General features: G+C 33.1%; 3 protein-coding genes, 1 long non-coding RNA gene and 1 other non-coding gene across 9 annotated transcripts; 2 read left to right on the top strand and 3 right to left on the bottom strand.

Annotated features, from left to right (window-relative positions):
• Positions 1-7555: 7555 nt before the first annotated feature.
• Positions 7556-11591, bottom strand: LOC108484348 (probable acyl-[acyl-carrier-protein]--UDP-N-acetylglucosamine O-acyltransferase, mitochondrial). 3 transcript variants are annotated; one of them, XR_001871238.2, is made up of 12 exons: positions 11264-11591; positions 11093-11172; positions 10605-10729; positions 10395-10503; positions 10143-10235; positions 9916-10032; positions 9738-9821; positions 9461-9565; positions 8570-8656; positions 8337-8469; positions 8099-8198; positions 7556-8010 (listed from the first exon to the last, which is right to left on the bottom strand). XR_001871238.2 is itself a non-coding variant. In XM_017788103.2 (11 exons), the coding sequence occupies exons 1-10, from the start codon at positions 11346-11348 to the stop codon at positions 8350-8352; spliced, it is 1005 nt and encodes a 334-aa protein (XP_017643592.1). In that variant the 5' UTR covers positions 11349-11591; the 3' UTR covers positions 7556-8198; positions 8337-8349. The 3 variants fall into 3 exon arrangements, 1 of the variants encoding a protein (XP_017643592.1); XM_017788103.2 differs by having other exon boundaries at positions 7556-8198; XR_008284440.1 differs by lacking the exons at positions 7556-8010; positions 8099-8198 and having other exon boundaries at positions 8436-8469; positions 8570-8663.
• Positions 11592-30143: 18552 nt separating this feature from the next.
• On the top strand, positions 30144-30250 carry LOC128294827 (small nucleolar RNA R71). Its single transcript, XR_008285134.1, has one exon. It is a non-coding gene; the product is annotated as a small nucleolar RNA R71 (small nucleolar RNA).
• Positions 30251-40162: 9912 nt separating this feature from the next.
• On the top strand, positions 40163-41467 carry LOC128294164 (uncharacterized). The gene is made up of 3 exons (XR_008284441.1): positions 40163-40285; positions 40728-40799; positions 41393-41467. It is a non-coding gene; the product is annotated as an uncharacterized LOC128294164 (long non-coding RNA).
• A 2237-nt stretch (positions 41468-43704) lies between these two features.
• On the bottom strand, positions 43705-49316 carry LOC108486644 (inactive protein kinase SELMODRAFT_444075). 2 transcript variants are annotated; one of them, XM_053030150.1, is made up of 10 exons: positions 49212-49316; positions 48269-49036; positions 47324-47484; positions 47145-47239; positions 45878-46911; positions 45292-45452; positions 45040-45116; positions 44810-44957; positions 44495-44644; positions 43705-44170 (listed from the first exon to the last, which is right to left on the bottom strand). In XM_053030150.1, the coding sequence occupies exons 2-10, from the start codon at positions 48429-48431 to the stop codon at positions 44117-44119; spliced, it is 2043 nt and encodes a 680-aa protein (XP_052886110.1). In that variant the 5' UTR covers positions 48432-49036; positions 49212-49316; the 3' UTR covers positions 43705-44116. The 2 variants fall into 2 exon arrangements, with proteins under 2 accessions (XP_052886110.1, XP_017646292.1); XM_017790803.2 differs by having other exon boundaries at positions 48269-49230.
• Positions 49317-51866: 2550 nt separating this feature from the next.
• LOC108485492 (protein NDL1-like) lies at positions 51867-56310 on the bottom strand. 2 transcript variants are annotated; one of them, XM_017789340.2, is made up of 11 exons: positions 55828-56310; positions 54631-54730; positions 54305-54402; positions 54073-54161; positions 53857-53917; positions 53687-53773; positions 53539-53616; positions 53375-53434; positions 53169-53224; positions 52918-53053; positions 51867-52626 (listed from the first exon to the last, which is right to left on the bottom strand). In XM_017789340.2, exons 1-11 carry the CDS (start codon positions 55885-55887, stop codon positions 52405-52407), a joined length of 1047 nt encoding a protein of 348 aa, XP_017644829.1. In that variant the 5' UTR covers positions 55888-56310; the 3' UTR covers positions 51867-52404. The 2 variants fall into 2 exon arrangements, with proteins under 2 accessions (XP_017644829.1, XP_017644830.1); XM_017789341.2 differs by having other exon boundaries at positions 53375-53431; positions 55828-56309.
• Between the last annotated feature and the right edge of the window lie 15779 nt (positions 56311-72089).

Here is a 72089-nt window from a genome sequence, read left to right on the forward strand (position 1 = left end):
CCTTATAGCAGAGAAGAAGTCGAACCTTGAGGAGATATTGACGAAGTTTGTCTTAGTGTTAGAAACCTGTTTTCAAAACACTGAGGCAGTACTGAAAAATCATCAAGCATTGATTCAAGGACTTGAGAATCAAATCGGTCAACTTGGTAAATTAATCTCAGAAAGACCACAAGGTAGTTTAACTAGCAATACTGAAACTAACCCAATAGAGCAACTTCATGCAATTATTGTTCGAGATGAAGAAGGGTTAGTTGAATCTGATCAAGATTCGAGGCAAGAAATTGTGGTGAATAATGATAAGGTTGAGGTAATCTAGAAAGAGCAAAAGTCAATTGCCAAAGATTATAAACCTCGAGTTCCATATTCTAATGCGACGAAGAGAAACCACACGAACAAACAATTTGGTAAATTTCTTAAACTCTTTAAAAAAATTACATATTAACTTACCTTTTTTGAAGTTCTTTCGAAGATGTCTAATTATGTCAAATTTTTAAAGGAGCTATTGTGCAAACAAACGAAAGTTAGATGATTCGTTGACTGTGGAACTCAATGCAGTTTGCTCGGCCATCTTACAAAATAAACTACCTAACAAACTGAAATATATAGAGAGTTTTACTATTCATTGTTTAATAGGTTGTTTAAATATTGATAATGCTTTGGCTGATTTAGTGGCTAGTATTAATATCATGCCCTATAAAATGTTTAAACAACTAGGTCTTGGGAAACTCAAACAAACTAAGATGAGTATTTAATTAGCAGATAGAACCATTAGATATCTTAGGGGTGTTAATGAGGATGTGCTTGTTAAAATCGATGAATTCATATTTCCCGTTGACTTTTTTGTGTTGGACATGGATGACGGTAGTGAGATACCTTTAATTTTAGGACAACCCTTTTTAGCCACTATCAGGGCTATAATAGATGTTGGTACAAATGAATTAGTACTTCATATAGGTGATGAAATGAATGAATTAGTACTTCGTATAGGTGATGAAATGATTACTCTCCAAGCTCGTGATTTTGTAAAAACATCTAGTGATTGAGATGATTTTAAATCTCCTTTTAATGTTAGTGACCATGCGACTCAACTTTCTTTGCAAGAAATCCCTCGAAAAACATAATAGAGCCATGTTTCAGTCAATATGACAGAAACAGAACAACCTATGAAGAGCGACTGGTTCAAATCGATGAACTAGATGAATGGCGAATACATGTCAAGGAGAAACCAAAAAGCACGATGAAGAACCAAAACGATGCCATGTGAGCATGTGAAAGGAATGAACCAATTTAAGGATGGGGAAAAAGTACTACTAGACAAAATGGATCCACGAATTGCCCTGTTGTAGCTTGATGCAAGCGGATCAAACCCATTCACGGTACTGAACATCTTCCCCTACGGTACAATCAAGGTAACTCATTCTAAATTCGACACATTTAATATAAACAATACTCGACTTAAACCTTATCTTGGTATTAATTTTGATAGCAAGAAAGAGGAGCATCAACTCCGTGAACCACCATAATCGTGCGCACAAGGTAAGTCGAGCTTAGACTCTAAATAAGCACTTCTCAAGAGACAACCCGAGTGTCTAACATTTTGCTAATTCTTTTAACTTTATCTCATGATTATTTTCAAATTAATTAAATTAAATTTTAAAAAAATGACCCACACGGCCTAGACACATGGCATGTCCTAGGCCGCGTGCACAATGTGGTATTCGACAGTGAGTTACATGGTTGTGTAATACACACGGCCTAGACACACAGGCACACAGGCGTGACCTTGGCCGTGTAAGTCTTGGGACTTAATTTTTCAAAAACTTAAAGGTTACACGGCCCGGAGACACAGCTGTGTGGCACACATGACCTGGACACATGGGCGTGTCCCAGGCCGTGTGAGTCATAGAGATAATTTTTTCAATTTTTTTCAAGTCAGAGAGTTACACTGGAAAATGACACGACCGTGTAGGAGAATTGAAGGAAATCACACACGACCTGGACACATGAGCGTGTCCGAGGCCGTGTGAAGACTGGGCTTGATTTTTAAATCGCATACGAGCTGGTAAAGCCCCACACTGGCATGTGACACGACCGTGTGGCCCAAAACGATCCCTTAAACGATTGTGTCACCCTTTTAACCCCTAAACCCTAATTTCTTTTTTTCTTCACTTTATCTTTTTCCTTTCCTTTTCAACCTAGCCTCCACTCCACCCTTTATTGTCGACTAACCCCAACGCCCTCTGACCACCGGCCATATGACCAGCCCCTCCTTCGCACCCTGCACCACTGCGCAACCTCCCTTCTCCCCCCGCGACCAACCCTCACCCTATCTTCCCATCTCCTCTTCCGCATCGCACTACCATGAGCCTCATCTTTCTCACCCGTCGACCGTTGCGCGAACCTCCGACCACTGTCTCACCATTGGTCCTCCCTATTTCCCCTATTTTTAATTTTTTATTATTTTATCATTTTATTATTTTATTATTTTCTTTAATTTCTTTAATTATTTTATTATTTTATTATTCTACTTATTTTTTTATTTTATTTATTCCATTTAGTAATTTTATTATTATTGTTTGATTATATTTTTGCCTGCTACCTTAGCAGACCTCTCCGAGCGATTCACTCGCTTGGCAAAGACTTGCTTCGGAGGTTCGACAATATTAACAAGACATTGCAGCAGATTTGTTAGCATCTCCATATATCCTCTTCAGCACCGGCGACTCACGATACTGATGCCTTTGATGATGATGACCATTGATTTTATTTGTTTTCTTTTTCTTTTTCTTTTTCTTTTTATTTTATGTTTATGTTTATTTTTATTTTTAGTTGTTTAATTCTTATTTTCTTTGGCTTCTTTCATTTATTATCTTTTAAACTATATTTTTATTTTTTATGGTTGTTTCTAATTAAGTTGTAACTCCTTAATCTTCTTCACTGTTTGTGTTTATTTTCTTATTAGTTTGCTCGGACTCGTGCACTACATTAGAATTAGCTACAATTCCGCTTTTCACCATCTTGGCGATTTCATCCAATATTCAGAGCAGTTTCAGTTTTCTCCTTCTCTTATAATATTCTGCTTATACTGTAATTATACCTATTTGTACATTGAGGACAATGTACATCTTAAGTGTGGGGAGGTTTTTCATATAATTATTAGAAAATCCCTGAATTATATCTTGTATTTAAGTAATCTTCTCATACTTCCATTAGAGTTGATTAATTTCGAGTTGGAATTTTTGTTGATGCTTTTTGGATTAATTTGTAGATATTTGGGCATTGGTTGATTTAAACTTTAAGACATGAGAGAATCAAGCATGATAAGTTATTTTTTAGAAATTTAAAATCTTAAGTTATTTCTCTACATTGAAGTTTTATCTTGAAGTTTGAGATTTGCAAGTTTGACATCAAAACCATAATTTTTGTGAGATTTTGAGCCTTTAGATCATACATTTTTTTCATGCTCATTTTATTATTGGTTATGAGTGTGTCAACTTGATTTGTTATTTTAGAATTTGCTTCGATTATGCACGTCAAGGCCACATCTTTGATTTGATATACTAAGATGATAAAGGCACTTAGGTTTTAACCCACTTATCCTATAAAAAGCCTACCTTTTTAATTAACCGTTAGTGAACCCCATTGAGCCTAACACATTGTTTCTTGATTTACCCATTAATGTTAACCCATAACTCATTTTTTGTTTGTTGAGACTTTTCCCGTTTTACTAACTCCCTTTTTTTCGAGATTTGATCTGGTTAGTTACTTAACTATGCTCTTCTTTTTGATTTACTAAATTATTTCTGATAGTTCTAGATAAAAAAAGAGAGAGAAAAAAAAATTGAAAAATAATATTGATTATTATTTATTTCTATGTTATTGAGCTTGAACAGCTAAATTCATTTTGAGAAGAAGCTCGTTTTTTTTTTCTTGAATAGTTCTTGATTTATGCACTTGTTTTAAATTCAGCATTTGTTTATTTTTTTTCTAGTTTGGTAAGTTATCAATTCGATCTCGATTATAACCAACTTTTTTGGTCTTTCTCCATACCCTTAACATAAGCCCCATTACAACCTCTTAAAGACCTTTTGATTTGTGTATCATATCATTTTATTATGGTAAAGATTTGATTTTCATGCAAGCCTATGGTAATGACATTCTTTGTTCAACTATTGAGTGCATATTATTGAGCCTTAAACACTTTTAGTGCTTGAGTAAATCTTTAGTAATGAGGTCAATTCTTGTTGATTTTGAATAAAAGGTAACTACTTAAATAAAGGGAGACACTTATGTTTTCATGCTTACAAATGTTAGCTTGGATTGTTTAAAACTTTAGTGCTCTTTTAGTTAAATTTCCAATGCATGATTATTTGTGAATTACTTTGAGACATTATTGATGGGAATTACAAGTTGAGAAATATTAACTTAAATGTCAGTTGAGGATTTTGCTTGAGGGCAAGCAAACACTTAAGTGTGGGGATATTTGATAAGCTATAAAAGTAACATATTTTAATCCCATTCTTAATGTGTTTTTGGATGATTAATTATGTAAATTAGTGAATTTGATGCTTCTAATCCTTTAAATTTATGTTTCTATACTTAGGAGAGCATTTGGGAGTGAAATGAGCAAAAATCATACAAATAGAGTTTTTTTCAGGAGCCACACGGTCTGGGCATTTCCACACGGGATGGATACATGCCCATGTGTTCCATACAGGCTGGACACATACCCATGTGCCAGCCCATGTCGATTTAGCACCCTGCTTCCCAAATACTCAGAAAAACATAATTTTTAGGCTTTCTGAGCATTCTAAAGTCTATAAATACCAAGAAGAAGACTTAAATGAGCCATCAGAGAAGATCGAAGAAAACACTCCAAGAACACTATAGAGCCAACTTGGAAGCGGATCTCCATCAAGATCGAATATCTCCTTTTAATTTCTTTCAAAGTTTTTATGAGTTTATTTTTGTCTTGTGGTTATTCTGACTTTGAGATGTTTCTATTTACTATTATGAACTAATTTCCTAGATACCTAGGGAATATGAAACCTATGACGAATTCTATTATTTAATTTCTGATTTACATGATAAATACTTAATTCTTGTTCTCAATCATGTGTGCTTATTTCTTGTTTTAATATTTTTAGGATATTAATTCATGTTCAATATGCTTTAATTCAGTGGAGGAAAAGTTCCTGTCTAAGAGTAGATCTAGTATAATTGAGTGGAGTTGCATGCAATCCTAGAAATAAGACGACATAAATCTACTAGATTAGAGTCAAATCTAATATGGGAATCCATAGATCAAGTTAATGCGATAATGAGGGTTTTAATTGGAAAGAGATTTTAATTAATCAACCTAGAGTCAGTTGTTCTTACTCTCAAAAGAGATATTAACATAATTTAGGAATTTCTACAGGTCAAGACATCGAGTGAATATATCATTTAGATCAGATTAATAATAATAGGAGTCTAGGTGGATTCTTTTCTGGGTTTTGTCTCTCTCATTGGTTATCTTTTGATTATTGTCCTGATTCGTTCTCTGTTGTGTTCTTAGTTAAATTAGTTTAGTAATTTTAGATTAAAACTCATCACTTCAAATTGTCGGCTAAATAATAAGAAAACGGTAATTACTAATACTTTTAGTCCTCATGGATACGATATCTCTACTCACCGTAGCTATACTATTGTTTGATAGATGTGCTTGCCTTTGTCGTATTTATAGTTAGTTCTGTGACCATCAAATATATCACAAAATGCGATCCATCCGAGTGACTCGGAATCTGACCCGATCAAAGAAGGGACGGCATCTCCTTATTGGCTCACCACTCTGCTAACTCCCCACTCTGCTAGCGCACCATTCTATTAGCTCGTCACCCTGCTAGCTCACCTCCTCGCTAGCTCACCTCCTCGCTAGCTCGCAGGATCTCAACAGGGGTAACTCTAAGGATACATGTTGAGCCTAAGGAGGTAACTCTAAGAACACGTGTTGAGACTGGGGGGTTAATGTGTCGTTATGCAAGGAATCGTGTCTAATAAATATGAAAAAAACGCTCAACAAAAACGATTACATTTCTTATATTATAATCCTAAATTTTATAAAGGTTTTGGATTTCATGAGGTGCCCTCAATAATCCAATTACTAACAAAGGGTACATGCCAAAATTCCATGAACCAATTTGACTGCTTTACAAAAAAAATATATAATCCTAACTTAATTTTCAATAAAAAATTGGAACACATGAAAATAATCAATCAACTTGCAAGGCGAATCTCCAAATATGCTCCCTTTTTATAAAATAAAAAAATAAAAAAAGGAAAAATTGTACTAAAGCATGTATTAGCTAAGGATTTGTACTGAGATTTGATGGTACGTATGGTTTGCTATGAGATTCTTATCTTATACTTTGCTTCTTTCCTTACAAAATCCAGAAACCTGTTGGATATTTCTCAGCTGTAATAAAGAAGTTATAGAAAACAAATTAAGGACGAGCTAAGGGCACTGGGAAAATTTAATGAATGTACTTAAGAAAAAAAATTAAAAAAGCAAAGGACTTGCTTTAAATATCTTCGTTCTGATTTCTTTGTTTAATTAGATTTGTTTCATGTAATCACTTTAAATAGTAGCATTCAATCAACTCAGATACTTGCACCTTCTTCTTCATCTCAAATTGCAACCTTTATTTTGTATATATATATATATATATAAAAACCTCTACCTCCATTTGTCTTATGATATGATTCCTGGCTAGTTTTCGCAACGATTATTAATATAGAAAGAGAAATCAAATTCAATTTTTATTTGACTATGTGGGATAATAATAAAATCTGTAAGAGGAAAAAAAAAAAAAGCAATCAATGGGGACGTGAGAATCATAAAATGTCACATACAAGCACTAGCTATAGCTAATAACACTGGAATGGATGCAACGCATGCACCTTGTTTCTTTATCTCACATTGAGACCAAAAAAATCATTAAACATGTACATATATCTATAGTACAAGAAAGAAAAGACATGAAAAGGACTTCCATCACAATCCAAGTCAGAGCTACAGCTGTTGTGGCATGTTTAATGTGCAAAGCCCCTTCATAGCTTTGTTTCTTTGAAGCATAGCGTGATTCATTTACATTTAAAATAATATATATATACACACAGCTCTTGCATGGTTGTTTGTAGTTTATTTGGGAACATATATACTTCATAAAAGATTGACTATAATTATGACAGACACAATCATACTAAATAATCACCCCAAATCAGGGTAACTTTAGTGTGAGTGGGTGAAAGAAGAGCAGTATGAAAAAGAGTTCATTAAAGGGGAAAAAAAGAAAAATAAAGAAAAAGTGGGTTGTTTCCTTGAAAAAAAAAACAGGGAAACCTGTTATGCTACAGAGCTGAATCGCTCTTTACCAAGCCTTGCATTAACAATGAAAATGGCATGTAATGCTGGAAACCATAAACAAAAAGGGCCACGTTTGCAAAGTTATTCTCTCAAACTACAATTTCGTCATCAATCATCAATCTAAGCATTTTAACGAGTTGCTTTGAATAATTTATCCACAAACCAAATTGCATAGAATACATGAATATAACAGTGTCAGAATATGCTGAAGCCTCTTCGTCCATTTACACAAAACCATACATTTATGTTCAAAATAACAAATAAATAAAGGTGACATGAAACGAGCAAATTTATCGAGCATAAACCAGGCAACTTTGGCCATATAGTACATAAACTACAAACTGAGAAAATTTCCAAAATCTACGTAGTACGGTTTCTCAAATCTCTGCTTGATAAGAATGATTGTATCAGCCAATAGACAGACAAATGTGTTGTTGAATGCGATTAAACCTTATCTCACCCGGAATCTTCATTTCCCTTGTAATACTCATGTCCAACACATTCAGGCATGAGTAAGAGGTGATGATCCTCTAAATATATGAAAATACTTAATAAAGAGTTGGAGTATACATGTGTTGGACACATTTGTATATGCCACTCGCTCCCTAGTCCGGGTAACATAGGTTAAATCAATAGCAGCCTCAATCAATATTTGTATACATATTTTATATATCATATAACTACAAATCGAACCTTTATGAAACAAGCTAAAGCTTCTTGGATTGGCTCACGCTGGTACATGCCACAGATAGAGTACAAAGCTTAAAAATGCTACAGTTGTCATATAAAAAATCTGCATAAGCACACCAAAAAATAAGTCCAACTGAATCCATTTAAACACTAACCAAATGTCCAAAACAATTGTAAACTAAATATAGTGAATAAAAAACACATACAAACAGACAAAGGGCAAAGCTAAACTGAAACTCACTCTAGCAATGCTTTCAAGAACTGCTCCATTGTCTGAATTTGCATATTCCACGACGATTTTCAGTAAAAGAATCACGAATGGACCGGAGCATGGAACATACAGCAGGAACGCTTCCCAAATCTTCATTATGTTCCTATAAAGATAATACATATAGCTTGAGTATTTTGCTAGACATGAATTTGAGTTTGTTTTTATTTGTGTGCATGTCTGTCACAGGAAGAGAGAGGTAATACCACTTCAGAAAGACGTTCATCAAAACCCATAGAATTTGTGTTGCTGGGCATGAAAATTTTTCTATAAGCTGTTCTCAAACTCTTAATCTAGAACCTTGCACAAAAGGGGAAAAAAAAAAGTATAGCACTTTAAACAGGTCAGCAAATTAAATGGAATTCATATCCATGTATGATCATCAAGGGCATGGAATATAAATGATGAACAATCTAAAACAGATATAGAAAAATGACTACCCAATAGCATTAATAAAATTGTGCTAAAATATAATTCCAAAAGGCTGCCACTGACATCCCCGAAGCAATAAGAGGTCAAAAGACGTACGATGTTTAAAAACTAAAACACGTTGATTTTAACAGCAAAGGAAGCAAGTGTAAAGTAGAAACTAGCATCTTCTAATCTTGAAAACTTGTAGCATTACTCCAAATTTAATGAGTTCCCTCTTAATATCATTCATCAATTTATGGATAAGTTATCTTACAATTTCTGTCATTTCTAAATGTTTGCCTTGGAGTGTCAACTCCATAAGATACGCTTTGGAGAAAGGCATACCATAATATTGCCTTCCGGCCTACAGCAGTCAGTCTTGTGGCAAATATCAAACATCTTCATAGGACGGTGAAAACATACACAACTCAAGAAATGAAGGCAGGAATACAAACCGAAGTAAATGCAACTTAGAATAGTTTTCAGAAAATCAGGCTGCACAAAATGCAGGTAGCTAAAAACCTCAAGCAAAATCCAGATGACAATGATATGAGATTTTAATTGGTGGAAGACTACATCAACAAATAAAGGAACCTTTTCAACTAATGTCTTATCTATCTTACACTAGTATTATGATAGAACTAAACTATAAGCCATCATAATAAAAGTTGAATTTTTCCAACAACCTCTGTGACTTGGAATCCACAACGCCGAAGACCCTCGAAATTCAAACCACGAAGCTCAGCTCTATCTCCAGAAACCATCATGTACTTTGGGACATCTTGCGAAACCTTCATGCATAGAAATGAATAGGAAACATGGTTCAATTCTTTTTGTAAATGCAAAAAAAAAAAAAGTGTAAAAGTCTTCGGCACAATGATTGAACTGTCCTATAGGTGGACTATGCTACTAGTTGGCTTAATTAGCATCTTTTTGCAGTGTAGGTCATTTATGCAATCATACCACAGATCCACCACCAATGAAAGAAAATGAGCCAATATGACAAAATTGATGAACAACAGTTGCTCCTCCAGTGTGCACATAGTCCTACATTGTAGCACTTGAATCAAGTTCTAAGCAGAGACTGCTGTCTACAAGAGAAGCACGCAGAATGACTCCAACAAACATTAAGAAGACTCACCTCCACGATGACATGTCCTGCCAGGAGACTGGAATTAGCACATATATTATTGTTACCAATTTTGCAGTCATGCGCGATATGACAAGACCCCATGATGAGATTGTTATCACCAATAACCTGATAAGACAGCTAGTTAAGAAAGGGAAGAAAAGGACTAGAGAATATACACATGTTTCTTACTATGATATAAGAAAACAAATATGTGGTTATTTTATATTCTTATTTACCGTTCTATCACATGACTTTGAAGATCGGTGGATTGAAGTAAATTCTCTGATCTCATTGTTGTCCCCAATATCAAGAAAACATTCATCCCCTAACTAATACCACAGAAATACAAGGACAAGATCATATTTTTTGCAAAAGTTTAACATTTGAAGCATAGTGCATCAATGCTGTCAATATGTACATTTGAGATACTTCTAGTCATTAGCAGCATGCAATTGATTATGCACCAAAAGCATAATAAGATAAGTTACCTTGTACTTCATGTCTTGGCATTTAATACCAACCACGGCATGATGCCCGATGATGTTATTGCATCCTATTACAGTACGCCCAGGAAGATCATCACCGACCACCGCACCACTGCCTGATAAAGTTTAGTACTTACATAAATTACAACATAGAATATATATTTCTAACAGAACCTTATAAAGAAGATGAAAAAGCAGCCAAATAAAACTCACGTCATCAAAACGCAGTGGCTCCCCAATTTTGTATTCCCAAAAATATGGCTGGAAGGATGCATTTGACACCCATTTCCTAGTTTTGCCGAAGGACCAATTGTACATAAAGGACCTACTGAAACACCCTGTGCCATCAATTTCGAAATTTTAGTGAATCTATAGACTATAGCTAAATGAAAAGGCAATTAGAGAACTATATCTCTTTATTACACCAATAAATTAAGCTGCTTTGAAGTAAAAAAAAAAAAAGCTTTGTAAGTTTTACCCTTATTTATTCTTCTGGGTTGATTTAATCTTGGTATCAAAAGACAATTCAACAAGAACCATTGGTAAAGGAGCAAATTGATTGACAGGGAAAAGCCAACAAAGAACTTAGCTTTAACAGTCAAAACAAATCACAGATTTCTGATACATGAACACCAGTGCCTCTTAAGAGAAAAGAAAGCGGCAGCTATTAAACAAAGAAGAGAGAGTAGAAAACAAAGCACCTGGCCAATCACAGCATTGGGATGAACAATTGCAGTTGGGTGTATAAAGCTCGTCCCCTCCTTTTTCTCTTCGAAAACATCTGTTTCACAATCACATAGAGAGAAGAAGCCCACTTAACAAGTCGTTCAATCTTCATATTATGATATATTAAAGAGAGAGGAAGGGTTTACAGTGGAGAGTTGTAGAGAGGCGTTGCAAAGATAGTGAAGTAAGAGAAGGACTTAAAGGCCTTCGAAACTTGAGCAGCGAATTCATAGATTGTCGCTCTCAGTCTTTGGCAATAGCTGATATTTTTCCGACCTTTTCTGTTTTTTGAACTTCTAACAGAGCTGAAAGTTCGAAGGTTTAGGCTTCAGCCGCTATGTTGTTGCCTGCTTTGTGAAAGAGGTTTGACCTGTCTTGTCTTCTTCATCCCAGATTTTATCCGTTTGTAGCGTACTATTTTACTCGCATTAAAACTACACGGTTCGTTTGTCCGACTGGACGCTTGATGTATGAAGGAGATCCACATTTGACCTCAAAGAACTCGGTTATTGAGGCCCAGGAATTCTCTAACTAAGGCCCACACGAGGCCCAGTAATTGATAAAATTCAATTCATTAAATTCTACCAAAAATATGATTTTATTATGTTCTGTATTTATTTATGATATAAAATGGTGAATTTGCATCAATGATCTTCGAAATCGACCGAAGATTAGGAATTAGTTGGGTGTCTATCCGAAGAATGACATTGAACCGTTTGGATCGAGAATCAATATGTCGTTTGAACTGACAATTGAACTGAGTTTTATTTTTTTAAAATATTTTTTATTGTTTTTATTTTTTTTATAATTTTTTTTATCAAATTAGTTAGACCGATCGAACTAACGAACCAATAGTCTGACCAATTTAACTATTGCTTTAGTTCTAGAAACATTAGTTTGCATTTAAGATTCTAAGTCAAATAATATACTTTATGAAATATTAAAGGTGTGGTAAGATGTGTTGGGTCCATAAATTTTATGAAAGAAATTTATTTGTAAAGTGATTTTCATAATTTTGAGGTGAATTTTCATTTGGAAAAATAAATATTAGAATTTTTTAATTTTCATTTAAAAGAAGTATTTTTTTATTATTTAAATTCTCTTTTCAAATTTTAAGGTGGAATTTGTGCTTTGTTGATAGAGAGTTTCAATAAGGAATGAGATAAGGAAAAAGTAGTGGTGACAAGAGGGTTAGTTCACCTGTGACATGTCATGAATTGTCGGTCAAACCTCGTGACCAATACGTATAGAACACCCCATAGAATTCAACTTATTAAATGAGGCTTATTTAACCCATATGAATTGTCCCGATTTATGGAACTCATGGAGAAACCCATCTTGAAACACTCTAGTAAAACTAGAGTTATCAGGGTAAATAGTGTAAATCCTAAAAGGATAAGATTGTATAGAGTTTAAATCCCTTAGGTATCTTAATTGTAGATAGGAAGTAATCTTAGCCGTTGATGTAAATCGATTTGTACCGTTAAAGTCAGGGGAGTTCAACTATAAATAAAGATCTCCCCCTTCATTTGTAATCATTTTATTCTTTCTTAGTTAAAGAATATTGAGAGCATTTACTCAACCACTTGGTGTGCATTATTTTTTTATGTGGCTATTCTGCTCTTTCAAATTTCTTTTGTCTTTGAGATTGCTTCCACTATATTTTTAGTGCCTCAGAGGAATTCTGCAAGAATCCTTACTTTGCGAGAGTTAGTTGACTTATGTGCATTTGAAGCGAATGGATCACTTAAGGTTGTGCGGATTACGAGACAAAATGTCTAGCCCTGTGACAGTTAGTACCAAAGCTAATATCCCAAAGGCATTGTTTGAGATGTCAAAAGAAGTTGTTGATCAGAATGAGTCAATGGAGACCCGTGGAAGGGTCAGGAAAATAAGTCGATCGAGGGATATGTTGTCGGCTTTAGATGGTAGAGTGGCCAAACTTGACGGCTCTATCGGTGATATGAAGGAGACCCTCAAGGAAGTTGCTGGGTGTACTACAAAATTGGAAACGAGGCATGATTAGTTCAATGACCAAGTAGCAGAAGCCTTCAGTGACAATATGGATGCGATGCAAAAGATCCTAAATACTGTCGTAGGTGAGGTAACTAAGAAAAATGATGCTCTCGAGGCTATGGTGTCAACCTTGAAAGAACAAATTAAGGAGCTCAAGAGGGAGCTCAAATTTGCAAAGCTGCTTTGGGTAATAGGGTATTGGTTGCGACACTTATGCCTAAGATAGATATCTCAAAGCCGAAAAAGTTCAATGGGACGAGGTCCAAAAAGGATGTAGACAATTTCTTGTGGGGGATGGTATAACACCCCTTACCCATAGTCGACGCTGGAACAGGGTACGAGACATTACCGGACTTACCACACAAACAAGCATACAATTCCAAGTCATAAATTTGCGTCCAAATTAAAATCATTCACATTCAATCATAAAGTCCCTAGCACGAGCCTACGAGGCCCGAAACATGCTTTGGAAGTGGTCCGAGACCAAACCGAGTATTTAGGGAATTTTTACAAAACTTAAAAAAAATTTACCCTAAATAGGGGTCACATGCCCGTGTGGTTTGGGACACAGGCAGGCCGTGTGGCTGCACACGCCCATGTCCCAACCCCGTGTAACTCACTGACTTGTAACCCATGAACAAATTGAAGTCACACGGTCAAGTCACATGGTCAAGTTACACGCCCGTGTGCTAGGCCGTGTGGAAAATTAATTTTCATAAAATAGGTGCAGACTTCACACGACCAGGGCACACGCCCGTGTTCAAGGCCGTGTCGTCTATACGACTAAGACATATGCCCTTGTCTCTACCCGTGTGCTCAATTCTGAGCATTCTGTTTCTCAAAATTAAGGTGCAGGGGACACACGGCCAGAACTCATGCCCATGGGTCAGACCGTGTGTCACACACGGCCTAGACACACGCCCGTGTGTCTACCCGTGTGGACAAAATAAGGGCTGTTTACCAAGCCATTAACCACCCTTTTTCACACATGCACTTACACCAATTTAAAGGCACAAAACATGGCATACTTAGGCAACCAAACATCCACAATCATGGCTAAATCATATCAATACAATACTATCCACTATCGTACTCACAACATTTATCATGTCCCAAATTAACCATACTAATTTTACATAGACAAGGTATCATTAAACTACTTACATACCACCTATTTGTGCATAAGATTATCATCTTACCAATAAAACACATTTCCAAAAATTTCACATTCATGCTAAAAATCACACTCCATCATACACCAAGCATGCTATGACCATAACACTAAAGACATTGGCATATATACATAAATAAATGGGCTTACAACCATTTTAGCCAAAATAAGCCAATTACATTGCTAAATACCAAATCAACTTAAACAAATATGAGGCAATACATTTCGCCAAATCAAATGACACACATAACAAAATGACAAGTCCCTATACATGCCATACTTTCAAAATACTAAGATCATCAAATGCCCAAAATAATAGTTCTGATAGTGTGAGGCGAATCTCCAACGATCTCCTATTCCGAGCTAGCTTGGTGACACTATAAAAACATAGAAAATAAACGGAGTAAGCTACATACCTTGGTAAGCTCGCATACAAGAAATAAGCAATCGTTACCATGCACATAACATTCTAATAATATAACATAATTAATGTAAACCTACCATAATTTCATGATCATAATCTATTCTATCACAAAACTTACCTCATATTCACCATGTCACACATTTAATAAGCATGAGCTTTATGTACAGACCTGAGCCATCTCGAAATGAATTTACACATAGTATCATCTTTGACATACCCGTGAACCACTCGGAATAATAATGTTGGATACTCGAGATTCTTGCACACTAAGTGCCACATATGTAATACCCTCTAACCCTTATCCATCCCTAGAATAGTATTACAGAGCATTACCGGTCTGTTCAGTTCAATTATACTCATTTATTAAAATAAATGTTTCTAACCCTGGAAATAAAAACTTCAACCAATACAATTTGCCAACATTCAGATAATCCAAATATACTTAAATATACTCAAACCTTACCAATCTAAAACATTTTATAACATATCCAATGAATCTTTTTAAGTATATCACTTACTTTATCAATTATTTGAACTTCATACTATATCCCATTGCCAACCATAATTTACTTATTTCATCAATACTTTCACAACCTAGATGACTCTCATAAGACATCTTAGGTACATGCCATTACCAATACTCAACATACTTTACCTCATAGAATTCGGGATCGGCCTAGGATGCTGATTCAACAATCTAGCCTTAACTTAACCTGCACACGGAAACAAACCGTACGCTGAGTATACACTCAGTGGTATTTCTATAATCTGAACACTTAAACAATTATAAAACATATGAATTTATATATATTGAACTATTCAAATTCACTGAGTATTCAAACATTCACTTTCCAACCAATGTTTTGGTCTACTTTAAATTTAAAATCATTTATTATTTTCAATAGCAATTAATCAATCAGTAATATTCATTAACAATCAGTCAATCAGAACAATTATTTATTCAAGAATGATCGGTTATTGGTAACAATCAATTATTCAATAATAATCAGTTATTCAGTATCAATCAATTGATCGGTTATCCAGTAACAGTCAATTATTTAGTAAAAATCAGATACATAGTAACAATTAAATTATTCAGTAACAGTCGATCTTTCCAGTTCCTTTATTTATCCCTATTAAGATGACTTGGACCTAGACGGATACACGGATCCAACGAACACACCAGTACGGCACATAGTGCCTCATCGGTCGAAGCTGGAATAGTAACAGTAACAATACGGTACACAGAGTACCTCATCGGAACAAATCCAAAACAATATCAATAACGATAACAGTAACAACATCTGACACACAAAGTGCCGAATCGATAACAGTAACGGTAACAGTAACAATAGTCAGCACATAAGTGTTTGATCAGTAAGCCAGCAAAACCCGTACTCTTCCATATCCTATGGCATGCTAACTATATCCGACTAGCCTGACTAGTTAATATTGTATTTAATTCACTTTTCAGTTTTCAATTAATTCATATTTTAATTAATTAACTATATATTTTCAATTCAATATAATTCCATTCACTCTTCACTAATAAATATTCAATTTCACAATAATCACAGTTTTCTATCAATTTCATCACACTTCCAACTACATATATTTTCCAACATAAGAAATATTTATTATTCAATTTCCACATCAATATTCATTTCAATTCAAACTTTCACATATATTCATAAATCAATTCAATATAATCAATATTCAATCCAATTCAAATAATCATCTCAAAACACCTACTACATCTATATATTAAATAATAAATCCAACAATTTAAGAATTAAGTTCGGATTATAGAAATACAAACCGTAATTTTCGAGCTAACTCCCGTTGTCTTTGTCTTTTTCTTTGCTTAGCCGAGATTTCCCGAGACAACATTAGCTACGGGAATTAAAATAATTATACCATTAATTTTCAGCACTCATTATAACAAATAATTAAATTTCTATTCAATTTACACCTTATTTTCAATTAGGTCCTAACTAATTCATTCACTTTACTAACTTAATTCATAGTCTATTTCTATTCAAGTTCCATCCAAACTCAAATTTAACTACTAAATTTTCAGCTTATTTCACTAGTTTCAAAATTTCCTCAAATTAGCCCTTCAACATAAAACTTATGAATTACTTTACAATTCAATCCTTATTTCATTTCTAACTTGAATTTCTATCAATTTAACCCTTATTCCATCATTTTACTCAACATGAACATTATCTAGAAATCTAATAACTTTCAAAATATCAACTTAATTTCATCAAAATCTTGTTCCAAAGCTTCTAAAAATATCAAAATTAAGTAAAAAGGACTAAATTAACTTACCTATTAAACTTTAAAGCTTCAAACCTTAAATTTTCCCCTTTTTTTTCTTTCTTTTCTCCTTTCTTTCTTTCTTTCTTTCCTTCCCTGCTTCACGTTTGCCTATTCTATTTCTTTTCTTTCTTTTTGTTTTGTTTTATATCTATATATAATATAACATTATTTATACCTAAATAATAAGTAATATTTATTTATTAATTACACATGTGTATATTATTAGCACATATGTATTCACTTATCACCATACATTTGTCATACCTTTATTTATTTATTTCATAAAAATATTATAATATAATTATTTAATTAACAAATATCTTTTATAAATAATAAATATCTACTAATAATTAAATATACATATTACAAATGTATTCAAATTATTACACATGTATTTTATAATTACCACACATTTGTCACTATTTTAATTTATTTCATAATAAATATAATATTAATAATAATTAATAATTATAACAATAATTTAATATTTAAATAAATACTATTTATTATCAAATACTTGTATTACAAATGTGTATATTTTATTTATACACTTATATCAAATCATTTTCATACACTTGTCTTTCTTTTATTTATTTCATTTATTTTATTTACCATGCAATTGTCAAAATAATATTATAACATAATTAACATAATTTACAATAAAATAATAATATAATCTTTAAAAAAAATCTAGGATTTTATCATGCTATGCGCCTCATCTAATGAGATAGGCATAATTGCCTATTTGATCTTTTTATTTTCTATTAATCTATAATTCAACTTTTACCCTTATTCAATTTAGTCATTTTTCTTAGTTACTTTTAATTAAGCTAAATTCACTCAATTAAACTCTAATTAACCACTCGATTAACTTCATAAATATTTTTAATAATTATTTACTAATTCATTTTTCAGAAACGGAGACCCGAAAATATATTTTTCTGATAACCTTAAAATTCGGGTCGTTACAACATATGTAACCAATGCTACCTCAATCTCATATCACATAGTTGCTCGCTTTCAAGCTATCATCGGGCCTGCTCACACAAGCTGCCAGTCAAGACATAACTACGCGGTGCTGCTCACACAAGCCGTCAAGTATACGCAACATATGTCGGTATACTCAGCAACCGATAGGACGTACAAGATCAGCACCTGGATCTCATGATCACATAACATATTAAATTACCCTAGTGACATGTCACTTTTATCCTACCCTATTCCTAAGGTTCAAATGAGATTTCTTACTTATCGATTCGTCTTCAGACTCGTTCATAGGATTAAGCTCATTCATATTTATCAAACATACAATTCGTGCAATATTAAAGCAACAAAATTAAATCATATTAAAGCTTATTTTTAACATACAAACTTACCTTGGTACGAAATCGCTAATTGTTCAATTTAGTCCACGACTTTGTTCTTTCCCCGGTCTAGGCTAGAACCTTGTCTTTCTTGATCTATAGTATCAAATTTAATTCATTCAATTATCACATTATTCATTTTAATCCCAAAAACACCTTATGGTAAAATTTACATTTTTGCCCCTAACTTTTCAACTTTTTACATTTTAGTTTCTAGGCTTGTAAAATGATTTTCATTCGATTTCTTTATTATCCGAGCCTAGTCGAATATTAATGGTACTTATAACATCCCACATTTTTCATTTATTCATATTTTAACACACATTTTATAACTTTTACAAATAGGTCCCTATTTGACATTTTCATCAAAAATCACTTGGTAAATGTTGTTTACCTAATATCAAACATACATTTTCCACTATTAGACATCAAAATACACAAATATTCTACATGGTTAAAATTTTAGACTTTGATTTTCTTTCAAATTAGTCCTTGAAATAGCTAGATTAGGTTACACCGATATCAAAAACATAAAAAATCATTAAAATGGGACAAGAATGGACTTACAATCAAGCTTGGAAGCTTGGCCAAAAACCCTAGCTATGGCTTCTCCTAAATTTCAGCTATGAAGGAAGAAAATGGACAAAAATTTTGTCTTTCTTTACTTATTAGTCCATTTTACAACCAATTTACTAAAATACCCTTAAGGAAAAACATTAAAAACATACTTAACCATGTCCATATTTGTCCACCAAGAAGTATAATGGTCTAATTACCATTTAAGGATCTCTAATTTAAATTTTCATTTCAATTAGACACCTCTAGCATCTAGAACACACATTTTGCACTTATTGCAATTTAGTCCTATTAGTCAAAGTGGACACTCTATCGATAAAATTTCTTAACAAAATTTTCACACAATCATTCAATCATATTGTAGACCTTAAAGAAATAATAAAATCAACATTTCTACTTTGAATTTGTGGTCTCGAAACCACTATTCTGACTTGACCCTAAAAAGAGCTGTTACAGATAGGGCAATACTTTCGTGCCAAAGGAATCATGAATGATGCTACTAAAGTAAATATTTATGCCATGTATTATATTGATGTTGCTTTGTTATGGTGGCGTCATAGGTCCACAAAAGAGAGACGAAGTGGTACCACTATTGGGACTTGAGATGAGTTCCATAGAGAATTCAATGCACAACTTTACCCAGAGAATGCCAAGGATGAGACTCGGGCTAAATTGCATTAGCTTATGCAATAACTTACAGTAAGGGAGTATGTGCGGGAGTTTAGTGAACTCATGCTCTAGATTTCTGATTTGGGTGAAAAAGAGACATCTCAATTATGGATGGGTTAAAGTTGTGGGCATGTAACACTTAAGTTTGTGCAAGCATACACAGTCATTATCAAGTAATAAAGTAATTAAAAGAGTTATCGTCTCCATAGGGACTATGTATGATAATCAAGTAACTATAAAATTAAAGTTAACAATTTGGTGTTAAAAATATTTTGAGTGATGATGGTTAAGCTAACTTGAATTATCTATATGCAAGGTGATCCCTAATGCAATTTAATATAAATGAAAAGCTTGAGATGAGATGTATGAAATGAGTTTAGCAGTAAAAACACAAAATTCAACAATCAAGAATGTGAATATGCTAGGATAATTGCACTATTCAACTTAGTTTTTTTTTCTCATGCTTAATAGTGTTCGGAAAACATTCCATGGCAACTTGATCTTTCATGAGTTTGGAAACAAAATTAAGTCCTTTCGAAATCTTTTACTTACTGAAATATGCATTTTATTGACCATATTAAACTAAGGGTTTCTTAGAATTCATGTGAAGTAACAATAAGGGATCAGGTTTGAAACAATTTAATCACGTAAATCTAAAAACTATACAAGATAATAGAGCTCGTCAAAGTTATTATGAACCATTAATTTAGTCAGATCAGGATCTAAATTAAGCATGTACTTTTCAATTATTGTGTCCATTAGCTATCGTCTAGTCAAGATCGCTTAGATAATTCAAATGCATCCAATCATGTATGAATGAAATACATACTTGAATTTAACTGAAAACATGATTGACTGAGGCACAAACACTATAAACATGATTTAACAAAATTCATTGAGTAAATGCAATCATCCTAGCTCAACAGATTTAAGCTACCATTATTGATGTCAAGATCATAAAACACATTGCAAACATATTTAACTCAAAATAACAAAATAAAGGAATAATAAACTCTGTTCAAATTGGTAGTCTCGTGAACTCCAAATGAAGATGTTTTTCTCTGATCTTCATGTTGCTCCTTTGCTAATGGATCTTCAGGTGGCCAGCCAAGAGAAAACCTTATCACAGTTTTGATGGCTAAAGTGATATGCATAGAAAGAAAGAAGAAAATGAGAGAATGAAAAAAATGAATGGATGATTAATGAATAAAGGAATGATGGATGTTTTTTGGGATTAAGAGATTAATAAAAATATGAGAGGAGTGGCGTATTTATACTTGAGGTTGGTGGCTGAATTTACTAAAAATGGCGTCAAAGATCCCTTGGTTCTCTTCCATTAATGGCCAGTCATAACAAGTGGAAATGAGGGTGAGTTGGTTGTTTGATTTAAGCATAGAATCATGCTAAATTTAGCCATAGAGTGGACGGTTTCTTGAGCAATATTCACGTGCTAATTTTTAATGATTTTCAAAGTGTACGAACCTCCAAATAATTATCCCAATGCTGATTTTTACGCAGCCACAGGCTTGTGCTGAATTTGGGCTTGACTTCCTCTTGTTGGACAGTTTCATAACCCAATAAATAACCAGACATGTCCACCATGTATTATCACTTAAATTGGATTAAATTAACATCCTTATAACCCAATTTTGCATGGTTTTACTATCCAAGTAGGGTGGATTTATTCATGTCCATGCAAGAATTGTATTGAGCTCTATATTATATCATCTTATGGTCCCACTGTATTATTAAAACATAACACATTAATAAATAACATGAAAATAATTTAATTTATGCACAAAATTCACATAATAAAACACAGATTTGCATATTTTATAAATTCATGTCCAAGATTGAGATTTAAGTAAAATTCACTAAATTCATTAACAAATGCTCGAGATAAGCATTATTTTTAAGTAAAAATGTGGTAAAAATGACTAGGAAAACCCTATACAATTTAGAGTTTACACACCCCCAAACTTAATCCATTGCTCGTCCCGAGTAATGTTTCATGTAAAGCACAACTTTTTCTAAATCAATTTTGCAGTAAAATTAAGTAGCATCAATATTTACATATAACCATGCATTAAAAAAATCATGATCACAAACTCTTATCATTGATAAGTCACTCATATGCAAACATTATTTCAAAATTTTTATTCTATATGTTAGAAAATGCTAAAATAAGTTATACAGTGCATGTTTTTTAAGATCATACATAACATTCACCATTCGATCAAAGTTTCCTTATCAATCAAACAAAACGATCATAAGGTCTAATTAATGGTCCTCATATGTTGAACTTAGCACTTACTCTCCACTAATGTAGTTGGCATAATAATCCAAATCAATAGGCCTTTTATAAGGTTGTAATAAGGGATAGGCTTAAGGTAAGGATAAAGAGAAGTGAATTTTAGGTTCAGTAATCTTAACCCTATCTTTGCCTTGGATCAATTCGAGGTACATCCTTCCTGCTAATGAGTTTTTACCCTTCCAAACTTAATTTTGAAACATATGCCCAATATTTCTCAATATGTTGAGTATCTATTTTGCTCTTTTTGCTTGACATTTGAATAGAGCTTCTTTTTTGAAACATATGAAGAACATGTACATCTTTTTGTATTTTTCTTCGATCTTTGCTCACCAAGACAAGTATAGTTAAGATAGGTGTAAAAATAAGATAAAATTTAAAAAGATGATAGCATGGCTTATGATGTAGGTAAATAATAATAAAATAGTCTTTGAGGCTCAAATTAAGGTTTCAAGGGTTAAATTTATATAAGGCAGGCTTGAAAGGCTCAAACGATCCAAAGAAAATGTGCCTAAATCATGTTTAGTTTCTTATGCCTCCTAGGATTTCGCCTCAAGAAAGTTACTAAGTCAATTAGAAGAACTTAAATATTCATGCATGTTTATTTCAAAAGAAATTAAATTTTCATGGTAAAAGGCTACATAAGACCTAAGAATACACAACTATTCTATAACTTAAGATAACATAAAAAAAACTCAGATAAAATCATAAATCCTGTTGATGGTCGTTAAACAAACTATAAATTCGACTAAGGCAAGTGCACCTATCAAATAGTAGTATAGTTCTGGTGACACCAGAAATATCGTATCCACGAGGACTAAAAGTACTAGCAATTACTATCTTTTTATTATCTAGCCTAAGAATTAAAGTGTGTTTTTAAACTAAAACTAATTATCTAATTAACTAAGCTTACGAAAAAGATGAAGTTTGGAAAATACTTGAGTAAAAACCGATGGAGAAGACAATACCCAAGGAAGAATCCACCTAGCCTTCACTTATTACTTCTGAATTAGACAATTTATTCACTTAACTTAATCCGTAGAAATTCCTAATTTATGTTAATATCTCTTTCGAGACTAAGAACAACTGACTTTAGGTTGATCAATTGAAATCTCTTTCTAATTAAAACCCCTATTGTCGTATTAACTCGATCTATGGATTCCTTTATTAGATTTGACTTTAATCCGGCAGATTTATGTCGTCCTATCTCTAGGATTGCATTCAACTCCACTTAATTTTTAATGATCTACTCTTAAACAGGGACTTTTGCTCCACTGAATAAGCACATCAAAACCTGAATTAATACCCTGGAATATTAAAACAAGAATTTAGAACTCACAATTAAGAATAAGAATAAGTCTTTATCATGTAATTCAAATAGTAATAAGATTCGTCATAGGGTTCATCTCCCTTAAGTATTTAGGGAGTTTAGTTCATAATAATAATGGAAAACATCTCAAAGTTTGGAAAACAACAAAACATAAAGAAACCCAAAGAACTTCTAGGAAATTGGATGGAAATCTTCAGTCTTGATGTAGATCCTGGCTCCGAGGTGATTCCGATGGCTGTCCTTCAATATTTTTCTGCCTCCAACTCTGTGGCTCCCCCCTAATCCTCTTCTAGGGTGTTTATATAGGCTTTAGAATGCTTCAAAACCCTCAAAAATGCCCTTTTTCAGAATAGAACTAGGCTTGGGCTCAGTAGGAACAGGGCCATGTGCCATACTGAGTTGGTTCTTAGTCGACACGGCCATGACACACAGGCATGTGGTTTACCCGTGTGGAAGTGTCTGGGCCGTGTGAAACACTGTTTTAAGCCCAATATGTCCGTTTTTGGCCCGTTTCTCACTCCTTTTGCTATCCTAAGCTCTCCTAAGTATAAAATATGAAATTAAAGGATTAGGAGCATCAAAATCACTAAAACCAAGAAAAAATCATTCATAAATATGCCAAGCATAGGGTAAAAATATGTATAAATTACGGTTTATCAAATATCCCCACACTTAAGTGTTTGCTTATCCTCAAGCAAAATCCTCAACTCACAATCAAAATAAATTCTTCTCAACTTATAATTTTCATCAATAATGTTTCAAAATAATCCACAAGCAGTCACACATTAAAAATTTAACGAAAAGAACATTAAAGTTTCAAATAGTCAAAGTTGAGCATTTCAATTATAAAATTATAGGCATCCCCCTTTATCTAAGTAATTATCTTTAATTCCAAATTGACATTGAATGACATCCTCATTAAAGGTTCACTCAAATCACTCAATGTGTTTAAGGTTCAATGATTAAGCACTCATTAGTCAAACATGAAAAGTTATTACCATAGGCTTACATGAAAATCAGATCTCCACCACTATAAATGAGATGATACACAAATCAAAAGGTCTTTGAAAGGTTGTAATGGGGCTTTGCGTTAAGGTGTGGATAAAGGCTAAAAAAGAAACGGTTAGAATCGACATTAACTTGATAAATTACCTAACTGGAAAAATAACTAACATCAATAAACATGAGTTTCTTCTCAGAATATGGAATTAAAAACTTAAGCTTAAAAACAAGGAATTACTACCAATATGCATGTATTTATGTATGTTTTTTTAAAGAATAAAAACAAATATTTATATAAGAGAGAATTATATGATTCGAATGAAAGAACATAGTTAGGCAATTAACCAATTCAAATCTCAACAAAAAAGGAGTCAATAAAATGGGAAAATTTCTCAACGAATCAAAAAGTATGATAAAAGGGTTAAATTTTAGGGTAAATTAAAAAAAATAGTTTGTTAAGCTCAAGGGGGTTCACTAAGGGTCAATTGTGTAGGTAGGCTTTTTATGGGGGAAAATTGAGTTAAAACTTAAGTGCCTTTATCATTTTAGTATATCAAATCAATGGTGTGGTCTCGACATGTGTAATTGATGCAAGTTCTAAAATAACAAATCAATGTTCACACACTCATAATTAATAAAATAGTGAGCACGAAGGATATATGCTTTAAAAGGCTCAAAATCTCACAGAAATTATGGGTATTTGATGTCAACCCTGTAAATTCAAAACTTCAAGATAATACCTCAATTCAGGGAAACAACCTAGCAATTTTAATTCTCAAAAGTTTCAACTTATCGTACTTGATTCTCTAATGTCTTAAAGTTTAAACAATCAATGCATAGCTACTTATGATTTAATTCAAAACATATCAATAAAAATCATAAATCAATCAAAATTTACTCTAATAATAATATGAAAAAATTATTTGAGAACAAGCTTAAAAATTCAGAGATTTTCTGATAATCACATAGATAATCTCCCCACACTTAAGATGTACATTGTCCTCAATGTACAAAAATAGTTAATAAAAATATAAGCATAATATCACAAGAGAGGGGGCGAAGCGAAGTTGCCCTGAAAATTTGGATGAGATCCTTGAAGTAGCAAGAGCAAGAATTGTAAAGGAAGCCGAATAAGAGGCATGATTCTGAGGTACGAAAAAAAACACCATTGTGGAAGAGAATTAGGGGATAATGCGATAATAATCATAAAGATAAGCAGAGTTTAAAATATAAAACCATAAGTTTTCAAAAAATACATAAGACACAATAAAGTTTAAATAAAAATAAAAGTAAAAATAAAAATAATAGTAAAATAAAGGGACTCAAAAGTCCTCATCATCAGAGTCGTGAGCCGGTGGCATAGGAGAAGAACTATGGAGGTGGTGACAAATCTGTTGGAGAGTGGCATTGATGCTGTCGAATTGCTCGAAACACTGCTGATCAAAACGAGTGAATCGTTCGGATAAGTCTGCCAAAGTGGCAGCAGGAAGTCGGTGACGCGGTGGTGGTGGTGAAGGTGGGTCCTCGTGAGAGGGAGGGACATCGTTAGTAATGTCCTTTGGCTTATCTTAGTCAACTGACTAGACGAGTCTGTACTGAGGGGGGTCAACTCCACGGTGTCACTCTATCATCCGCATGTGGATCATACTAGAAATTCCCTACGGAGACATCTGGCCAACTAATCTGAGTGTCGATGACATCTCTAGAGTTTCGAAAAGGCCGAAGTGTCGAGAGAGGCGAGTCACGTAAGGGCCAAGGTAGATAGGGCCCCTCCTATGGCGATCCGTCTGGTGACAAAAGGTGAGGGCGATAAAATATGCCAAGTCAAATACTTGGCCAGTCACCATGCTCCATAGGAAGTACGCGTCAATGGTGCTAACTACTCCGGTGCTCTCTCTCCTCCCAGTCAAAGTGTGGGCCATTATGGCGTGAATTTAGTGTAGTGCTGGAGGGAGAGAAGTCGCTTTCGAGTGACTCGCGTCATAGGGAACCGTGCTCACCGTAAGGTCAGTCTAACAGCAAGATGACGAATAGTGTATGTGACGATGAAGTTGTAGGAAATTTTCTGAAGCCATGAACTCCTCCTGTAGAGGCCCAAAGCAGCTCTAAATTCATGTACACTCATATGCCTAAAAAGTCCACCAAGTCGGAAAACGATAGTACCAACCTCGCCATGTGTGTTCATCACGTGCTATAGGTGAAAAGTAGTGTAGAACTCCAATTTTAGCTCTGAATATGTGGGCTCGATGATTGCAAAGAAATGATCCCATCGCGCGGTATCAAGATGGAAGCGAACAAGGTAAGCAAGTTGGACCTGCTCCAAAGTAGCCCAGTCAATAAATCGGCCCACTCCCAATGGTCGTACTCGTAGAACCTGAAATAGGTCGTCCTGTAGGCTTGACGAGAACCGAATTAGAGGGTGGCGAGCTTCGGTCGAAGCGTTCGAGGAGGTTGCGCAAGGACCCTTCCGCTTTTTCGAAGCGGGAACTGCAGTCTTTTTACCTCGTGAGTTTGTCATTATATGCCTCCAAGAGTAACAAAATCTAAATAAGAACACAAATAGGCAATAAAACAGCAAGTGAATAGCGATCTAGACAAATTGTAGATCTAACTATATTAAAAGAATTAAGTAGCTACTAATTAAATTTTCAACTTATATTGACTAATATGATAAACTAAATATGGGGCTTCTAAGAAAATAGCAAACTTAATAGAATGATCCTAAACTAACCAGCTAAATAAACTTGAACTCAATGGCATAAAAAAGTAAGGCTAAAGTAAGAACAAAAGATGAATAAAAGGCATGGCATAATACTTCTAATAATAATAATAAAAATGATAACAAAAGAAAAAACAAGTATAAAAATAAAAATAAATAATGAAAATGATGGAGGATTTTGTAAAGAGAGCGTGACCGATGGTGGTGGTGACAGGTCGTTGGAGGACCATGGTCGTAGCTAGTGGTGCTGACGGTAGAAAACAGGGGCGAGACACGGGCGTGAGAGGTCAGGCCGTGCGGCATGCTGTGGAAGTCGGTAGAAAGGAAAAAGAAAAGAAAGGAAAAAGAAGAAAGGAAGGGGGAAAGAAAGAAAGAAAAATGGGGAGATAGGGCAGGAGGGGGTTCGACCAGTGGTGCTGAAGGCCGAAAAAGGGCGTCGGCGTGAGGGAAGTGCTGCGGCAGATAAGGGGGAAAGGGTTGGTGACGAAGAAGAAGAAAAAAGTTAAGATTTAGGGGGTTTAAAAAAGGGCGCGACCGTGTGAGACCCGTATTGGGCCACACGGCCATGTCACACATCCGTGTGGATCTCGTCCAACCCGTGTTTATCATGAAATTCCAATATGTAATCATCACACGGCCTGGGGACACCCCTGTGTGGCTGTTCTGTGTGGTTCACAAGGCCGTATCGTACGATTGTGTGCGGTGTTATTCACTTCTCTCACGCCCGTGCGGCACCCCACACGCCAGTGTTCCAAACACATAGCCGTGTGCCTTGCCCGTATAGCTCCATGACTTATTTAAAATTTAAAAACTTAGCTCCAGTTTTCACACGGCCTTGGACACGCCCATGTGTCTAGGCTGTGTACTTCACACAGTCGTGTCGCACGACCTTGTGGATTGAATTTATGGCCGTGTGACTCGATACTTGGGGAATTTTTTAACCCTGTTTCCACACGGCCAAGGACATGCCCATGTGTCTAGGCCATGTGGGCCACTGTACCTACATAAAAACACTAAAAATAGCTAAAATAAATGAGTTAGTGGTGTTAGTGCTCAGGTTGCCTCTTGAGAGGCGCTTATTTAGAGTCTAAGCTCGACTTACCTCTCATTCGCATGATTACAGTGGATTGAAGAGTTGAAACTCCTCACTTCTGCTATCAATTTTATTATCCTCATAAAGTTTAAGTCCAGTAATATTCACCTTGAAAATGCCAAATTGAGAATGATTTACCTCGACTGTACCGTATAAGAAAATATTCAGTACCGTGAAGGGAGTCGCTCTATTTGTATTAAGCTCTGAGGTAGCAATTCGGGGGTCCTTTTCATCTAACAATACTTTATCCTCAGCCTTAAATTTCGTTGTTTCATTCCTACGCTTATCGAGATGTCGCTTTGATTTATCGTGTGTTTTTGGTTTCTCAATGACATGTGTTCGCCATTCGTCTAGTTCATCGATCTGAAGCCTTCGTTCTTCATGAATCGATCAGTTTTTTATTGTATAGATTAGACTGGAGCTCTATCACGTTCTTCCTAGGGGAGTCCTGCAAAGGAGGTTTAGTTGTAATATTATTTAGGTTAATAGAACTTAAACAATCGTCTCGATTACTAGATATTTTAGCAGAATCACGAGCTTGAAGTTTAATTGTCTCATCACCTACACGAAGTATCAATTCACTTGTGCCAACATCAATGATAGTTCTAGCAGTTGCTAAAAAGGGACTTCCTAAAATTAAAGGCACGTCATTGTCCTCTTCCATGTCTAGAACAACAAAATCAATGGGGAATATAAATTTATCAATTTTAACGAGTACGTCTTCAATAATACCCCTAGGAAATCTGATTGTTTTATCTGCTAATTGAATGCTCATCTTAGTTTGTTTGGGTTTCCCAAGACCTAATTGTTTAAACATTTTATAGGGCATGACATTAATACTTGCCCCTAAATCAGCCAAAGCATTGTTAACATTTAAACTACCAATTAAACAAGGGATCGTAAAACTCCTTGAATCTTTCAATTTGTTGGGTAGCTTATTCTGTAGAATGGCTGAGCAAACTGCGTTCAACTTCACATGCGACGCCTCATCCAACTTCCACTTATTTGCTAAAAGCTCCTTTAAAAATTTAACTGCATTTGGCATTTGTGAAAGAGCTTCAATAAATGGTAAGTTAATATGTAATTTCTTTAATAATTTAAGGAATTTACCAAATTGTTCATCCGAGTGGCCTTTCCTTGTCGCGGTGGGGTATGGCACACGAGGTTTATATTCTCTACTTACCTATTTTTTCTCACTGTGGTCCACCTCATCCTTACCTTTACTTACCACAAGTCCTTACTTCGGTTCTGGTTCAAGTTCAACTAACCCTTCTTCATCTCGAACAGTAATCGCATTAAGTTGCTCCATTGGGTTAGTTTTAGTATTATTCAGCAAGCTATCTTATGCTCGCTCAGAAATTAACTTAGCAAGTTGTCCTATTTGAGTTTCGAGCCCTTGAATCGATACTTGCTGATTTTTAAGGACTGTCTTGGTATTCTGAAAATGAGTTCCTGACACCAAGATGAATTTTGTTAGCATCTTCTCAAGGTTCGACTTCTTTTCCTGCTTGTAAGGTGGTTGTTGAAAACCTGAGGGATGTTGTAGCCTTTGATTTCCTTGCCCACCCTACGAGAAATTGGGATGGTTCCTCCAACTTGTATTATAAGTGTTGCTGTATGGGTTATTTTGAGGTCTAAAATTATTATTACCCATGCATTGAACTTGTTCCTCCTCGGTGCTAGGGTTGAAAGTTGGATAATCTGTGTGTACTCCACCTCCACTTAATCACACCTCATCACTAGATGTACCTGAGTAGAACTATACAAACCGTCAATCTTTTTATTTAAAAGTTCTGCCTAGTTAGATAGTATAGTAACCGCGTCGAGGTTGAAAACACCAGTAGCTTTTGTCGGCTTCGTTCTCATGACTTGCCACTGATAGTTATTCAGTAACATATCTTCAATAAATTCATAAGCCTCTTCAGGTGTTTTGTTGTTCAATGTTCCACCAGCGGCTGCGTCAATAAGTTGCCTTGTTGAGGGGTTCACACCGTTGTAAAAAGTCTAAACCTGCAGCCATAGAGGTAACCCATGGTGAGGGCACCTTCTTAATAAGTCATTGTATCTTTCCCATGCATCATTCAGAGTTTCTAGATCCATCTGCACAAAAAAAGATATATCATTCCTCAATTTCGCCGTTTTAGCAGGTGAAAAGTATTTTTGTAAAAAAATTTCAGTCATTTGTTCCCAAGTTGCGATTGACCCTTAAGGTAACGAGTTCAACCACTGTTTAGCTTTGTTCTTCAATGAGAATGGAAACAACCGAAGGCGAATGGCATCCTCAGAAACGCCATTGATCTTAAAAGTGTTGTAGAGTTCCAGAAAACTTGCCAAATGAGTGTTTGGATCCTCATCCTGCAAACCACTAAACTGAACAAACTGTTGTATCATTTGAATCGTGTTAGGTTTCAGTTCAAAATTATTTGCAGCAATAGCAGGTCTAACTATACTCGATTCAACTCCTGTTAAAGTAAGTTTAGCATAATCATACATAATACGAGGAGTAGGATTCTGATTTACTAGGTCTGCAATAGCCACAGGAGGTAATTGATTATTTTGATTATCAGTCATCTCCTCGATTGTGGTTTGAATATCATCCTCTTGTCCTTCCTCTATGTATTGTAGGCTTCGCCTTATTTCTCTTCTATTTCTGCGAGCTGTGCTTTCGATCTCACTATCAAAAAGTAGAGGTCCTGACGAGTTCCTTCTAGTCATAAACTATAAAAACCTGCCCGAAGTAAATAAAAAAATTAGTAATTTAAGCAAAAATTAAATTAAATTGCAATAAAAATAAAAAAATGGCAAAAGTAATAAAAATTAAACGTTCCTAATATCTTAGTCCCTAGCAACGACACCAGAAACTTGATGGTTGTTAAACTAACTATAAATTCGACTAAGGCAAGCGTACCTATCAAATAGTAGTATAGTTCTGGTGAGACCGAAAATATCGTATCCACGAGGACTAAAAGTACTAGTAATTACTGTCTTTTTATTATCTAGCCTAAGAATTAAAGTGTGTTTTTAAACTAAAACTAATTATCTAATTAACTAAGATTACGACAAAGATGAAGTTTGGAAAATACTTTAGGAAAAACCGATGGAGAAGACAAAACCCAAGGAAGAATCCACTTAGACTTCACTTATTACTTCTGAATTAGACAATTTATTCACTTAACTAAATCTGTAGAAATCCCTAATTTATGTTAATATCTCTTTCGAGACTAAGAACAACTGACTTTAGGTTGATTAATTGAAATCTCTTTCTAATTAAAACCCCTATTATCGTATTAACTCGATCTATGGATTCCCTTATTAGATTTGACTCTAATCCGATAGATTTATGTCGTCCTATCTCTAGGATTGCATTCAACTCTGCTTAATTATGAATGATCTACTCTTAAACAAGGATTTTTTCTCTACTGAATAAGCACATCAAAACCTGAATTAATACCCTGAAATATTAAAACAAGAATTTAGAACTCACAATTAAGAATAAGAATAAGTCTTTATCATATAATTCAAATAGTAATAAGATTCATCATAGGGTTCATCTCCCTTAGGTATTTAGGGAGTTTAGTTCATAATAATAATGGAAATCATTTCAAAGTTTGGAAGACAACAAAACATAAAGAAACCCAAAAAACTTCTAGGAAATTGGATGGAAATCTTCAGTCTTGGTGTAGATCCTGGCTCCGAGGTGATTCCGATGGCTGTCCTTCAGTATTTTTCTGCCTCCAACTCTGTGGCTCCCCCCTAATCCTTTTTTAGGGTGTTTATATAGGCTTTAGAATGCTTCAAAACCCTCAAAAGTGCCCTTTTTCCGAATAAAACTAGGCTTGGGCTCGGTAGGGACACGTCTATGTGCCATACTGAGTTGGTTCTTAGTCGACACGGCCATGACACACGGGCATGTGGTTTGCCCATGTGCCTCACACGGGCGTGTGGTTTACCCGTGTGGAAGTGTCTGGGTCGTGTGAAACACTATTTTAAGCCCAATTTGACCGTTTTTGGCCCATTTCTCGCTCCTTTTGCTATCCTAAGCTCTTTTGAGTATAAAATATGAAATTAAAGGATTAGGAGCATCGAATTCACTAAAACCAAGAAAAAATCATTCATAAATATGCTAAGCATGTGGTAAAAATATGTATAAATTATGGTTTATCACCTGCTTGCATTTAGACTAACTTATAGACAAAAACTTTTTCTGAACATTCATTTATTTCAACATACTTATATGGAAAAGATTGAAACATACTTGGAAATTTAAAAATTTACGCAAATATTACCTTACCCCCTTTAAAAAGAAGCAATGAATGAAAACTGAACACCAGGTAGAATAGCAAGAAAGAGAGGTGAGTCATGAAGACTGCTTAAATACCAAGTCTTTCTCAAGAATCCAATCCTAGACATGTTCATTCCCATTACAACATCAATTCATTTTTTTCTAATGAAGAGACATTAAGTTTATTTTATTCATGCTGATGAATTAATTCTGAATCCATTTGTAAATTAATTCACTTTTGATGTTCATGGTGTGATTTACCTAAATCCTAAAGTAGTCATTGACCATGCATATGCAACTCATATGCTTTGATATAAGTAGAAGTTTATGCTCTAACGATGATCGAGCTCATAGCTGATATGTTGGGTACATGACTTGTGTATGGTATTGCTTTACTAACACAGCAAAATTCATAGCTCAATTAAAGAGTTAATGATATCCTCTCATTGGCATTATATGGATTGATAAATATGGAACGTGACCACATGTTGCTTGTTCTCGAATGAGCAATTTATCACAGTCAGTTGTTGACAGTGATTATAATAATCATTAAGAAAACACAATGGTGACAATGAGATAAAATAGGATTGCATTGAATGAATGGATTTAACTTAAAAGGAATCAAAGATATCATATGAGGGTAACACACACATGACGAGTTCATTGGACAAAGTAGTTGGATGAATTGATTTCGTAAAAAGTATACAATAAGGAGTTTTTAATCGTGGTACTTCTTGTGGACTGACTCCATGATTAAGTAATTGCAAATTATCAGAACGATGCTTCTCAGCATAATTGCAATCATTAGAGCCTAATTGTATATGTTCGATTGGCCCCTCTGTTAGCTCAACAAAAGCTCAATCGTACTGCATTTCAATTAGAAGAATATTTTACGACTTTGGGAATAATTTAATTAAGTCGATTTATTCGATGTGGAATTAAATTAGGTGGTCATGAGAATTGTTTAACTAAAGAATTTGATTAAAGAAATTTCTTGAAAAAATAATTTGGAAAATCTAAGTGATTTTTAGAAAAATTAATTTTTATCAAGTAAAATTAAATTAATCAAATAAGATAAAATTAGTATGATATTTTTGGAAGTTAATTTTCAAGTCAGACAATTGGCCCAATTGGTAATTAAACTTGAAAATTAGACATAAGATCATCAATTGGTCTCAAGAGCACAAAACCAAGACTAAGACCCAAAAACTGGTCGAACCGAGCCCGGTATGTGAACCGATTCGACGGTCCAACCAGTGGCTAGACCGAACCAATTGGCTCGTCATTGACCCGAATTAAATCGGCAGCAGCCGAACCGGTTCAAGGTGTCGTAAGGGTGTTGCACCTACATCACTGAACACAGCGGTGCCGGTGACTGTAACAACGACATCCCAGTAGCCGGCGGCAGTTGGTTGTCGGTGTTTGAGTAGTGGAAGAGTTATACTCCTACTGGAACTCTACCAGAGAATTTGATTTCAAATTAATTATTCCAAAAATAATATTATTTTAATGGTTTAATATTAAATTAAATTTAATACTTATCTTAATATTATTTTATTAATTTAATATTGAAGTGATTATCTTAATATTAAATTTAATTTAATATTTATCTTGTAGATAAACATTCTATTATTTTAATAAAGTTTAATATTAAAGTGATTAAGTTTAATCATAGTTGAACTCACTAAACTCTCCTTATATCATATTTATCTCATTTAAAACTTGACCCAAAAGTTTAGAGAAATTAGAAAACTACCTCACTGGTAATTTTTGTGAAAAATTTTCTAATTCAAAGCGAGCCCACGCTCGACAGACGTGAGCTTGAGGATAGTAGAGAAGACTACTCGATCAAAGCGCTCATTCTAGACTAATCGAAAAGGTACAATTCTGATTAAGTGTTTATTACTTTAGACATCATAACCAAGATCTTGTTTTGGAAAAATTTTTAGAACTCTAGTTTTTCCCTAAATTTATTTTCTGTTGCACTTTTCAAACCCACTTTTTCCAACATGTACATCACAAAGCAAATTTATTAACCATTCTGCTTCTTTAGATGCAACAGCTAATGCAATCAATTTGGTTGCCATGGTGGAATCAGTAATACATATTTGTTTCTTGGTACCTCAAGAAATGGCGCCTCTACCAAGAATGAAGATCCTTCCACTAGTAGAAGCATGATCTTCCAAACTTGTAATCCAACTAGCATCTGAATACCCTTTTGAAACTGAAGGATATCCATTATAACACAACCCATAGTTAATAGTTTTTTTAAGTACCTAAGTACTCTATTCAAAGCTTGTCAATGCAAACTACTTAGATTACTTTTGTACCTACTCTATTTCCCAACAGTATATACAATATTTGGTTTTGTACAAGTCACTATATACATAAAACAACAAATTAGACTTTCATATTTCAATTGATTATTTTTCCTACCAGCATTAGATACTAATTTTATTTGAGGGTCCATAGGTGTAGATGCTGGTATACAATTGAAAAGATCAATTTTTTTAAGCACATTTTCAATATAATGTGATTGTGATAAAGCTATGTGCTTTCCTTTCGGGTTTTTTAATCTCAAGAATAACATCTGCTACATCTATATCCTTTATAGCAAATTTGTTTAATAAGAATTTCTTTGTTTTTTCTGTTTGTTCCAAATTTGTGCCAAATATGAACATGTCATCTACATATAAGCAAATTATGAAACCTTTTTCATTTTCAGATTTGCTATATATGCACTTATCGGATTCATTTATTCTATAGCCATTAGTTAGAACAACCTTGTAAAACTTCTGGTGTCATTTCTTGGGTGCTTGTTTAAGTCCATATAGAGATTTAACAAGTTTACATATCTTATGCTCCTGTCCTAGAACAACAAGCCCTTCCAGTTGTTCCATGTATGCTTCCTCTTCTAATTCATCATTTAAAAATGCAGTTTTAACATCTATTTGGTGAACAACCAAATTATACATTGAGGTAAGTGATATTAAGAAACTAATCGTAGAAATTCCTGCTAATGGAGCATAAATATCAAAGTAATCAATACCTTGTTTTTGTATAAAACCTTTGGCTACCAACTTTGTTTTAAATTTATCAATGGTTCCATTGACCTTGTTTTTATTTTTGAAGATCCATTTACAACCTATTGGTTTGGAACCCGGTGGAAGATCAACTAACATCCAAGTTTGATTTCCCATTATTGAATCTATCTAATTATTTATTGCTTCTTTCCAAAAAGCAAAGTCTTGAGGTTTCATTGTCTCTTCAAATGTAATAGGATCATATTCCGTATTATAACAATAAGGTATCTTATTGCCTATACTTTAACATTTTCCTTCTATAAGGAACATAATAAAATCTGGTCTAAAATCTTTGACTTGTTTAATCCTTTTACTTCTTCTTAATTCTTGACAAAATTCATCATTATTATCAATTTGTTCCAATAGAGTCTCATTCTCATTTGAAGAATGAATTAATTGTTGTGGCTACAATTGTCTTGAAATAAAATTAAATATATTTTCATCAAAAATAGCATCTCTTAATTCAATAACAGTATTAATTGAAATTGAATCATTTGGTTCGATTACCATGAACCTATATGCCTTGCTATTATGTGCACATCCTATAAATATGAATTCAATTCCTCTTTCACCTAACTTTTTACGTTTAGGTGTTGGAACTTTGACAATAGCTTTACAGCCTCAAATCTTCAAATAATTAAGGTTTGGTTTCCTTTTATCCCATTGTTCATAGGGGGTTATTTTAGTTTTCCTATTAGGAACTCTATTCAATATATGACAAGCTGTTAGAATAACTTATCCCCAAAAACCTTATCCAAAACCTAAATATGATATTATTCAATTTACCATTTCAATTAAGACTCTATTTTTCCTTTCAGCTACTTCATTTTGTTGTGATGTGTAAGGGACTAAAACTTGATGGATAATTTCAGTGGATTCAAAATAACTTGGATTATAGTATTCTCCACATTTATCCGATTTTAAGCACTTGATAAATGATTCACATTGAAGTTCAACCTAAGATTTATAAACTTTAAATTTATCAAGTGTTTCATCTTTTGAATGCAATAAATATACATAGCAATATTTAGAATAATCATCATAGCAATATTTAGAATAACCATCAATAAAAGTAACAAAATATTTCTTTCCACCTAATGTAGGAATACTATACATGTTACATAAATCACTATGTATCAAATCAAGCAACTTTGTTTTCCTTTTAACCTTAGAGAAAGGGTTTCTCGTAATTTTAGTCAACATACATGTATTGCATTTTTCAATATTATTATTAAAAACATGAATTAAATCTAACTTATGCATATCATTCAATTTTCTATAATTCAAATTACCTAATCTATAATGTTGTAAACAAGAAGATTCAACCATATAAACAGAAATAATATTTTTATTCTTATTAATAATTTTGAGTTTGAACATGCCCTTATACTTATACTTATACCCTTCCCCTACAAAAATTCCTCCCTTAGATAGAATAAACTTATTTGTCTCAAAAACAAGTTTGAAACCAAACTTATTTCACAAACTTTCAAACAATAATTTATTCCTAACTTCTAGTATATAATATACATCATTCAAGGTTAAAACCTTTACAGAAGTGAATGGTAGTCCAACAGATCCGTTGCCTTTGATTGCTGCAGTGGAAGAATTTCTCATGTACAAGATATTGTCATATTCACATTGTGTGAACTTTGTGAACATGCTTTTGTCTTTGCATACATGTTTGGTTACTCCAGTATCAATCCACCATGCATTATCATCTTGTGCCATATTAATTTCAGAAATCATGGCAACAAACTTTTTGTAATTATCAGCCTTAGAAGATGATTTCTTCTTTAAAAATCGACATTCATTCTTGAAACGTCTGACTTACCATAATGATAGCATGAGCCCTTTTGTTTTTTTTTTGAACTTAGGTGCTTTATTAATTTGTTTGAACTTTCTCTTGGATGGTTTAGTAGTTTGTACTTCCTTCGTAACATGCATTTTGGCATTTTTTAAAATCTAAGTGCTGATCTTGCTTTCGATATTCTTCTTCAATACAAAGATGGTTTGCTAAAGCCTCAAGAGATTTTCTTTTTTTATGTTTTGGACTTCTTTTAAAGTCTTTCTAGAATGGAGGAAGTTTGTCTATAATGGAGGATATAACAATCATTTCATCCATTTTCATATCGTATTGCGTAAATTGATTCAACATTTTTTCAATGTCACGAAATTGTTCCATAATAGAACAACCATCAATCATTTGATAATTATTGAAACGACTAATAAGAAAGTTCTTACTTGTAACATCTTCGGTCATGTATCTTGTCACCAATTTGTCCCATAATTCCTTAGTTGTGACTTCATTTTGGTAGGTGTCAAACAAAACATTGGATAAACCATTCAATATGTGGTCTATGCACAAGTAATCAGCATTGTCCCATTTTTGTCTTTCTCAAGTTGCAACAACAGGTTCATTTTCATTCTCTTTTGGTCTTGGAGTATCCAAAACAGAGGCAATCTTTAAAGTTGATAATAAGAAGTGCATCTTTTTCTACCATCGTTGGAAATTGCCACCACCAAATTGATCAAGTTTGACAAAGTTGGAAGCCAACTCCCTTAGTGTTTCACTTTCATGTGTTGTAGTATTCATCATGATAATAAAACCTTAAAATTGTTAGTACAAATCTTCAGTGAGGAAAATCTTGAACATACGAATGGAACACGAACAACAACTCGAACAGAAAATGAAGAAATAGGACAAGGATCCAAAGCGTATATCAAGCCACTATCTTTAAAGTTCTATTCACCCTCACCTATACTTGGTGTGCAAATGAGATTTAAGCAAATGAACATTGATGATATAATAAAGTCCGATGACTATTTGCATTTTGCACTGACAAAAAAAAAGTCCACTACGCACTGGGCAATGTATAATAAGAAAATCGATTTCTATAAAAAAAAAATTTGCAGTAACTCTTTATAGAACAATCTAGTAATATTATAAAATGGAGGAAAGATAGAAAGAATTTTTAGAACTTGTTGGTATATTTCCAAATGAAATCCCATTCCTATTTATAGGAATTTCATGTCTTTTCTAAAGACATCTTTCAATAGGTGTCTTTTCTAAATAATAATATCTTTAAAAGAGACATAATTATTCATCTAATATCTCTTGATTAAACATAATTATTCAAATAATATTGTTTGAATAGTCATAATTCTTTGTCAATAACCAAAAGATATATTTTGATTAATTACACCCTTTCATTTATAGTTATTGGAACACTATAAATATTGTTGAAAATGTTCCAACAGTGCAGCCATCCCCATGACAATATGTGATATGTTATTATGAAGATCGAATATAGTCTTAGTGGATCTACTCAGGGACGAAGTCAAGAAATTTTTCTTGATGGCAGAATTAAGTTGTATATTCTTATAAGAGCTAAAATGTAATTTTACAATTTTAATAGTTTATATATTTATAACTTTTAAAAGATTAAATCAAAATTTTATCATTTTGAGGGAGGCCAAACTGTAATTTTACCTTTTACTAAATTAAAGGGTCAAAATAAAATTTTTCATTTTTAAGGGGTCAAGTCTCCTACCCGCCCGTCTTCACCTTTAGATCTACTGCGTAATACCAAGTAGGAGATTCACATAGTGATCAAGTTACACTCTTGTAATTTATTTTTGTTATTTACTTTTGTTTAAGCTAGATTTAGGTTTAGTTAAAGTTAAATATTATTAAAAAAAATCTTTAGACCATGCCTAGTAAACATAATTACTATTTGATTTTAGTTGATGATTTTAATGATTTTCTTTCTTAAGAAGATAAAGAGAAGGGGACTTCTGTCTCCTACTTTGAGATTTCAATGAATGTCTAAACTTTTGTAAAATGATAAGTAGTATATGTAACGACCCGAATTTTACGGTTATCGAAAAAGTTTATTTTCAGGTCTCTGTTTCTGAAAATTAGATTCGTAAATATTTATTAAAAATATTTACGAAGTTAATTGAGTGATTAATTAGAGTTTAATAAGGTGAATTAACTTAAATTGAGGCTAAATAGGTATAAGGATTAAACTGAATTAAGTGTGAAAGTTAAATTATAGATTAAAAGAAAATGTAAAGGACCAAAATAGCAATTATGCCATTAGTCCTAATTTAGGCGACAAAAGATGGAAAAATCTAATATTTTTCTTAGAATAATTAATTTATTATTATTATGGTTATTATTATTTAATTGATATTAAATTATTATATTATTAAATAAATTAAAATAGTGACAAATGTGTAGTAATAAAATATACATGTGTAATAAATATTATACATACATTTGTAATACATGTATGTATTTACTTATTATTTAAGTAAATGTTATTATATTAAAATTATTATTGTATATTAATTAAATAGAGTAAATAAATAAATGAATTAAAGAAAGACAAATGTGTGATGATGATTAGATACAAGTGTATTAATAAAAGTACATACATTTGTAATACTTGTATTTAGTTATTAAATAGATAATTATTAAGTAAAAGATATTTATTAATTAAATAATTATATTATAAGATTTTTATGTAATAAATAAATTAAATTATGACAAATGTATGGTTATAAATAGATACATATGTACTAATAATATATACATATATAAATAATAAATAAGTATTACTAATTTAAGTATAAATAATATATATATATATATATAATAGTTTAATGAAAATAAAAGAAAGAAAAAGGAGGAAAGAAACAGAATAGAAGAAACGAAATAGAGAAGGAAGGAAAAAAAAGAAAGAAAGGAATGAAGAAAAGGGAAAATTGAGGGTTTGAAGCTTGAAGTCTAAATAGGTAAGTCAATTTAGCCCTTTTTACTTAATTTTGATGTTTTAAAAGTCTTGGAATAAGGTTTTGATGGAACTAAGTTGATATTTTGGAAGATATTAGATTTCTAAATATGGATCATGTTGAATAAAATGATGAATTAGGGATTAAAATTGATAGAAATTCAAGTTAGAAGTGAAATAAGGATTGAATTGTAAAGTAATTCATAAGTTTTATGCTTTAATGACTAAATTGAAAGAAATTCGAAATTATAGATTTATGGAGGAATTAGAGGGTTGAAATTTGGTTTTAAGTGATAGTTGAGTGAAAAATAGAGAATAAATTGTAAAGAAAACAAGTTAGTTTGAATTGGGATTAAATTAGAAGTTATGTAAATATTGAGTTGAGATTGGAATAAATAAAATGAAATTGTATATTGCTGAATTTTAAATTGTTTTAATTTTCGTAGTTAACATTGTACCGGATAGCTCGGCTAAGTAAGAAAAAGGCAAAGTCGACGAGGGTTAGCTCGGAAATTACGGTTTGTATTTCTATAATCCGAACCTAGTTATTAATTGTTATTTTTTTATTCAATGCATTTATTAAATGTTGAAGTGAGAATTAGTTTATAATGGAAATGGATTAATTTGGTATCTGATGAATTTATATTGATTGAATTAAATTGAATTATATATATATATATATATATATATGTGTGTGTGTGTGTGAGAGAGAGAGAGAGAGAGAATGTGATATTATGCAATTATGATAATTGAATTTTGGGTAAATGTTATGATAAATAATTAAGATGAGAATTATTTGTATTGTGTCTTTATAATTGAAATGAATTGATTTAGTATGTGATAAATTTATTGAATTTATATGAATATATGTGATTGATGTGGAAATTGAATATTGAATGTACGTTATATTGAAAAATATATTGGTTAGAAATGTGATGAAATTAGTATGAATAAGTGATTATTGTGAAATCGAATATTTGTTATTGAAAAGTGAATTGAATTATATTGAATTGAGTTGTAATTAAATTGAGAATGAAATTGAAATTGAAAAGTAATATGGAATACTCTATTAACTAGTCGGGCTGAGTCGGATATAATTGGCATGCCACAGGATTTGGAAGGGTACGGGATTTATCGGCTTTGCCGATCAGGCACTTTATGTGTCGTATATCAGACATTTTATGTGTCGTATCAGGCACCTCGTGTGTCGTTTCAAGCACTTATGTGTCATATATTGATCAGGTACTACGTACCGTTTAGGCACAATGTGCCGTACTAGTGTGTTTGGGTTGGAATCCGTGTATCCGTCAATGTTTGAGTCATGTTAATAGGAGTAAATGAAAATACTGAATGACTGATTTCTTTAATGATTGATTGTTACTGAATAATAAAGATCAATTGACCGTTATTGAAATGGAATAAGTTATAAATAATTTATATATGAATTAAATAATTGAATAATTGTAATTGTATATGATTTTAAGTGTTTGTTATATATTTTCATTTCATTAAGTGTTCGGATTATAGAAATACGACTGAGTTCATACTCAGCGTACGGTTTGTTTCCGTGCGTAGGTTAAGTTAAAGCTAGAACGTGGAATCAGCATCCCAAGCCGATCCCGAATTCAATGAGATAAAGCGTGTTAATAGTTGGTAATGGCATGTACCTAGGATATTTTATGTGTGCGTATTTTGAATTGTCAATGTATTGATGAAATATTTAGAATTAGGTAATGGTATATAATAGGATTTGGCTTAATTGTTATAAATTTGAATTATTTGATAATTTGTTAAATTTGTGATAAGTGTAAATAATTATTTTACTTAATAACCGTAAATAAACTGTACTGACTGATAATGCCTCGTAATCCTGTTCCAGGGACGATAAAGATTAGGAGGCGTTACATTTAGTACACATGGTCAAACTTACATGACCCTGTAAACCTCGTTCAAGAAAGATTATATTATGTTTTATCAAATACACAATGATGACTAATTTCATACAAAGATGCATATGTCGCTTATCCTCCTAGCACTAAGATCCTATCATTGCCCCTACTTTTAACCCGTTCACCCTCAAGACCAAGGCCTACAACAGGCCTTTTGCTTTCAGAAAAATGTGGATGCAACATTCAACTTCCCAACCAATCCTCAATCACTTTTAGTCAAACCCTAATAGGTTTAGGAGGAAGATGCTTTTGGATTGCCACCACCATTGAAGCTTTCATGGCTCCCTTGAAGGATTGGAACCAGGAAAATGCTTTTGGAAATATATTTAGGGGGAAGAAGCAAGTTCTTTCTTGACTTAGTGGCATTGAAAGGGCAATAGAAAACATCCTAAATATGTTTCTATTCAAACTCGAAAATGGCAGTATCCCAAATTTTTAAAAGTGCAAAGTGGCACATGATCTCAACTGCAAAAAGTAGGGTTGTGAAAGAACAAAGTGTTTGTTGAACAATTCATATAAACAGTTAAGTTTTTGTTCATTTATCAAACTAAATAAATAAATATGAACAAAATTTGAACACTCGTTAAATAAATGAAGCCAATCTGAATAAAGCTTATTCGTTTCAGTTTAAAACTTGCTTATCGTTTGATTATTATATAATTAATAATATTATGATTGCTTGTGATGCTTATTTTATTTATTCATTGTACAATTATTGATATTTATATTTGATTATTTTATATCTAAAATATAAGATAAATAGTATTTAGTCTTTTTTGTTTATTATTCATGAACATATTCAATTATATGTTCATAAACAAGTTTGTTTAACTTAAATAAATGAACATAAATCTAAATAATATTAAATAAACAAATACAAACACAATATTAAAATTATTAATAAACATGAACGAATTCAAAAATAAAGAAAAATACATTTATTCAAATTTAATTCATTTAAACACTAAAAAAAATATCATGAGTTATCTTATTTAAACTTTGCAGCTGATATGTTTTTTTCCACAAAGACAGATGAGTAGAGTCAAAGGGAAGGGGTGCATCGCAAAATTGGAATCAGACCTGCTGAAGAGCTTGGGAAATACTTGGGATCTTCTCTTTCCCTTATATTTCTTTATTAATATTATTTTTCCTTTTTGTTCCTTTGTTTTTGTTAGTTCTATAAATAAACAACATTGCATTGTGTACATAATAATTCTTGTGTCTGTCAGCAATCGGAGGAAAATATATGAGTATGCATACAATAAAGGATCGTCACGTAGCATGTATCACATAAAAATATAATATTTTTGTCGATAAAATGTTGAGGCAATGATAATACATTGATGGAACATGAAATAGTATAATAGGATGATAAGAAATTGTTTTGTTTTTCTATTGTTTATATAATTTTGGGTGAGAGATGATGATAACACGATTTGAACGGTGAAATTTGTCTGCTTTGGTTGGCATAAACTTTTCTGCTTTGGTTTGAAATCAACCTCCGGATATTGTTACTTTCATTTAATTTTTGAATGCACCTATTTCTAATTAAAAATAAAACAATATAACTATTGCTCTAAGTGCCAAACAGGAAAAACTATGTAATTTACAAAATACACCCAGTTTTTTTTTACAGTTATATGAGTATGAAAATAAAATAAAATTCTATACTATAGTTAAAATTAAAGGGTGACATTATTTCCAAATAATATTTGCCTCAGGCCATCTTCAGTCTTCAAGACTGAGCTGTCTATCAACTCTTTGTATGGTGTAGGTACCTCTGCTTTCTGTCTTGATCATGCAATGGTAGGCCATTGCTGATGATGCTGATATTCATTCTAACTGCTTCAGCAGATCGGCGAATGCACTTCCAGGATCCCTAGAATTCATGCATCGAAAGTCGAATTTGTGATGACATTGCCCTCCAACATCCGAAGTACCTTCACAGTGTAAACATCACTGAGTTAACTGTAAACTGAGGAAGGGTTACATATAAAGTTCTATAAGAATCATAGAGGTGACAGGCTGCTGTTTCAAGAAGCTAGTGAAGTTTGATAGGCTTGTAATTTTGGAATATGGATCGCTTTTGTTGCAAAGTGGAAACACTGCAGAAAGAACCAACAGTGTCTCGCAGAAGATAAACTTCACATGCATATACAGCAGACCTAGAAGTTCTCTTTTAGCTATTGTTCACATTTATTTGCTATGATCATTGAAACAATGATGAGCAGGGATTTTTGTTATGTAAATTCCATTTTCCCAACCTGAGACATGCGAGGCCTTGTATGAGGATCCCGCCTGATGCAAAAGGAAGCACATTGCAGCATGCCATAAACCTCTTGCTCCACATAGCTGTTCCCCAAGCGGGGGTCAACAAGTTCCCGTATGGCATGACTTTCTAGTAAAGGGCGTGCCTAATCCATATTCGAACCAGTGAGAAAATCCATTTAGATAATTTCTAAAGTAACAGAAGGTGATCTGTTGATGTTCTTATGACGAAAAGTAAATCTAAATTATTAAAGATTTTCAGCAAACACCGATGTATAAGTTCATAACCTAAAATAAGTCAAGATTAATACCCATTCTGTGAGGCACTGCTGTCCCTTTGGCCGACTGATGTCCATAGCTTTTCGTCCAGTGATGAGCTCTACCATTACCACCCCAAAGGAATAGACATCAGCTTTTTCTGTGATTTGGCCGCTTTGGGCATATTCTGGAGCTAAATACCTACCAAGAAGAGTGTTTTCCTGAATAAATTTGTCCTTGCTAGATAATATAAGTAACAAGGAATAAACAAGTCAGTATGTACCCGAATCGTCCAATCACTCTAGTTTCCACTCCCCTGTCTCCATCCGGCTGCCACCTTGCCAACCCAAAATCCCCAACCTAAAGAGTCCAGAAGTAGTCAGTTTACAGTCTCTGTCTTATGCTATATGTGCCCAAGGTTTGATACAAAAAGAAGACTATTCACACTTGAATGAGACGAGCATTAAGAAGAACAAACAGCTGGTTTGAGAAATTTGAAATTTTGTTCAGATTGAGCTTAGAAGATGTGACATACTAATGGTTCAAAATCGTGGGTGAGAAGGATATTATTAGGCCGCATATCACGGTGTACAATACAACCAACTCTGCACTCTTCATGAAGGTATCTCAATCCTCTGGCAGCTCCAACGGCAATCTTTTGTCGTGCTGACCATTGCAATGTATCATGATTATGCCCTGAAAATTTCCCATATTATGATTAAGTTACCAACTTAGAGAAATTATCAATGATTATGAAGGAAAAGGGACAATATTAGACTTGTAGACAGCTTGCTCCAGTACAACTACCAAGCAGCATTTTCCATTAAAGTCAGTTAAAACCCGTGATCGTGAACAATTACATACACTTCAACCATATTTGTCTACCAATTAAATGTTGTTTCAATGTCATGACTTAAGGACATTCCTGTGAACTCATGTTAGTTAGTCAATGGAACTATGGTTCCAAAGTTGGTCAAACTGAAAAACTGAGATAAACATTTCGATTTCAATACATAAGTGGAGAGGAAAATCTCCCTGGATGTTCTGGCTACTTGCTTTCTAGCAGTTTCACGATCATGTTCAGCAAGTGATAACATGAATTAGGGTAGAAGTGAACTTACCATAAAGATGAGAATCCAAAGAGCCATTGCAAACGTACTCATAAACTAGCAATCTTTTTCCACCCTCAATGCAGAAGCCAATCAGCATTACAACATTCCGATGCTGTGCACAACTTAAAACCTCAACTTCTGAGCAAAATTCTCGGTCACCTTGAGAACTAGCCAACTTATGTAGCTTCACAGCTATCACCTGACCATCTGGTAAGATCCCTCTATGAACAGAACCAAATCCACCTTCAGCCAAGAAATTCGATTGTGAAAAGCCATTTGTAGCATGTTCTAGTTCAGCATAAGTGAACCACCTTGGAGGGTGCCCAAACACAGGAGCTTTGTGCTGACATATTGAACATAATGGAGGAGGTCCAGGAGGAGCATTTCTTGACAGTGAGATAGCTTCCCTCACACTTTTGCTGACCTTCAGATCAAGCCTATAATTAAGGACCCCAACATCAGGTTCTCTGTTCAATGTAGATAATTTCTCCAACAAAATGTTATATGTTGAAGTAAGCGATGAATCATTCAGTCTCTGTAAATCCTTCCCAAGATGCTTAGAGTCAGCGCTAGAATTACAAATGTCAGATATCCATGGAGGGAAATAAGATCTTGTTTTAGGAGGATCTAGCTCACAGTCAGTGTCTGAATCAGATTCGAACAGATTTTGGCTTTCCTCAGTAATAAATGAATACTCTTTCTTCAAACTCTCATATAACGCAGGGAGGATCAATGGTGAGGCCCCTGGATCAGAGCCTGATATTGATGAAGTTCCAATATCAGTAGCAGTCAGGGATGATTCACGCTCAGGACTACTGACTGGAGTCACAAATGGCCCTTTTGTTTCCTCTAACAAGTCATGCTTGCTTTTCTTACGTTTAGGATATGTTTCGGATTCAAATGATAATGGCCAAGCCAATTGAGGTGCCATGTTTGGTGATCCAACCAAATTCAATCGAAGAACCTTTGGCTGAGATCGCTTCATGACCACAAGATTGCATTGCAGCTCGTCCAGGCAGTGTTTCTTCTCATGTTTTAAGTGTCTGTGCAAGGATTCAAAAGCAATAATAACCATAATTAATTGAACAAAATAGAAGAGTTAAAAGGAAACTGAAGTAAACGAAGAACTTATTGAAATGAGAATGCTGTCCACTACACAAATGAGTTAACTAAGACCTTGTGTAATTTGCACAGTCACCCTAGCTACAAGCATGCCTTAAGCTAACAAAATGTGATACATCATGCAAGAGAACAAAGTTTACATTGTATATATTACTTGTCCAATATGACCCAGTTGGATTGGGCTTTCTTGGCTTCAGTTGCGACTATTCCATATGGTGATCCAGGAACAATTTTTATCCTCACTTTTACCTGCAAGCATAACTTCAAAATTCAATTCCAGGAACAAAAAATGTACTAACTAAAGAAACATCAGAAAATAATAAATCCACAAACCTTGTCGGGGTCATAAACATCTTTTAACTGGAAAATCATTTGGGAGCATGAATCTGCAATATCTTGTTTTGCATCTGAATTAGCTCCTGAGGCTGAGAGAGACTTCCAATGACCAGTGGCACAATCACTGGTAAATCTTGAAATACCCCATATCCTTCTACCTGAGAATCAGTGAAGTTATAAACAGCAAATAGTTTGAAGTGAATAAAGCAGCAGAATGCTTAAAACCTCATTTGATATATAACTGAACCTGATAATTGCATATTAGGATGATAAGAAATTGCAATGAACATTATCTTAGCCTAGGCTTTGAGCATTTCGACCTGATAATAGATCAATTAGTTTCGATAACGTTCTTTGTTAGTCACCATTTATAATCTGTAAAGCGACTGTATCAAACATAGAATGAAGAAGCTGAGATTAGCAGTTATGAACCAACCAACAGCCAATGTTCAACAAAGGATTAAAGGAACATTCTGCAATTTCACCACAAGCTCACAATCATTTACTCATACTAAGTGACGTTAAAAAGCATCATTAACTTCAGAAACATAAAGAATTTCATTTTCCACTTCAACATGTACATAGGTAAAGAACAAGGACAAAATAAGTTCCTCCAAAACTTTTCTTCCTATTGGATAAAAAGGCAACAAATTTTGTTGCAATGACTGCATCTTGCCACTTGTAAGACTTCAAGGTTTCAAGATCCAAACCTGCCAACCAGGCAAAATCTCTATACGCCGACTAATTACATTTTATGCTTTAGATCATCTAGTGATAATTCTTTCCTTAAACATAAGCAAGTGGTGTAGAAGTAGAACATATTAGTTATCAAACATATGAAAAGCAGAACCCAATGTGCTCAATGATTTTATCATCATACAAAAAGTAAAGAGAAAACAAATAAAAGTGAAAAATGTGTTTAAGAGGGAAAAGTTAAGTTACTTGAGGAGTGGACAGGAATAACCACGAGCAGCTTAATGCAATCCCCAGGCTGGGCAACATGAGTCAAAGCCCAGACCAGAGCAGTCCTTGGGATCTCCCTTGCTGCTTTAACAGCCACCACCACTACTTTACTAGCCAAATCTGAGCTACCCTTCTGTTTCATCTCCAAAGCCAAGCTAGAAACTAAACCCCTAAACACCTTCCACACACCCCATAATCAAAATCCACCCACCCCCCTTTCTCCATCATAAACAAAACTCTCGATCAAAAAAGACTGTATTTTTCCCTGATTCACAATACCCGAGATGCCCTTTTTTTTTTTTTTTACCCCCTCTTTGAAGTGCTCGGCAGAAAAGCTTGATTTGAAAAAAGAGGGAGTAGCAGACAGGGACGTGCACTTCAAGGAAACTTTATCAAATCAAGTAATAAGCTCTTTCTCATAAAAAGGACGTGTCAAAAACTCTAGTTACCAAGCTGCAAAACCCCTCTTTCTCTCTTTCTCTCTCTGTATTAAAAGACAGCTTTGCCTGGTTTGGATGCAATAAAGGAACTTGTATCCGTTATTGTAACTTGTGAGAACAAGGTCAGCTTTCTTTCACAGAAACTGAGGCTGCCTTTTCTTTAAGATCATGTAAACTGCGTGAGCTTTCTTTACAAAAAGAAAAACGATTCTTGTGCTACAAAAGCGGTTGGCCTAATTTTAGAAGCTTTTCTTTTGTTTGTCTTGTCAACTTTGTTAATGTTCATACATATATATCCTCCAGCTTTCTACAAAATTACAACAAAGCTTAATAGGCAATTATATATTAATATATTATCATATAATTAACAGGCGACAAAAAGAAAACAGGGCATGGTTAAAGATAAGACGACAATTTAGTACCAAACCACATGTAATTATGTAAGTAATCAGTTGCATGATTGGAGGAAAGCTTTTTCTTACCCCCTTTTTTTATCTCCCTTAATCTGGACTTTTATAAGCTATGAAAGTTGAGAGTTGGTAATGGAGGGAAGCTAATTGTGTACAGTTTTCAATCTGTTTACTAGTGTTTGGTCATGTGGCTTACCTTCCATTTTGTTTTAACACTAAAATATTTCTTATGAAAAGCAACAAAAATGTACTTTAAGATCTTGGGGTTTCCTATTTCTTGCACATTGAAGTTATCATTATTTGATCTACAGTTTTTTTTAAGGCAACTGTCTCTTGGGACTTGAGACAGTAATCAATTATTTTCTGTCTTAAAAATATACACAGATAAAGTAATGCTTCTTTTTTTTAAAATGTGGCACTTAAATTAGTGCAGGAACATCAATTAAATTTTCTTTTGTTTTCTGTAGTTCTAATACGACACAGCATGGCAGATTAGTAGTGTGGTAGGACATAATATATGAACCCTACATACTGACAAATGAAGACAAAGAGCTTGTGGTAGGTCGTGGCAACATCAATTAGCAACTTGATGCCATTTGAATTCAAAGGAATTGTCAATTTGTAGACAGCAAAACTTCAGCTTATAGTTTTATCTCTCTTCTAGAAATGAATGTTGATGATTTGTAATAATTGAATAATCGAATTAGTGATTAAATCGAAATAATTATTAAATAATTAATTAAATTTCATAATAAAAAAAATTAAAATTATAGAACCACTTGTAAGAGAACATATTCAAAAGGTCTATGATCCCAACATTTTTAATTTTTCGTATGTCCTCCTTTGCACCGAAAAATTGAAGGACAAATAGTCAACCAGAGATCTACAATTGAAAAGAAAAAATGCAACACAGCTAAATTCAATGGGATATTACATGCCAGTTTACAGCAGATAGGGTGTACTTAATGGTGAAGATAATTTATATCAAGGACTGTAATTTCACATGCAAACATTGAAATCTGGTAGTATAAACTATGAAGAAATGAAGCAAATAAATTGAGAGGTAGGTTAGAATTTGGCATCCAAAAAGCTCCCAATTATATCATTCTTTTTGAAAAGTGGGACCTAAAGTTAGATAGCTAGACGCAATGGATGACTACCTTTACTAAAGATAAATAATAATGAAAGAGAAACTTTAAGATATTCCCTCATCTTTTTTTATACAAAGCTTTGCTCCAAATCTATTCTTCTACAAACAGGAAAAGAATCAAAATTTAAAGACAAATATATATATATATATATATATATATATATATTCTAATTCACTCAATGAAACTTTTTGAGATCATCAACTTAAACAACTTTGGTGCTAAATGATTTAGCTTTTGACAATGAATGCAGGAAATAAAAGACAATCTTAATTTCACAATCACATAACAAGGTTACAAACGTATATGGATTGTTGGCTGCAACAGTTAAAACAATGATGAAGATGCTTTCTTTTTATCTTTTGCTTGCTAAGCTAGATTCTGTTTTGGCAGGAAGCATATTTGTATGTTAAATAGTTTTGTTACTTTGGATAAACATTCACACAAATCCCCCAAATGTTAATGCATTTATGAACAACAACAGTGATTATGCACCAACATATTGTTGAACTTGTAAGTTGATATTTCCATTTGCCAAGCTAAGATTTAGCCCTAAATGGTTAAGGTTCTTGAGCTTGAGTTTGGCAAAGCCAAGGAGAAAACTTTTTTATACTAGCGGTTGTGGTAAAGGTAAAGTCAGTCACCACTTATTACTGTGTCCAAACTACAATCAACTTTCATCGTAATATTTGATTTTTTGCATACAGAAAAACCAGGGCGTGTTTAAGAAATTCTAAATTAAGAAACCATTGCTGTGGTAATTAAGACTTATAAAGGGAAATAAGGCAGATAACTATAGGGATAAATACTAAAATTATACATCAATTTTAATATAATTTGGAATGTTATATATTAACTTTAATTTAGTGCATTTGTATACATCACACTTTAATTTTGATTCAATTTTCACATTTACTAACCCGTTATCCATGTAATACAATTTTCCATTAAGCCATGTGAAAATTGTTGATATAGTATTTTATTAGGTTAAAAATAAACAAATAACTTTAATTTCTTTCCACTTAGATTAAAAGAAAAAAATCTTAAGAAAAGGGTTTTTTTTCTCCAAAGAAATCTATTTTTTAATGTAGGTAAAAATAATTTAAATTTATTTTTTAATCTAATAAAATGTTATGTCAATAATTTACAAATGATTAAACTAAAAATGTGCCACATAGATAACAGTTATTTTGATGTATACAAATATACAAAATTAAAATTGATAAATAACATTGCAAATTCTATCAAAATTAATGTACAATTTTGATATTATATCCATACCCAAAAATAGGTATTGTGAAACGAGAAGGTTGGATTAAGGCTTTTCCTTTTAAGAAAATTGGGCTTAAGGTTTTAGACAAATTCTTAAATTGGAATGGACTTCAAGGATTTCAAATGCATTATAGTGCTGTGAATATTTACACAAGCAGCTCTGAATTCTTAGAACTGTCATAAGCCTTTATATTCATTCATTGAATTATTGATTGTCATGGAAAAGGAGTCTTATTAGTGCTCATTGAAGGGTTTCTTCTGAACTCTGAACAGGTCAAGAAATATCTCATAGCATAATTAATGCATGTTGAACCAAAAGTAAATGTACGCATTCATACACATGTGAATTCTGACTAAACATCTCATAACAAGGATTGAATTGGTTCATCCCATCCCATGTGGAACAAACACCCTTCCCCCCACTAAATGGAAGTGTATCAGATCCTGAAATGTGGTATTACAATATTCAGCGGAGTTTTTCTCCATTATTGATTGCTCGTCCTCATCATCATAAATAAATACAAATCCTCTTTATATTACATACAGAATTGGACTCCTTAGTTACTGAGTACAAAAGAATAGATTATGAGAAAACCATTGCGCACTAGCCTCTTGTTTGTATAGGAATTCCAAACCTGTGCACCCTTAAAACTACAAGCTTTGAGGGCATCATGTATGTTACCCTTCCCTACATTCCTTCATTTTCTTCCCTTATATCTACAACCCCCACCTCCGCATCTGCTTCTACCCTCGTACATTTTCTTTTTTCCAAAGACAAAAAATAGAACCAAAAAGTCTAAAAAAATTAACTAAATAAGTCCATCTTTCTCAGCCCCCCAACTTTATCAAGTATAATGTGAAACACGGGTTTTTATAGGTTTTAAATTCAAACCCGAGCTTTCAGGAGAGAGAAGCTCGGGTGAGATGCAAGATGGACTTAAGGGGCTCCTTGGGCTGTCACTCAAATGGCAAAGTCTATACAATCCATATCCCATGAAGAAGTACTCCATAGGTATCAACATTGCATGTGGTTGTTCTTCGGTCACCATGGATCCACAAGCCTGAACCTGCACAAACAAGCATCCTACCCCAATTAGGCATAATTTTGAATTTTAATTGCACAAAGCATTAACTACTAAAGAAAAAGGGACAAAAATCATCCAATAGGCAGGCTGGCCCACCTTTAATAGTAATTTTAGAGCAGGTGATAGACCACTAGATACTCCAGGTTTGCAAATTATTAGGAAAGTAGCGTACTAGATAAGAGTAGCAGACTAGACAAGAATCATTCAACATCATACTAGCAATCAAACACAGCAATCCCTGTTACATAGGTAATTGAAAACTCCGCTACTTACCTCAACTAAGGCACTAAATCTTCTATCCAACTTGGATGTCATATGTAGGGCCTCAGAATGAAACGGTGAGCTGTTGCCAACAAATATTAAGGTTCGACATCTGAGCCTCTTTAGCCCACTGGTAAGGTCAGGTCTCCTGCATGTTAGTGAAACAAAGTTTTGAGCACTTGAAATATCTTAATGTATAAAGAGAAGTAACATGCAAAACATGAAATGACAATCCAATCTAGTTCCATTATTTTGTAATGTACCCATTAATTGCTTGAAGAAATTGCATCACATTTGATCCATGCCTCTCATCTAGCAACTAAGGAAACAAACATACCAAAGGAATAGGTCATGTTGACTTCAAAAGAAATTCACTGGTTTAAGAAAAGAAACAGAAACAGAATGCAAATCTAGTATAATGTATTAATGTTATTCAGGAAAGAAGAAAAAGAAATGCTTAAGCACTAACTCTTCTGCATGCTTGAACTATGTCCGACTCAGGAACTTCTGTATTACCGCAAGCTTCCTGCTACGATTTAAAGAAACCTCATCACACAACCTCCTCAATAAGTGAGGATATAACCCAAAAAAAGAACTTCAAAGATATATTACTAGGATGGAAATGCTAGGTACCTTGCTAAAGTAACGTTGAAGCAAAAGCTCTTTAAGAAGTCCACACATTCCATAAAAATATAACAAATTTGACATCACCTACAGATTATATCATTTTAGCCATATAAATGAAATTTATGCATAAAACCCAACAGTCTTAGGAAGGAACCTTGTTATAAAACCATTCAGTCCAAGAGGGTGCTCTGAAAAGAGGGGATATAAGTATCAATCCAATAACACGTTTTTTGTATTTCATCTGAAATGGAAAAGCTTGGTCAAAAGAACCAACATAAAAAGCATTTAAATAATACTACTCTCAAGATTCATAAGGAAACCTACAGCAAATAGAGTAAGAATGTAAGCACCCGCTGTCACTCCCATGCACATCACTGCACCAAGCCTGATGCAATCAGAAACAAAGTCATCCTAACTATAAAACTTTTAATAAATACAATCTAGTGCTCTTAATGGGAAAAGAAACCCCTTTTCAACCAAACCACTAATACTGGCTATATCTAATAGCTTTTACTAAGATGCCAACTAATGTAAAATTACCCAAAAAAGTTGAGAACCTCAAGGATCTGATCAGCTAAGTCGTCAACACAACGTGCAGAAGCACTTGGACAAATTGGAGCAGCTCCCAACTGCAAGAACTCTTGTGAAAGTGCCAGAAAGGAAACTATGTGAATATAGAAACCAATAATTGATTAGCATGCTACCAGAAGATAAAATAGACCATAGACAACAGAAATAAGGCAAATAGGCATATGCCAACTAATTTACAGACCTCGTGTCCAGGAGGACTAATATGGTAAATGCAGAAATTGTGGAGCAGCAAGGAGGCCGCTTCGGGACAAAAGAACAATCCTTGGAAACAAGATACATCTGAAGGAAATTATAAAAGAACACTAAACTTGTTAGAAAGCAGATTTGGAGATATACTCCAACTAAGAGTACCCTGTAGATGTGCATGAATAGAAAATTTGATCAGGTTAACAAAATAAACCATGACTGAAATAGCATGTATATTGCAGAATTAGCAAAAGGAGGTTTCTCCCAAATTTAGTATGACAAATACAAAAGAGGTTATGATATGAACAGCATTATACATACGATTCAAAGCCAGATCAGGATATGTAATTAATGCTGGCTTGTGTTGGTCCCCATAAACTATAACAGACACAGAACCACAGCGCGTTCGTACATGATGTTCCTGGAAGTTATTTACATCAGCACAGATTAAGATTTATACCAATCAAAATAGAAATAGTTAAACTTATTATAAAACAATCATAGAAATAGATATATTTGGAACTTAGATACCATATGTCTTCTAGATACGGAAATAGTTATTTAACAAGAATAGCTTTTCAGTTAAGTAATTTATTTTAGATGACCCTTAAAAAAGAAAAGAAACACCTAAATTATTCATCAAAAGCAATTCCCATGTGCACAGTCACCTTTTTTTAGGGAAATCCAAAAAAGAGAGAAAAATCAAATGAGTGGTTCCTGATATCAATCATTAAATTCTTCAAAAAGGAGATGACAGTCTAAAAGGAGAGCAAGAATCTCTCAAATTAAAAACGACCATGACATTAAACACACACATATATATATAAAAGAAAAGGTAAATTTGCAGGCAGCCAATTTTAATATAATAAAAACAAAATAAAATAAGAAATAGAGCCAATGTTTCTTCAATGAACTGCAAAGACAGGTGAATAATCCCGAGGAATCCATCATCCAACTTCTTTAGCCATTAGAAGTAACAAACTAAGAATGAAAAAATCTCCAACTAATCGAAAATGAAAAGTTAAAGCAGATATAACCCCAAAGGCAGTAGCAACATGAAATAACGTAACAGAATTACACGATATTAGCAAAACAATCAAACACATGAATAAATACACGAACAAAATGGAGTCTAACTTTGTAATTTTTAACAGTTAAAATAAACACAAATTATATACAAACCAAGATAACTCATTTACCGTAAAATGACAAAGAAGGTTGAGAAAAATCCAAAAAATTGACTGTTATGTATATTTTTAAAAAAGAAAGTGGATAAAAGAGCATATTTGACCAAATAGGAAATGTATAGATATGTTGATACCAAATAATTTCTGGATATCGCAGAATTAAATTTAATATAAATTGGAATAAAAATAACCAGAAAAATGGGTTCTCTTCCCATAAAACTAAAAAACCAATGCAGTAATGAAAATGCAAAATAATAAACTGATAACAAAAACTAAAGAATGAAAAACAATTAAAAATGGAGATGTAGAAAAACGATAAGAAAAAAGAAACCTTTCCACCAAAATAGATCTTTTCAGTATGAAGAGGAATGGAATCGTTTGAGTCAGCCATGGCTGTGGCTCTTTCTCTGTTATCTACAGAACAAAGAAAGAAAGACAAAAAAAGCTTATTTTCTTTTTTTTTTTATCCAAACAAAACGGCTTTTCTCTGTCCCTTGTTTCTCCCTTGGATAAATATAAGTCTCCGGCTTTTTTGGCTTGCAAAATATAAATCAAGCCATTTTCGTTCTTCGAAACCTCGCTCGCTCCTTCCTTCCCTCTCTTGTTTATTTATTTATTTTATTTTCCCCCTTTTTTAGCTTAAATAACTTTTATTTGTTTGTCTGTTTAAATTTCAAGCTCAACGCTTTTTTTGACTCCCTGACTTATGATCAAATCATAACCCTCCTCTAATAATCAGAAAAATGGCACTGCTTTTAAACGACACCGTTAGAACCGACGATTATTTTCAGCTTTAAAAGCATGGCCCGTGAGCCATGGCGGGTTGATTTAAAATAGAGTGACTGGTTGGCTCCCTACTAATTTGTTATGATTTAAACTGTGAATTTGATTTTTATTTTTTTAATTAAATTTAGTTATTAATATAGAAGAGTTAAATCAGTTTTTTTAACGAAAATTATGACTAAAATATTAATTTTTAATATTGTTGCCATGGTAATCTGTATGACATCCATGCAGACGCTTCATGCAAAGTATCGTATTTAAAATTTAACATTTTAATTAATATTTTCGTTAAAAAAATCATTCCAAGTCTTTTTAAAAATTAAATTCTTTTTGGAAGATTGAGGTTAAACTTAACTCAAAAAATAAACAAAAGCTAAATTGACAATATATATATATATATAAACTTTAAAAGCTAATTTTGATATTATACTTATCTCAAATAGATAAAGGTGTTAAAAAATATAGTTTTCTACTTTCTTTTTTGTAAATAATAAACAGCCTCATCAGGCTCTAAGTAGCACAACATTAGGAGGCCGTGTAAAAACATGTAGTCCAACTTCAAGTGCAAGACCCAACTTTGCCACTCTGTCTGCACAAAGACGCAATTCAATCAAAAAGGCACTTGGAACCAAGATGTGAATTTGTATAACCCTTCTAAAATAATGTGATTATGGAGCAATTGGTGGACTTAACAACCAATTTTTATTTACCTTAAATAGGTAGAATGTTGAGATTTTCTTTTCCTTTATTCATTATTAAAGGCTAATGCAGTAATTTTCCACGTGTTACTATAAAAAAATACACACAAAACACATTTATTTTAAAATTGAAAATAATATTATTTAATACATTAATAACAATTTCTTTTATTTGCATAAATTTTACAAAAATCACAACAATAAAATTGAAGAATAACCAAAATTGTTCACTTCCCTCCCAAATTTGGAGAGAAATATCCTCAAATTTTACTCATCGAAATTAAAAAGATTTCGTGCCAAAATTTTTATTTACCAAGATAACCAAAACATCATTGATAGGTGGTTGGATGCCTTCTTCCAATCAGTTGAGTCTTCAAGCTTGAGACACACCAATCAAATTCCTCAAACTTTCGAACTTGATCAAATCCAGTGCCTTGGTAAACAGTCAGTCAACTGATTGTGAGTAGCCACAAACTTCAACTCTACTGAACCATTTTCAACAAGCTCTTGAATGAAATGATGATTGATTTTAATGTGTTTAGTCCTTAAGTGCACAATTAGATTCTTGCATATGTTGATAGCTCTTGTGTTATAATAGTACATAGTAGCCACTAACAATGTCACTTCAAAATCCTCCATCATTTGCTTCATCCATAGCAACTAAGCATAGTAGCTCCTAGTAGCTATGTACTCTTCTTCTATTGGTGAGAATGGCATTGACGCTTGCTTCTTGTTGTACCATGACACTAGGTTTGATCCTAGGTAGAAGCATTCTCCTGATGTGTCTTCTAATCATTATTGTTTCTAGCCCGGTCAACATCACGGTAACCAATAAAACTCATTAAACTATCTTTGGAAAACCAAATTCCCAAGTCTGATGTTCCATGGACATATCTAAAGCTTCTTTTGACAACCTTAACATGTGATTCTTTAGGATTTACTTGATATCTAGCGCATACCCCAACACTGAAACACAAATCTAGTCGACTAGCAATAAGGTACAACAAACTTTCAATCATGCTCTTATAAATGGTCTCGAAAGTGGGCACTTCCGTTGCATCTTCAAAAATTTTCTCACCTGTAACATAGGTGTTCTAGCAGGCTTGGAATTCTTTAATCCAAACTTCTTTACAAGGTTTCTAGCATACTTCTCTTATGAAAGGAATGTACCATCCTATATTTTCTTAATTTGGAACCTAAGAAAATATGGCAATTCACCAATCATACTCATCCAAAATTCATCATCTTCACAAAGTTGTCTTTTATAGCTATTGAAGTTGCACAAAAAAAAAATCATGTCATCCATATATACTTGAGCTAGTGTAGTTATGCCCTTGTGTCTTCTAATAAAAAAAGTTTTGTCAACTGACCCTCTTTGGGAACTTTGACTAACCAAGAGTTGTGATAGCCTCACTATATAAGGCTTTACTCAATTTAGACACATGGTTAAAGCTTGTAAGGTCTTCGAAGTCTTTTGGTTGGTCCACATACACCTCTTCCTTCAAGAAGTTATTAAGAAAGACACTATTGGCATCCATTTGGACAATTTTATGTTGAGGTAGGCCACCGCAATGTTGAAACATCTTCAAATATTTATAGTGTTCCAATAACTTTAAATGAATGGGTGTAATTAATTAAAAGATAAATCTTTTGTTTATTGGTCAAGAGTTATATCACTTGATTTTTGAAAAGAATTATAACTATTCAAACAATATTACTTGAATAGTTATAATATTAGATGAATAAATATATGTCTTTTAAAAGATATTATTGTTCAAAAAAGACACATATTGTGTAACAGCCCAATTTTAGTTAAATCAGAACACTGGTTTTGAAACCACAAATCTGATGTTGAAAAATTATTTTAATATTATTTTATGTGTTTACAGCATGATAGTATGTAAGTGTGAAAGTTTCGTGAAGAAATTTTATCGTTTGAATAGTCAATTTGAGAAAAATGACTTAATCGCGTAAAATGCAAAAGTTGCATGCTATTTGTTTAAAGTGCTTAATTTCTATGATTTAATAAATTAAAGGTCCTTATGTTGTAACTATACCATTAATAGCACGAGTGGACAATTTTGGACAATAATATGTGAATTTAATGGTTTAATATTATGGTTACAATGGTAAATGATAATTAAAAGGTTAATTAAATAAAATAAAAACCATAATTTTAGCCATCTTCTTTGTTCTAGACGAAAATAAGTGAAGAAAAACATCCATGAAAAGTTTTTAGGGTTCGGTCACTTGGTAGCTCAATTGATTAAGAAAAGAGGAATCCAGAATTAGATCAGAGGAAAGGCAAGACTATCAAGTAATTGATTCATTTCGCCATTTTCATACTCGAGGTAAGTTCGTATGTGACGATTTCATTATAAATATATGTTAAATGCTTTGATATTTCCTAAACTGTGATTATGAGATTTTCATTAATGTATAAATTGTAAATACTACTCTACGAAATTATTTCAAAGATGGAATTGTCGAACTAGAAATCCCGGTTGAACCTTAGGAATAGATTTGGATACTTGTGACATGTTATAAGATGATATACTGATTTGGCTTCGGGCCATGCATATCAAATGAGTTGGCTTCGGGCCATGATATTAGCACTTCAGGTGTGAGTTATACCAATTTGGCTTCAGGCCATGCATATCAAATGTTTTGGCTTCGGGCCATAAAAATAGTTCTTCAAATAAGTTACCTTGATTTGGCTACGGGCCATGGTATAAGTACTTATCGTACGAGACTCATGAGTATCTAATTTTTATTTCGAATGGTTCAACAGGTAAACAAATGATGTGGTTTTGAAAGAGGTTAGTATAAGGCAACAAAGGTATGTACAGAACCTATTCGAGTATTAAATAGAGAAAGTTCGATGAGTTGGTATTTAATCATGTTTTAAGACATGAGAAAGGTCTGTAGATAATGTGAAATTGGCTTATTTACATTTATTTGATGAATTAAGTTAATTACATACGAGCTTACTAAGTTATGAAGTTTACTTCGTGTTATTTTTCTATGTTTTATAGTGAATCTAGGCTATCCGTGAGTCGTCGGGAACATCATTGCACTATCGGATATCTAATTGGTACTTTTGAGTTGTATAAATAAGGTATATGGCATGTATAGGCTACTTGTGGTATTTTGGTTGTGATTATAGCTATGAGAGTTGGCTTGTAAATGATGTTAAAGTTGATGTGTGTTTGGCCATTAGAAATGGCTTGTAAATGTATATGTTTTGGTTTGTATATATAGCCATGAATGATGAATTATTTTGGCTTGTTTGGTATGAATATGGTTAGGTTTTATAGTTGCAAATGCTCAATTGATTTATGGTGTATAATGCTTAAGAAATGCTTTGATGAAGTAAGATTTTGAAAATTGAGTTAATAAGTATTTGAATAGGTAATTGGTATTGAATTTGGTTGAAATGGATATGGTATGAATTGTGCATTTGGTTGATGATTTTGGCTGCCTAATTGAATGATGAAATGGTACCATTTTGATTGTTTAGGTGTGTATGAATAAGGGTGGCTAATTCGCCTTGCAAATAGCCTATTTTTGTCCACACGGGTAAAGACACGGGCGTGTGTCTGAGCCGTGTGTGACACGCAGTCCTGTTACACGGCCGTGTGTCCCCTGGTGATGTTTTTAAAATGAAGTCAGTATGCTCCACACGGTCTCACACACGGGTGTATGACTGGCCGTGTTGTATAAGTCAGTATACCCTATAGTTTTGGCACGGGCTAGTATATGGCCTAGCACACGGGCGTGTGTGGCTACTTCGGAGGGCACACGGGCTAGACACACGGACGTGTGGTTGGCCGTGTGACCCAAGTCAGTATGTATGCCCTGTTTCCACACGACCTGAGGCACGGGCGTGTCTGGAGCCGTGTGGGGCATATGGCCTATTCACAAAGACGTGTGACCCCTGTATGATTGAAATTTTTCTAAGTTTCCAAAATCTTCGTATGATATCAGTTTATTCCCAAACCACTTCTAAAGCATGTTTAAGGCATCGTAGGCCTTGTAAAGGACAATTTGATTGTATTGAATAATTTATGAGAATGAATGCTTTATGGTTGATAAATGTATGCTATACGTTGTGTATCGATTGGTAATACCTCGTAACCCTACTCCGGCGACGGATACAACTTAGAGGCGTAACATATTGGAAGATGTCTCTAAGAAGAAATGTGAAAATTCATATAAATAGGAATGAGATTTCATTTGGAAATCACACCAAGAAGTTCTAAAGTTCTTTCTATCATTCCTAATTTTCTAAAATTATTAGATTGTTCTATAAAGAGTTTCTACAGTAATTCTTTTTAGAAATTAAATTTCTTGTGATAATTTGCTCAGTGCTTAGTGGACTATTCTCGTCAATGCAAAAAAAAAATAGTCATTGGCTTCATTGTATCGTCGAGGTTAATTTGCTTGAAACTCTTTTGTACACCAAATATAAGTGGGGGCGAATAGAACCTTAAAGATAGTGGCTTGATACACGCCTTGGAGCGTTGTCTTATTTCTTCATTTTCTATTCAAGTTGTTCTTCATGTTTCTTCAAGATTTTCCTCACTTAAGATTTGTACTAACAATTTTAATGTTCTATTATCATGATGACTACTACAACACATGAAAGTGGAACACTAAGGGAGTTCGCTTCCAACTTTGTCAAACTTGATCGGTTTGATGGTGGCAATTTTCGACGATAGTAGAAAAAGATGCACTTATTATTACCAACTTTGAATATTGCCTATGTTTTGGATACTCGAAGACCGAAAGAGAATGAAAACGAATCTGTTGCTTCAACCCGAAAAAGACAAAAATAGGACAATTCTGATTATTTGTGCATAAGCCACATTTTGAATGGTTTATTCAATGGTTTGTTCCACCCCTACCAAAATGAGGTCACCTCTAAGGAATTATAGGACAAATTAGAGACAAGATTCATGACCAAAGATGCTACAAGTAAGAAATTTCTTGTTAGACATTTCAATAACCATCAAATGATTGATGGTCGTTTTGTTATAGAACAATTTCGTGATATTAAAAAAATGTTGAATCAATTTAAGCAATATGATATGAAAATGGATGAAATGATTGTTATATCCTCCATTATAGACAAACTTTCTCTATCTTAGAAAGACTTTAAAAAAAATCTAAAACACAAGAAAGAGGAAATATCTCTTGAGGCTTTGGCAAACCATCTTCGTATTGAAGAAGAATATTGAAAGCAAGATCAAAATATAGATTCTGGAAATGCTAAAGTGTATGTTACAAAAGAAGTACAGACTACTAAACCGTCTAAGAGAAAGTTCATACAGACTGATAGAGCACCTAAATTCAAAAAGAAACAAAAAGGCTCATGCTATCATTGTGGTAAGCCGGGACATTTCAAGAATGAATGTTGATTTTTAAAAAAGAAATCATCTTCTAAGACTGATAATAACGAAAAGTTTGTTGCCATGATTTCTAAAATTAATATGGCACAAGATGATAATAAATAGTTAATCGATACTAGAGCAACCAAATATGTGTGTAAAGACAAAAGCATGTTCACAAAGTTCAGACAATGTAAATATGACAATGTCTTGTACATGGAAAATTATTCCACCACAACAATTAAAGGCAAAGAGTTTGTTGAATTGAAATTCACTTGTGAAAAGGTTTTAACCTTGAATGATGGATATTACATACTGGAAGTTAGGAAGAATCTAGTGTCTAGAAGTCTGTTGAATAGGTTTGGTTTCAAACTTGTTTTTGAGGTAGATAAATTTGTTCTATTTAAGGGAAAAATTTTATAGGGAAAAGGTATAGGTATAAGAGCACCTTTAAACTCAATATTATTAATAAGAATAAAAATATTATTTCTACTTATATGGTTGAATCTTCTTGTTTATGGCATTATAGAATAAAAATTATAGAAAATTGAATGACATGCATAAGTTAGATTTAATTCATGTTTTAATAATAACATTAAAAATGTAATACATGTATGTTTACTAAAATTACAAGAAACTCTATCCCTAATGTTAAAAGTAAAACAAAGTTGCTTGATTTGATACATAATGATTTATGTGACATGCATAATACTCCTACATTAGGTGGAAAGAAATATTTTGTTTCTTTTATTGATGATTGTTCTAGATATTACTATGTATATTTATTGCATTCAAAAGACGAAGCAATTGATAAATTTAAAGTTTATAAGTCTAAAGTTGAACTTCAGTGAATCATTTATAAAGTGTTTAAGATCTTATAGAGGTGGAGAACACTATAATCCAAGTTATTTTGAATCCACTGGGGTTATCCATCAAGTTTTAGCCCCTTACACACGACAACAAAATGTTGTAGATGAAAGGAAAAATAGAGTCTTGACGAAAATGGTAAATTCAATGTTATCATATTCAAGTCTTGGACAAGGTTTTTAGGAGAAACTGTTTTAGCAGCTTGTCATATATTGAATAGAGTTATTAATAATGAAACTAAAATAACCCCCTATGAACAAGGAAATAAAAGGAAACCAAACCTTAATTATGAAGGTTTGGGGTTATAAAGTTATTATCAAAGTTCCAACACCTAAACTTAAAAAGTTAGTTGAAAGAGGAATTGAATGCATATTTATATTATATGCACATAATTGCAAGGCATAAAGGTTTACGGTAATTGAACCAAATGATTCAATTTCAATTAATACTATTATTGAATCAAGAGATGCTAGTTTTGATGAAAACAAATTTAATTATATTTCAAAACAATTACGGTCACAACAATTGATTCATTCTTCAAATGAGAATGAGATTCCATTGGAACAAGTTGATAATAATGATGAATCTTGTCAAGAATTAAAAAGGTCAAAGATTTTGGACCAGATTTCATTATGTTCTTTGTAGAAGGAAAATGTGAAAGTATATGCAATAATATACCTTATTATTATAATATGGAATTTGATCCTATTACATTTGAAGAGACAATAAAATCTCAATACTCTACTTTTTGGAAAGAAGTAATAAATGATTAGATGGATTAAATAATAGGAAATCAAACTTGGATCGTAGTTGATCTTCCATCGGGTTCTAAACTAATAGGTTGTAAATGGATCTTCAAAAAGAAAATAAAGGTCGATGGAAACATTGATAAATTTAAAGCAATGTTGGTAGCGAAAGGTTTTACACAAAATAAGGTATTGATTACTTTGATACCTATGCTCTAATAGCAAGAATTGTTATGATTAGACTCTTAATATCACTTACCTTAATGTATAATTTGGTTGTTCACCAAATGGTTGTTAGAACTGCATTTTTAAATGATAAATTGGAAGAGAAAGTGTACGTGGAATAACCGGAAGGATTTGTTGTTTCCAGACAAGAGCATAAGATATGTAAGTTTGTTAAATCTCTATATGGGCTTAGCAAGCACCAAGACAATGGCACCAAAAGTTTGACAAGGTTGTTTTAGCTAATGGTTATAAAATAAATGAATCTGATAAGTGCATATATAGCAAATTTGAAAATGAAAAATGTGTCATAATTTACTTATATATAGATGACATGCTCATATTTGGCAAGATTTGGAACAAAAAGAAAACACAAAGAAATTCTTGTCAAACAACTTTGCTATGAAGGATATAGGTACAGTAGATATTATTCATAGGATTAAAATAACCCGAGAGGAAAGAACTATAACTTTACCACAATCACATTACATTGAAAAGGTACTTAAAAAGGTTGATCTTTTCAATTGTATACCAGCATCTACACCCATGGATCCTCAAATAAAACTAGTATCTAATGCTGGTAGAATACTTGATCAATTGAAATATGCAAGTCTAATTGGTTGTCTTATGTACATAATGACTTGTATAAAACTAGATATTGCATATGCTGTTAGGAAATTAAGTAGGTACACAACTAATCCAAGTAGCTTGCATTAGCAAGCTTTGAATATAGTACTTAGGTACTTAAAGAACCCTATTAACTATGGATTGTGTTATAATGGATATCTTTCAGTTTTAGAAGGGTATTTGGATGCTAGTTGGATTACAAGTTTGGAAGATCATGCATCTACTAATGGATGGATCTTCATTCTTGGTGGTTGAGTCATTTCTTGGGGTTCCAAGAAACAAACATATATTATTGATTCTACCATGGCAGTAGAATTTATTGCATTAGCCATTGCATCTAAAGAAGTGGAATGATTAAGAAATTTGTTTTATTATGTACCTCTATGGCCTTAGCCAATTTCACCTATTTCTATTCCTTGTGATAGTGAGGTTATTCTAGCAAAGACATATAGCTAAGTATATAGTGGAAAGTCTAGACACATTGGGTTAAGACATATCTATGTCTGACAATTAATCTTTGATGAAGTAATCACTATTAATTATGTGAGGTCAATTGAAAATTTGGCAGATCATTTGACAAAAAGCCTTGCTAGAAATGTAGTCAACAAGAGCTCAAAAAGGATGGGACACAAGCCCATTAATTAGAGTCACCCATGATAGAAACTTGATCAATTGAAATATGCAAGTCTAATTGGTTGTCTTATGTACATAATGTGTAACACCTCTTAACCCGTATCTGTCACCGAAACAGGATTAGGAGCATTACCGAAACTTCTAGAATATTTTTCAGATAATTCACTTAAATTTCTATTCATTAACTGTGATTATTCATATCATCCCTTAAATGGACTCTCGAGGCCCAAAACGAGCATTAGAATCAAGTCGGGACTTAATCATAAACTCTAAGAATTTTTCGTGACATTTCAAAAAGTTTCTAAGTTACAGGGCTCACACGTCCGTGTGGTTCAAGGGACATGCCCGTGTGACCCTGGGACACGCCCGTGCCTCAAGTCGTGTCTTACCCCGTGTAAATCTCTGACTTATACACATGGATATGTCATGCGCCCATGTGCTAGGTCGTATGGTTAATTAAATCTTTTCAAAATTAGGTGCAGGTTTCATACAGCCAAGATACACGTCCGTATTCTAGGCCGTATAGCACACACGGCTGAGAGACATGCCTGTGTAGCACACATGGCTGAGACACACGCCCATGTCTCTACCGGTGTGCTCAATGTTGAGCATTCTTTTTTCTCGAATTCAAGGTGCAGGGGACACACGGCCTAACTACACGCCCATGTATCTGACCGTGTGTCACACACGGACTAGACACACACCCGTGTGCTTGCCCATGTGGATAAAATAAAGCTATTTCTAGCTTCATTTCTCACCCAAATTCACATCAATGACCTGCATTTAAACTCACATCTATAAACCAACCAATTCAAGCATTCAAATTTAAGAAATTCTGCCATTCATATGGCACATCATTACATACATACATGTTCACAATCTTACTTAGTTTAGTCCACATGTTGACATAATTTGATCAACTACTTAACATTTTGAAACTACCATAGTATGACATTACAAGTACATCAAAACATGCCATTCCTAGCCCTACACATATCCTCATTGCCCTTCTTAGTCGTATATTCCATAATAATGTCAAAACATAAATGGGCTCAACAACAATCAAGTTTCCAAGCACATATGCTTTCCACAACATGTATTCGTTCAACATGCATAATTCAACTCATTATTACAAGTATAATTTCATACTAGTTCATTTCACGTTCAGATCATTTCATATCAAAACTTTACTCATATTACTCGAAATATTAAGGTCACGATTAGTACACTCAAGGTGTACAAGTCCATAATCAAGAATGAACATATATTCATCAAATAAAGTCCATGTACAAATATCATTATCTCATGTTTTCATATATCATTTGTCATGTATCATCATTTTCTTATATTTCGGACGGATACGTGTAATAACTAATTTTATCATTCATATATTCTCATGTCTGGAATTGTCGCCCGTTGAATTTATTCAGAATATCAATGGATACGCAAGTAATACACTCGAGGTGTACAAATCAAGACCCGTCAAATCATGTCCAATGGTACCCATAAGGTCAAATCAAGATCCGCCAAATCATGTCCAATGGTACCCATAAGGTACTATATCAGAGAGTACACTCTCAAGCCACACATGTATACAACAGGATTACCAGTTTAGGCTAAATCTTTTTTATGACATATGCTCTAAGGAGCTTGATCTGGATTACTCGTCCGGGCTAAATCCAAACTATAACATATGCTTGAGAGGACTTATATTAGGATTACCCGTCCAGACTAAATCTTTTCTGTAATGAGTTTAATAGGATTACTCGTCCGAGCTAAATCTCGTCAGCAACAAATCAGGACCTCATTCATTTCGGGAAATCACATATCCATCGATTTTCCATTTTATTCAACCGAGATTTAAACATTTTTCTCAAGCATTATCGGGCATGTGATTATTTCATACATCCCCGACATTCATATAATTCAAATAAACACATTCCATATTCATTTCAAGCATATAAGTAATATTTTCATCGTTTATCGTTTATCCTTTATCATCTACCGAGCATTATCATTTAATTTAAAATTTTTTATTTATCGAGCTTGATCGGATATGTAATCATTTCACATATTTATGACATTTATACAATTTACATAAACACAATCAATGCAAGCATGTAATTAAACACAATAGTTACACAAACTTAACTCGACAATGTTCTTGTACGTAAAATATACTAATCCTACATTTTCCTCTTTTCCTCGTTCTAGCTCTGAATTTGGTCTATCTAGATCTATACGAGTAAATTTAACATCAATTTATCACATTTAAAATTCAAGTGGACTTAATTTACATCCTAGGAAAAATTACCACTTTGCCCCTAACTTTTTCATAAATTCTCATTTCGTCCCTAGGCTCGAAAAATAAAATTTGTGCAATTTACTCCCTATTCCAAGCCTAACGAAAATCCCATTACAAAATTTACAACACATGTATTCTTAAAAATTTAGCATTTTTCATCAAATTTAACAACTTTACATTTTAGCCCCAAAATCATGTTTTCATCAAAAATCACTTTGTAAAAATTGTTTATTTATCAAAAACCTTTCATTTTCTACCATAAATTTATAATTTTTAGCATATTCATCCATGACCCAAATTTCATACCTTGATAACTTTTCAAATTGATTCCCCAAATAGATAGATTAAGCTATCTCGATTTCAAAAATATCAAAATTACTAAAAACGGGCCAAGAAAACTTACCCAATTTGGCCATGAAAGTTTATTCTCTCTCTCCTGGTGTTTCTATGTATTTTTGGGGAAGAAGATGAGAGAATAAGATGATATTTCTTTTTAACATCTTTTAATTAATTAAATTATTTCACTTTCCAATTTAGTCCTTGCCCTTTTTCTAAATTTCCATGGATGAGTCACCAAAATATCTACAAACTTTCTTTAATGGTCTAATTACCATATAAGGACCTCAATTTTTGAATTCCATAGCTATTTAATCCTTATAGCTACTAGAATTCAACTTTTGTATTTTATACGATTTGGTCCTTCTCGTAATTAAGCACATAATCGATAAAATTTTCTTATCAAAATTTTCACATGCCATTTCTATCATATTATGGATCATATAACAAAATAAAAATATATTATATTTTCAACTCGGATTTGTGGTCCCAAACAACTGTTCCGATTTCATCGAAATTGGGCTATTACATAATAACTTGTATAAAACTAGATATTGCATATGGTGTTGGGAAATCAAGCAGGTACACAATTAATCCAAGTAGTTTGCATTTGAATATAGTACTTAGGTACTTAAAGAAACCTATTAACTATGGATTGTGTAATAATGGATATCTTTCAGTTTTAGAAGGGTATTCGGATGCTAATTAGATTACAAGTTTGGAAGATCATGCATCAACTAGTGGATGGATCTTCATTCTTGATGGATTAGTCATTTCTTGGGGTTCCAAGAAACAAACATGTATTACTGATTCCACCATGGCAGTAGAATTTATTGCATTAGCCGCTGCATCTAAAGAAGTAGAATGGTTAAGAAATTTGCTTTATGATGTACCTCTATGGCCTTAGCCAGTTTCACCTATTTCTATTCGTTGTGATAGTGAGGCTACTCTAGCAAAGACATATAGCTAAGTATATAATGAAAAGTCTAAACACATTGGGTTAAGACATATCTATGTCTGACAATTAATCTCTGATGAAGTGATCACTATTAATTATGTGAGGTCAAGTGAAAATTTGGCGTATCATTTGACAAAAAGCCTTGCTAGAGATGTAGTCAAAAAAGATGGGACACAAGCCCATTAATTAGAGTCACCTATGATAAAAACTTGATCAATTGAAATATGCAAGTCTAATTGGTTATCTTATGTACATAATGACTTGTATAAAACTAGATATTGCATATGCTGTTGGGAAATTAAGTAGGTACACAATTAATCCAAGTAGTTTGCATTTGAATATAGTACTTAGGTATTTAAAGAAACCTATTAACTATGGATTGTGTTATAATGGATACCTTTCAGTTTTAGAAGGGTATCGGATGCTAGTTGGATTACAAGTTTGGAAGATCATGCATCTATTAGTGGATGGATCTTCATTCTTGGTGGATGAGTCATTTCTTAGGGTTCCAAGAAACAAACATGTATTACTGATTCCACCATGGCAGTAGAATTTATTGCATTAATCGTTGCATCTAAAGAAGCAGAATGGTTAAGAAATTTTCTTTTTGATGTCCCTCTATGGCCTTAGCCAATTTAACCTGTTTCTTAGGCTACTCTTTCAAAGACATATAGCTAAGTATATAATGGAAAGTCTAGACACATTGGGTTAAGACATATCTATGTCTGACAATTAATCTCTGATGAAGTGATCCCTATTAATTATGTGAGGTCAAATAAAAATTTGGTGAATCATTTGACAAAAAAGCCTTGCTAGAGACGTAGTCAACAAGACCTCAAAAAGGATGGGACACAAGCCCATTAAATAGAGTCACCCATGATAGAAACTTTATCAATTGAAATATGTAAGTCGAATTGGTTGTCTTATGTACATAATGACTTGTATAAAACTAGATATTGCATATGCTGTTGGGAAATTAAGTAGGTACACAATTAATCCAAGCTGTTTGCATTGGCAAGCTTTGGAAGATCATGCATCTACTAGTGGATGGATCTTCATTCTTGGTGGATGAGTCATTTCTTGGGGTTCCAAGAAACAAACATGTATTACTGATTCCACCATGGCAGTAGAATTTATTGCATTAGCCGTTGTATCTAAAGAAGAAGCAGAATGGTTAAGAAATTTGTTTTATGATGTACCTCAAAATTAAACTTCCATAAGTAATAAGTGATTCAAGGACTCATTTTTAACATGAAAAAGATCACCTGTATCAAAACCCTCATCTCTCTTATCAATTTCATCATTGTATGGGAGACTATTATCTGTCTTTAATTTCCAAAGAAAAGTAATAACAAACATCAATAGATTAAGGATGTGATTAAAATATTTTAAATTTTAAGGACTAATTTAAAATGAGTATCATAGTTCTAAGATATCTGATGTACTTAACTCTCAAATAAAACAAGATTATTAATAATTTTCAACTTTATGCATTGAACTCTGCATTGATTAAGATTTGCAGTTTAAAGTTCCCTTTGGATTCAAAAGAACTTAATATTCTTTTCTCATAGCACTAGTGTTTTCTTTGGATAGAAAATGGTGCACATTTAATTTTCTAAAGTCATTGCACCTCTTCTTTTAACTGAAAGATAACATGCCAATGAAAAAAAAAAGCTACATTAGTTAGAAACGTTTGTTACCACTTCAACATTGATTTGTTTTTCATTTAGGCTTTGTTTGTTTACATGAAAAAGGTTTTACGAAAAATATTTTTTATATTTTCCTATGTTTGTTTCACAGAAAATAATTTGGTCAATGAAAAATGACTTAGAGATTAACGTAAAATAAGCCATTTTGCTGTAAAATGACTTATCCTTTTGAAGAGCGTAAGTTATTTTCTGAAAAAGAGCTTCTCTATAGGTAATTTTATTTTCATATAAAAATTAACTTAAATCAATCTTAATATTATTATTAATAAATTTTCTTTTTTCTTTTTAAAAATATTAAAATATTGTTGTAACACCCTCTAACCCTTATCTTTCGTCGAAATAGGATTACGAGGCATTACCGGAAAGTTTAGAACATTATGAGCAATCACATAATTATTCTACATACATATCACAATTTATTTATAACGTCCCTTTAATAAGCTGTCGAGGTCCAAAACATATATTAGAAACAAATCGGGACTTAATTGGAAGCTCAAAGAATTTTTTGTGAAATTTCAAAATTTTTCCTAAGTGCAAGGCTTACACGCCCGTGTGCCAGCCCGTGTGAACTCAAAATGAGCCTTTTACATCAAGTAATCGAACCCTGCAATTCTTAAACCACAAGTAACTCATAAACGAATCTTTCAACCAATCCAATATAAGTTCAAATACACCTAAATTATGTCAAAAACCACAACCTAAGGACCTAATCAATGTTTATTTATAAACATTATCATATGTATTATCCAAATCAATTCAATTGATTTTATTTAATCCAATTCAAATACTATATTAAAATAACCCAAACATGCCATTTCATAATCTTAGTATTTCATTTATATTGTATATAACCTTCCAAAGTCAATTTATAACACTGTTTACAATCATATTACAAAATGACCTATACAATCAACCTAGGTACATGCCATTTTATAAAAGAGAATATACATCACCACTTTGCTGAGTTCGGGATTTGCTTGGATGCTGAACCGGAACTTTTGACTTCAACTAACCTGCGCCATGAAAATAAACTGTACGCTGAGTATATACACTCAGTGGTATTACTATAATTCAAATATATAAATAATATAGTAAATTATGCATATTCAATTTACATAGTTAACCTTTCAATAAGCATTTCATAAGATGTATTCAATTAAACTCATATACTATTTCATTAATTTCAATTCATTTCATTCTCACTTCTCATTCTGATATCCCGATCCATTTCATATACATAATCATTCAGTTTATCAATTCATTCAATGCCAATTCTAATTTCCAATTCGTTCATTTACCCCTATTAACTTGACTCAGAC

The sequence above is a fragment of the Gossypium arboreum genome, chromosome 6 (assembly GCF_025698485.1).
Source record: "Gossypium arboreum isolate Shixiya-1 chromosome 6, ASM2569848v2, whole genome shotgun sequence".
NCBI lineage: Eukaryota > Viridiplantae > Streptophyta > Magnoliopsida > Malvales > Malvaceae > Gossypium > Gossypium arboreum.

Bases quoted from the DNA above. Each gene is read 5' to 3' on its own strand.
- LOC108484348 (XM_017788103.2), bottom strand. From the start codon at position 11,348: ATGAATTCGCTGCTCAAGTTTCGAAGGCCTTTAAGTCCTTCTCTTACT. The intron at 10,504-10,604 runs GTGAGTTTTATT...TTTATCAGGCAG, and splicing joins AGCCACTGCGTTTTGATGAC to TGGTGCGGTGGTCGGTGATG. The intron at 10,033-10,142 runs GTAAATAAGAAT...CTGTCTTATCAG, and splicing joins CAAAGTCATGTGATAGAACG to GTTATTGGTGATAACAATCT.
- LOC108486644 (XM_053030150.1), bottom strand. From the start codon at position 48,431: ATGAAACAGAAGGGTAGCTCAGATTTGGCTAGTAAAGTAGTGGTGGTG. The intron at 45,117-45,291 runs GTATGTCACATC...TGGACTCTTTAG, and splicing joins CCCACGATTTTGAACCATTA to GTTGGGGATTTTGGGTTGGC. The intron at 44,645-44,809 runs GTATTAATCTTG...AATATGGATTAG, and splicing joins AGCAGTGCCTCACAGAATGG to GCACGCCCTTTACTAGAAAG.
- LOC108485492 (XM_017789340.2), bottom strand. From the start codon at position 55,887: ATGGCTGACTCAAACGATTCCATTCCTCTTCATACTGAAAAGATCTAT. The intron at 53,918-54,072 runs GTAATTTTACAT...TGATTGCATCAG, and splicing joins GAGGTTCTCAACTTTTTTGG to GCTTGGTGCAGTGATGTGCA. The intron at 53,225-53,374 runs GTTAGTGCTTAA...TTGTTTCCTTAG, and splicing joins TAGTTCAAGCATGCAGAAGA to TTGCTAGATGAGAGGCATGG.